Raw genomic sequence first — 72,089 nt, 5'->3', positions numbered from 1 at the left:
TCTTAGCCATTCCAACTTATTACGTGCCTCTCTCCTTTCTCACTGGGAGCTGTTACTCGTTGCTTGTATGCTTCAATGTGTATATGCAACCTTTGCTATCTGGTGGAGTCATCCAGGATTTGAGTTTTTTGAATGGAGCTCCAGCCAATACCATATAATTTATACATTAAAAGTGAATTTGCTGTCTCTGACTAACAGTTTTGCTAGACTGAAAGCATTACATTTTAACCAGCAAATACTCATGAGATTTGTATTTCCAGATGTATTTGATTAATAAATGGAAGCGTAAAGTAAGTCTCATATTTGGTCCTTGTTCACAGGAAGCTTATTTACATAGGAGCAGACAATGTCAGTCTTTCTTACATGAAACAGTTGACAGCCATTGCTAGGGGGCTGGATTTAGTCTTAACTATCTTTGACCCAGTGCCTTGCATTGTACTTTAAACAGTGCTCCAGGAATGGCGCAGTCTCACAAACTGTGGATGTAAACCAGCGAATTCTATATCCTTGCCTCTGAAGAGGCATACTGTTTGCTTTTGGATCTATTATCTGCTGGGTTGGGGGGGGCAGTTAAGTCCAAAAATAACTGTAGGGAAATTAAAATGCTATGTTGCTCTGACAGCTACTTCTATTATTACATCTAATTATCGTGAGAACCTTTCCTCAGTTCTCACCAGTAATTTTTTCACTTAAATAACTTGTCATAATAGCTGCCATCAAAGCTCTTCTTTGATTCAACTATAGTTTTTTTAAATTCCCTAAACAACACTTGGAACTTTCTCGAGACAAGTTTTACAGTGACATATCCACTGCACAACTCTGTCAAAGTGAGAGCAAAACCTGACTCCCTGAGTCAAATTTGTTGCTGAAACTGATTGTATTGAAATGCTTTATGCTATGGATAGGGTAGGAAATTCAAGTTTTAGCAGTAGACTTAGATGTGAAATCAGCAGAGGAAATGCATTTGTCTTAACACGTCATTTTTTAATTGCTATTAGTGTATTTTCTTTATTGCATATTACCCTGACTTTTCAAGTTCCTTGTATGATAAAGCAAAAGTTATGATATAATGGAGTAGTCTATCAGAGAAAATGTAGGTATGTGTGCTCTGTGCTGTTTAAATAAAGAATTTTTTCTTTTACCTATTGAATTCTGTTAATGAGGCAGTACCCTTCAAACAGATTATAAATATTTCCCTTGTATGCCCTAATGAATCATAGGATTAAACTTTTTCTTTTTATATATAAGCACAAACTTCACTCCATGCATAACAAATTAGTTCTTTTTTCTGTTCTATAAATAATTCATTTGATATGTTCACCTCCTAATATAAAGTTATGTGAATTTACACATATATGGTTAAAAGCCATCATGAAGTCATAGCACCAAACAACAAGAACCATTAGACACAGAGATTTTCATGGAGGTTAGCTAGTTAAAGCTGAGTCCTAGTAAGCTGTTCCATTTACATTACTGTTTTAATGTAATATAGAATCTTTAGACTTGGTCATCTGAATAGCAAATGCTTGTAGCAGGTCAACAGCACACCTGTAGTTAAGTTTTGGTTGAGGCTAAGTAGATGTCACATGAAGGCTTTAACAGTTCAAGTCAACTAAATAAATTGGATTTCATTCCTGAGCCAAACTTAGCTAAAAGAAGAACCTGCTTTCTATTAACAATATTATTCACCTATTTCTATTTTGGTAAAAGAAATGTATTTTGTCACTTACTTCATATACTAGAAGACTTGTGGAACTACTCAGCTGGTTACTAGTTAGTTTTGTCTGATCTAAGTTGATTTCTACTGAAAGACAGTAGCCCTAGGAAATGGGAGCTTGGTTTGAAAAAATCTAAGTTCCAGCAAGAATCAGGACAAAATTTCAGAACACTTTCCGTTGGATTTTCCATAAAGATTGAAAAGAATTATATAAATATCTGATACCCTCCAGTGTGACCACCAGGCTTGAGCTTCTCTGGTGATATGATATCTCCGGATTTGCCTAAATAGCTCAGCAAGTCAATTACATGGCTGGTACTTTGTTTTATACTCAGCTCTTGTACATATACTGATTATCCCGTAAAAACACAGTTTCCCAGGAGTTTATGGAATTAAACAGCTCTTACTATAATTGAGTCTTGATACTTTATTAAGAGACAGATAGTCACAAAAGCAGCAAATAAGGCATGTTACAGATCATCTCCAGAAGAAGCTTTGAGCTTTTTTACTTTGAAAAGTTCCTATTTTTTCTTCTGAATGATTACAATTAAATCTCTCAGACTATTGCTAATACTAAAAAAGATAAAACCAGGTAATAATGTATTCTTTATAGAATCATAAAATCATAGAATCATTTAGGTTGGAAAAGACCTTTAAGATCATCAAGTCTAACCATTAACCTAGCATTGCCAAGTCCACCACTAAACCCTGTCCCTAAGCACCACATCTACGCGTCTCTTAAATACCGCCAGGGATGGGGACTCAACCACTTCCCTGAGCAGCCTGGCCAGTGCCTGACTACTCTTTCAGTGAAGAAGTGTCTCCTAATATCCAATCTAAGCCTCTCCTGACAGAACTTGAGGCCATTTCCTCTTGTCCTATTGCTTGTTACTTGGGAGAAGAGACCGACCCTCACCTCGCTACAACCTCCTTTCAGGTAGTTGTAGACAGTGATAAGGTGTCTCCTCAGCCTCCTTTTCTCCAGGCTAAATAACCCCAGGTCCCTCATCCATTCCTCATAAGACTTGTGCTCTAGATGCTTCACCAGCTTCCTGGCCCTTCTTTGGACACACTCCAGCACCTCAATGTCCTCCTTGTAGTGAGGGGCTCAAAACTGAACACAGGATTCGACGTGCGGCCTCACCAGTGCCCTAGATCACTTCCCTAGTCCTGCTGGCCACACTGTTCCTGATACAAGCCAGGATGCCATTGGCCTTCTTGGCCACCTGAGCACACTACCAGCTCATATTCAGCCGGCTGTCAGCTAACACCCGCAGGTCCTTTTCTGCCGGGCAGCTCTCCAGCCACTCCTCCCCAAGCCTGTAATGTTGCATGGAGTTGTTGTGACTCAAGTGCAGGACCCGGCACTTAGCCTTGTTGAACCTCATACATTTGGCCTTGGTCCATCAATCCAGCCTGTCCAGGTCCCTCTGTAGAGCCTTCCTACCCTCCAGCAGATCGACACTTCCACCCAACTTGGTGTCATCTGCAAACTTACTGAGGGTGCGCTCAATCTCCTCATCCAGATCATCGATAAAGATATTAAACAGAACTGGCACCAATACGGAGCCCTGGGGAACACCACTTGTGACCGGCTACCAACTGGATTTAACTCCATTCACCACAACTCTTTGGACCTGGCCATCCAGCCAGTTTTTTACCCAGCAAAGAGTACGCCCATCCAAGCCATGAGCAGCCAGTTTCTCCAGGAGAATGCTGTGGGAGATGGTTGCAGTGCACTGTTGCTGTAGGAGAAGTGTCCCACCTTCACAGTGCTTCCAGGAAGGCAAAACACTTGGCCCCTTGTCTCTGTGTCCTGGTCATAGATTCTTGCTCTCTCATCTAGTCCTCAAGTTTTGGGATATAATAATCAATTAGGTACAAAATATGCAGACCAATGATGACAGTTGTCCAGCAGAAGTAATAAGATGTTATATTCCCATAGTTGCTTTCCAGCCATGTCTGTAAGAACTGTTTAAACCTAACACTTCAGAAACAACCTAAAAGGCAGTTCCTCTGCCACGTTTATATGATCAGTTGCACATTTTTATATTTTCTCATCTTATGTCATCAGCAAGGTCTTATGTCACTCTCTGGCTACATATTACTACATAAGCTTCAGTAAATTCTTTCTTTAAAATGCTGCACTAAACAATATGTTAAGAAAGCTTCTGGATAGTGTCACTTGGTCTGTCAAAAGGACTAATGAAGTTTACTTAGCACTTTGTCAGATTATGATTATTTTTATGTGGGTTAAATGCTACTCCTATTATATGTAATCATGTCATGTTTGAATAGCTGCAAGTGAAAAAGCCAGTTGTACTCAAGATACAGTGTTTGCAAATCTTGAATAAACCATTTATACAATTTAAGCAAAAGTGGAAATCAACTCTGGCATTTTAGTGCCTTGCGTGGTGATTTTCTTGTTATAAGACAAATTATACTTTCATAACTTCTCATAATCCAGAGTACAAGCAGCATGTGCAATGAAATTTACTTTTTGTTATTATTTTCAGGTTTGTTCCATTGCAGACATTAACAAAGGACCAAAATAATGACACTGGTATTAGAAGATGGCAGTGCATGTAGTCATGGCAACAGAGAACTCAGTGTGTACTAGCCTCCCAGGTATTTACTGAATTTGTCAGGTTATGTCAACATGCACCGAGTTACTTGCTGCCATAGCCACATTTTGTCAGTACCTAAGATGGTTAAGTTGGCACTAACTCAGCTACAGCCCTGTGAGCAGCCAAGGTGTACTAAAGTCAAACCATCGTCTCCTCCCAGGGCTCACAGTCAGCTGTGCTGACTCTCCTGTGCGCTCTGATGCTCAGGCAGAAGCTAATCTGCCTTAGATTTATTGAAGACAAACATAGTTCAACCAGGAATGTCAGTGTAGAGGAAAAAATTAAGATGTTGCCCTCCAAAATACAAAATCTGTGGGCACCATTGCAGACCTCTCCTCTCCCCACCCCAGAAGTATTGAAATGACACAAAGTTAAATGTTCAGAGGCAGTCAAATGAAATAGAGTGTACCAATTCAAGTCAAACAACCTGAAAAGAAATGTGTTGTTTTGATATTCCTGACAGACAAAGCAGTCTTTCTGAGCACAATTTCATTGTTGTGCTCTCTGGGTTTTCTTAAGAAGTGTTACTTTTAACTGCTCAACACTATTTTAAATGATTTTAAGTTACATTTTTTACGTACCTGATTGAATAGGATTGTATGCAAACATGCTTAGGCAAATGTTTTTGGCATTTGTCCCTCATGCAAAGGCTTTTTTTGCATTTGTCCCTTAAGGTAAAACTCTTTCAGTAACTAGTCCACGGGTGATTGCTCTCTCTTTCTGAGCTGTGTCTACTTACAACAGTCAAGAGAAGGGGTAGGGAAGACAACTGCTGCAAGTCAAGAGGATTGAACTTTTATATTAATGCTTAAAAACTTCCTGCGCTCAAGTAAATTCTTTCTTACACATAAATTCTAAAAACTTGGCAAAAAGGAACGTTGTTGACCTGATACCAGAAATTAAGCTGGTTTTCCAGGGGCACTGGGGAGGAGTCATTACAACATTAACAATCACCGAGGATCGTCAGGTAAGCCATAGCTGTCAGTGTAAATAAAGATCAGTGAGTTACTACGCCAGGGGTCTTCTGACACAAGCCACGTATTGATAGAAAATTAAGAATAAGCCCCAAGTACTGCCCTTGCCCTTGCAACCCTAAATGGATACTAGCAGATTCTGAATTCCTTGCCCAGCCATATTTTCTTGTTTACATTTAGTATATAAGCAAATTACATTAATCACAGAAATCCTGTTTCTTTATGCTTATGCATGTTGTCCATTAGCAATATTACCAGAGGATCTGCCAATAATTTTTTTTTTCATTTTTCTATCCCTGAAGCCTGCTATGCAATTGGTCAATGTAATTAAAGACTGTAAATCACAGGAAAAAATTTCTCAGTGTACATCATTCGATATGTCACATTCCTGCTAATGTGCTATAGTGTTTCTCTTGCAGATTTTTAGTCATCTCCACCAAATTTTCTACAGATCTATTAAGTATGATAGCTTTTCTCAGACCCCTTAGTGTGTGCATTCCAGCTAAACTGGGCAGTACTGCATAATTGTTCTCAAGCTCTGTCATCAGCATCCACTAAGAGTAGCTGTGGGCACAGGAATGCACTTGGGGATATTAAAAATATTCAATATATATATATATTACATGGAAATGAGTAAGTACACTGGTTTCTTAACCAAGTGACTTAACGTGGGTTTTTTTAAAACAAAAGTCATATTATGGGCAAGTTCTTTATTGTAATCAGTGGCAAATACCCTAAACTGCAGCAGAACTTCCGAAGTTTTTTAAAAAAAAAAAAAGTCTGAAGTTCACTGGTATTTTTAGATATTTGTCAAACAGTACGAAGGATTTCAAAAGTTTGACCCTTTGGAGCCTCCTCCATCTACGCAAACTTGTAACCCAGTTTTTCAGTTCACAGAAAACAACATTTTTCTCCTCTGTTTTACTTGGCTTGAATTTCAATTGGAACTTCTCTTTCCCACAGTGTACTCTGAAATGACAGAGGGAGAGAGAGAGAGATCAAGTGTTTTCTTAATGGATGACGGAGTTAGCAGTAAAGGTCTGTGACTCGCTAATTTTCAGTCAGCAACCCCTTCAGTAGTGAATACGCTAATTCATCATTATGCTCTTCAAATTTGAAAATGCATTTACAATGTACCCTCAGGAAGACCGCCTTGGCTAATCTGCTAGCCATGCGTTAAAGGAGGAGTAAGCACAACAACCTAACCTTTACTGTAGGACATCCAGCCAGCCCCTGCAAAAGAGGACAGAGAGGCACCCTGCACCTCAGCAACTCACAAAATCAATTTATCATCAGCTACAAGGATTTCAAAACAAATCAGTAAAATGTTCTAAATCTGCTCACTGACAGTTGGAAACACTTAACAAAAAAGTAGGCTTTGCATGGTTATTTGAATGTCATTGTATGTGAAGCTGTGGTTAGTTTACAAAATAAACTACTCTGATGAAAAGTAATGATGCTATTCATGTTTAAAGCTTGCAGTAAGAGCAGCAAGTATAAGGCAGAGTGAAAGGCCTCATGTTACTTTAGCCTAAGTAGTCTGTTTGGGTCTGATGCAAAGTTGTGTGTCTCCTAAATAAAAGGCAAAACAGGGGAAAGACAACTTGCAGCTCTGGAAAACCTCAAAAAATCATGGCTCGTATATATATCCCAGGAAAGAAGGATCTGATTGCATCTTCACTGAACAGCAGTCTTCGCTCTTCAACTGTGAGAGAGAATTCAACCACACAGTTTCTATTTTCTCACATTGCTCTGGATATCATGTAATTCTAGCACTGTAGCTACACCACTATTAAAATAAAACTTACTTTATCTCTCTCATTATAATTGTAAATGGGCTTGAACTATCAGCTAGCTATTAACCTACAGGAAATGCCCTCTGACTTGATATTTGCTGTATGAATCTACAATGTAGACAATTGATTATGCCTGTGCATCAGTATCAATTGTGGTTATGACCTTTCTAATTTACTTAGCAAACAGTAATATAAATTCTTGACAGGTACCATAATCGATATTCCCCGAGCTGCTGTCAGCCTTTCTGATAAGAGTAACACTGTGGTTTACTAGAGTAGCAGCCAAGTTGATGCTGATGCATAAGCACCTAAGAGAGAGAGCCAGTCCTGTGGGAAGATATGTGCTGTACCCAGAGAAGCATTTTAGTGTGTGTTTATCTTCGAGTACAAGAGGAACCTCATTATTTCTGTGAGCTGACTCAGATGTTTAATCTCAAGTATATGTTGAACAGGATGGCAGAACTGAAACCATAATGCTATGCACTTTGCAAGGCTGAGCCCAAAGGGCCTTTCATCTCGAAAAACAACGGTTACTGATCATACTGCAAGGTCAGCCACTCATTACTGTTACATGCTTAGTATCAGTCAGCTGCACAAAATATATCAAAAAGCATTTAGAATAAAGCTTTGCATTCAGATTATTTAGTAATTTGTTGAAAAAGACTAGGCAGAAGTACTAAAAAGTTTGAGCCAAATTGTACCATTATAAGTTTACATACAGCTTCCAATGACTTCATATCTGCTGACTATGCCACATGCTTCTGTCTGAAAGCAGAATTTGGCTCTATGACAATTTAAAAACAGAAAGAAGCCTTTCAAGCCAGTTGGTGGATAAATACTTTGTACCAAAGGCCTTTGTATTTCAACCAAAATGAATCGCCACACTTTCTGTTTAGACAATATTTTTTCAAATCAAGTCAGCCTTAGGAAAACCTATATTTTAGGAAATCACATATTTGTATTAAAATACTTTTTTTTTTTTTCAAATAAGAAGAATTCTAAACATCCATGACCTACATAGATATTTTCAGCTAGATAGGAATTAGTTATATTTACAGGGCACTCTACTAATTCATCTTGACATTCTGATAGCAGAAAGTCTGTTAATGGAATTGAGACACTATAGTAACTGTTTAAATGTTCTATATATAAAACTTATACAGATGGGATGAATTCACTTAAGTGGTAACATCTGATTACAAACTACATTATTTACCCTCATTAGTATGATTATACGCAAGCTAATAACTAAAGAGGGCAGTCAGACCACAGGGTTGACCAATGGCTGATCAACTTCCATAGTTTTAAACGTTACCTAAATCCCTGGTGTGATTTGGACCTCCTCCAGCTAATTTTTCCCAAACAGTTCAGTTGACAGCATGGGCCAGGGACCCATGTGATCAGTCTGCATGTGATCACCTTCTGAGGGTAAGAGAGTTTAGATGCATGGACATGAGTACCTATGTCTCAGGGCCAGAGAAAACTCCATAGTCCATTAAATATCACAGAAACATAGAATAATTTCAGTTTGAAGGGACCCCTGGTGGTTACCTGGTCCAGCCCCCTGCTCATAGTAGGGCTAACTTCAGCTAGATCATTGCTCAAGCCCCTGTTTACTTGAGCTTTCAGTATCTCCAAAGATGGAGACTCTGCAACATCTCTGGGCCACCTGCTGCAGTGTTTGACCACTCTCACTGTGAAGATTTTTTTTGTTTCATTAGTCAGAATTTCCCTTGATGCAGTTTGTGTCTGTTATTTCACCTCCTTTTGCTGTGCACACTGTGAAGATTCTGGCTCCACCTTCTCTGTAGCCTTCCATGAAATAGTAAAGACACCAACTAGACCCTCCTGAGCCTCCTCTTCTCCAGACTGAACAAATCTAGGTCTTTCATCTTCTCCTCATGCATTATCTTCTCCAGGCTGCCAAACATTCTGGTAGTTTTCCACTGGACTCACTCCAGTTTGTCAATGTCTTTGGAAGCACAAAAGTGGACAGGTACACTCCAGCATAAAAATTGCTCCCCCAGCTTAGTGCCATTTGTTAACTTCCTGAGTGTGCTTTCCATGTGTTTTTGTGAGCAGCAAAGCCTAATGATTCCCATTAGATATTGCCTTGGCAATTCCTCTGCAACATCCTCAGTCTGGGCCTGTGACAAGCAACAGACTTCTTGAGATTCCTAGTGTGAGGGTAAATTGACTCTTATATAACTGGAGTAGCACATATTCAAGATAATGATCTATATTAATTACTCCTACAAAATCTGGTTCAGGATATCCCAGCCGTTTTACACAGAGTCATGCTGGCACTAGGCTGGATACTAGAAGCAATATAGCAACATTTCCATTGAACATTTCCATTTCCAATTCAACTGGCATTTTAACGCACAAATCCTATGATGAAAAGCAGTATATATTAATCCAAGCAGAAATCTTGGCTAATTTGGTTTTATTACTCCCAGTATTCAAGCTCCTCCATTTATCCATAACTCTGGCAATTCTACCTTGTACTGCAATGTGCAGTATCGACATAGTCTTCAGCTGAGCCAACTGTATTCACTGTGACGAGAACCTGAAGAGCTTTCTTTTCCTACCAGATGGCATAGTTTTGGCTCATGACACAGAAATGAACTCATAGCTAGTCTTTAATGCATAAAAAAAATGCGTTTTACTTCCATTTTGAAATCTGTTTGCTATCTTTTTTTTCAGTGCAGATAGTACCTCTGACAACCCACTTTATGATTAATCCTGACATCTTTGATGGTCTGTTTCTACATGGAGAAATGGTGTTTTCTTGCTATACTGGCATTTCACATCCCACTGAGTTCAGAACAAAGGTGGTTTTGCTGTGTTGCTTGAATGCTAAGCTTAGAGTAAGAGATGACAAGGTGAATGTAAGCCTTTGATTAGGTGGATCCTTTTTTAAGACATGATTGATATATAAAATTTGCATCAGATTCTTACAAAAAAAGTCCTGTCCCCTTAAATTCCGCAGTATTTCTTGGAGCGGTGCATTAAAAGCACAAGTACATATTGCTATTGATAAGTTAACATTATGTGCTAAATAACACTAGTGTTAGCTCTCTTATAACCAGCACAAGACTGGTTATTAGAATTTTTTCTACTTTACTCGTATCTGGAGCATGTAATTTTGTTTCAAACCGACAAAAATCAACCTCAGAACCTTTACCACAAGTGAGGTGGTAAATACCTGAAACTTGGAGGCTTTATTTGTGCCTTCTTTACTTCTGCATGCCCTCTACGTGACAGCATCAGAAGAATGTAGGATATGGCTACCTGTACTTGTTTGAGATAGAGGACCAAGTAAGATGCAGAACCTGTTCCCTTGGCTTTTACTCCAGCCAAGGGCAATTCAACACTAGATGAATTGTCAGTTTACAAGCTTTAAAGCTTCTGTGCTCCACCCATATTCCAAAAGGAATATTCTATTGTCTGTCTCACAATATATCTCACTAAATTATTTTATAATCCTTTGGAGTAGTCACAGGAGTTTGGTAGGTGATAGAAGTTTACTTTTATTCCTTTGAAGCCATGCTTATTTGTTGATTTTGTATGGTAATCAGCTAAGGTAGGTGTTGAGGTTCAGCTTTAACTATAATTATGGTTCACTTAAATGATACTGAAGTAAGGCTTAACATCATGTAGCTAATAGGATCAGCTTTATGACAGAAACTTAGTGCCTTTACTAAAGTTAGGAACTCTAATAGCTTATGTGAAATGTATAATGTTCCTAAATAGTATTAAAGATTATCTTCCATCTATTTTACATTTTAGTGCAAAATTTGCATATGTACAAAAACTGCATCTTAACAATAACAGACACTGGTGCATCTGCCTTGAAACTGTAATTAAGCTTTTTGATCTCTTCACTTAATATTATGTCACAGCGTAAACACCAGGTAGGATCATCTTTCAGATGTAAGTACAAAAGGGGCAATGTTAAGTTCAAGCCTCTGATAATCATAAAAAATCCTGCATATTCTGGTTATTACTGTCTTGTCTCTTAGTAAGACATATGACCATACAGCACTTTTAAGCAGATCTGCTGAAAGCAACTTTAAGCAAACCAGACCGAGCATGTCCACTTCCACTGTGCGCACAAATTTAGGGATTTTATAGCTTTTTTTAGATTTTTCAAGATATTTTCTCGTATTGCAGGTTTGTACTAACCAGCAGACTGAAAGATCTATGTAAAGATCGAGACTCCAGAAAAAGACCTTGCTGCGAATATTTTTGTAACCTTCTGAGATGCATGTCTCATACTGGCCCAAAAATACATGGCAAGAGTACACCACCCACACTGCAGCACTCCTCATGCGCCAGGGTGTGGAACAGAGAAGGACTATCCTTTCTTCACTCTGCCCATTTTGAGAAACTGACATCTTGCTTGTGCAGTTGTAAAGAGAAGGAGCTTTCCTCTACCATGGGATATCAGATTCTTTAATTTGCTGAAACGGGGTTCGTTTATAACCTGGGATAAATGGATGAGATGATTTTCTATACATAAACACATCTACACACATTTATAAATTTACTTCTGTACATAAGTAAGAACACTGTTTAAACTCCTGGGCGTCTTCTCTGGTTTGCAAGACTAAAGAATTCATGAAGCAACTGACTTTGACTATATTGATTCTGTAGCACTGTACACAGCAAGGGAAACAGTTCCTAGACTTGCATGATTATTTTGATTTACTGCTGAGAAGTAAAGATGAGAAAATTTTGCTTGACTTAGTTGCCATACAAAGGTAAGATCTGATTTTGGGAGTAAGTACCTCTGCAAATCACTTGCCAAATGGATCTACGTACATAGACTGAGTCACACTATAGATGATCAGCACTGAAACTGTAGGTTGTCACTGCAACAGATCCTTCCAGTGATATTTACTGAACAATGAGTTGAATGCACTGCAGCATAAAAAGGAATCCTATATGTGTCCTCCTGCTGCATCCAAGAAGGGATACAAAAGCCCAGCTTTAATATGGTGAAGAGAGGAAGCTATGATGGAGCTGTTTTCCATTCTCATTACAATAATTCATAACTTGCCATTTTCCATTCCTGTCAGAAACTCTGCCAGAGACAAGAGTTTTTCTGTTTAAAATCAAGATGCCCAGAACCCCCCACCCTCTCTAATGTTTGTGTGAGAGGTACTCAGCATTTCAGAGACTCTAGCCCAATGCTTCTCATATTCTTGAAAAGACTGCAGAAGGGCGAAGCAACATGTTCATTCTGTTCTTCAAGTTTGCCCAGCTGGCTTATCCTGCTTTCTATTATGGGCTGAAAAAAACTGTCTGAGAGATACATAATAATCTAGCCATTCAAAATTAGGTGCTTTAAAAAAAATGTATATATAAAGCCTATATATAGGTATATACACCTACTATAATACTGTTTCTGAACACTTGAAAAAAACCCACATTTGGAAACAGATTTACATAGGTATTTCTGAACTGTGAAAGGCTAGAAACCTTAATTATATTTAGCATATATCATGCAAAAAAAAATAAATCCAAAGATTATATTCACAAAGCTTTTAATCATCTTATGCATTGACAGTATCCCAGTCATACCTTATCTTCCTGATGGTTTCTGAAAATTAGTACATTAAAAGATTTTTAAGTGCTCGAACATGGTAAAAAAACCTGCAGAGCACCAAAGAGAGGGAAGGAAAGAAAAACTCAGAAAGTTACCAAGAGAAACAGAGAGAACAAAAGAGAAAGAACAGGATCAAATCCAGCTAGCAATACATTAATTCCATCTGCCAGTGGTAGGAAGTAATCAGAAATAAGAATTTAAGGTGTTCAATAAAGGAAAACAGTAGTTAAAAGGCTTATTCCAATGGAATACAATCCAGAAAATTACCCTAATCTTTCTCTTACACTGGAAAGTCTCCCCCATTAAATAAATTGCTCAGTGTATTTTTCACAATAAATCCATGTGCTTAATTTTAAATGGTATGGAGAATTTTTTCTAAAGCAGATAGCTCTTGAGTGGAGATTTCATAGTAATTTGCTGAAATTTCATGGACTGTTTTCCCTAGATCTGTGAACCCTGATGAAAGTCAGAAGGCCAAAAGTAAGATTTTTTCATAAATTCTTGTGCTTCAGTTTTTATCATAGATGTACTGTTCTGCAATTTCTAGCCTTCCTTCAACTCTATTGTGCAGCTTTATTCAACAAGGCTCTACTTGTAGATATATTATACTTTGTTACAACAATTGCTTCCTATAATTAAGGCAAATGGCTTTTGCAACATCTGAATCTGTACTAAGCTGCTGAACTTTTATGCATCAATCCATAGCAGGAAAGCATGAACATTCTTGACAGGCTTTCAGACTGAAGCAAACATTACCAAAATAAATAAAACACAATGTGTTCACAATTAATTAGTTTAACCAGGGCATTTTTGTTTCTCATGAACAGAAATTTGAATGAATACAAAGAAAAATAATTTAATTATAACTATACTTGCAGTTGAACATAATGGTGCCATAAATTTTTTAGCAGACTCCACATTACAGTCGATGGGGGATCTGTTAAAATATTGATAGCAGGATATGGCCCATTATGAGGACACACAATGTGTTCTATTTTAAACAGAGAATTAATGAAGATTTGTTTGAGGAGGATGTAAGAAGAATAAACTGTAAGCTTTCTTTCAGTATATCGCTGGAGCATATAAGGAAATCTGAACTACTGCCTTGCACTCTTTTTGCCTTGCAACATGCATGTTATTCATAGCAAAAAAAAAAAAAAAAAAAGGAACACTGTGAACTAAAATATTTCTATTATGTAATATATTTTTTTTCTCTGTCTTATATAATATAAACCAGACTCCCGAAAAGCACCAGAGTACTCAAGGAAGTGGAATTTTCTTCTTTATTTTCTGCTTTTATCTCACCCAGGTTTACCGGAATGGCAAAAGATGTTTCCATTGTTCTGAGGGAAGGAAATAAAAGCCTCCATTTTTAACTTAATCTCCTTGAAGCCTTACAGAATGCATAACAGACACAGACACTAATATAGTATTTCATATCTTTTGTCCTTTTCCTGCTTCCTTAGAAATAATTGAGGTACCTTTTATAAATGTTTTCTAGCTAATACTTTCAAATGCTCAAAAGGGGAGGAGAATATAACACTGGTGGCAACTCAGTCTTTGGAATTTTTATATGATACGCTTTTCTGATTTTACATTTTGTTCCCAGACAAAACATTCATTCCTCCCCCTGATTTATTTCTTCTACTGGGGAAAGGGAGAGAAGCACAAGTGTAATGAGGAAGCGGAGGGTAATAAAGCCTGTGAAGCCACCATAGTCCTTAAGACCCAACAGTTCAGACTGACAATCTCCTTTTTGCTGTACACTGGGTTCATCTGGCATTTTTGGGCAGCCTTAAAAGCCTATTTTGGAAACAAGGGGAATTTAGAACCTTCTAGACAGGGATCTTGAAAAGTGATGATCAAATCCTTTATCTTTAGATTTCACAGATTAAATAAAGTGGAAGCTTATGTAACTTATTGTTACTTATTTTAGCTAGCACAACAATATATGAAGATAAACTATGTGAAGACAGCTAGCTGACAATGACAAGATTTTGGCTGAAGCTAGCTTTTGGCTTTCCCTGTTGGCAGGGCTGGGATATCTCGCAGAGCAGCGATTAGGAGTTCATAGCTCCCCTCACCCCCAAGAAGGCATAGAAATCTGGTGTGTGTGTCGCAGCTGCCAAGTCTGATTTGAAACTGGGAATGGTTTATGCCAGGTCCACTATGCAAGGGCAATTAGAATTGATAGATCTTTGAAACACATGTGGCACCTGTACAAAAGCCAAATCATCTCATTAAAATTGGTGAGATTACGCTGAATAATCATTAAACTAATCAGATTTGACTGAGCTATCTAATAAAGGGGAATGCATATTCCTGAATCCCCAATATCTAAATTTATCTCAACTTCTTGAGCTTCCTGTTTCCTTTTTCTCCATCTTTCACCTGTATTGTCTAAGTCTAGTTAACATAGAGTGGTTTGATCCTGGTCTCATGTACTGGGTTTGTGTGTCAAGGTTTTGGTACAGAGGGGCTACAGGGGTGGATTCTGTGAGAAGCTGCTAGAAGCTTCCCCTATATCTGATAGAGCCAATGCCAGCCAGCTCCCAGATGGACCTGCCGCTGGCCAAGGCCGAGCCCATCAATGACGGTGGTAGCACCTCTGGGACAATATATTTAAGAAGGGGAAAAAAGAAAACCTGTGCAACTGCAGCCAGAGAGAGGAGTGAGAATATGTGAGAGGAACAACTCTGCAGACACCAAGGTCAGTGAAGAAGGATGGAGAGGAGGAGTTCCAGGCACCAGAGCAGAGATTCCCCCACAGCCCATGGGGAAGACCATGGTGACCATGGTGAGGCAGGCTGTCCCCCTGCAGCCCATGGAGGATAATGGTGGAGCAGATATCCACCTGTAGCCCCTGGAGGACCCCATGCCAAAGCAGGTGGATGTGCCTGAAGGCGGCTGTGACCCCGTGGGAAGCCCACGCTGGACCAGGCTCCTGGCAGGACCTGTGACCCCGTGGAGAGAGGAGCCCACGCTGGAGCAGGTTTGCTGGCAGGACTTGTGACCCCGTGGGGACCCACACTGGAGCAGTCTGTTCCTGAAGGACTGCACCCCGTGGAAGGGACCCCACGCTGGAGCAGTTTGTGAAGAACTGCAGCCTGTGGGAAGGACTCACGTTGGAGAAGTTCTTGGAGGACTGTCTCCCATGGGAGGGACCCCACGCTGGAGCAGGGGAAGAGGGTGAAGAGTCCTCCCCCTGAGGAGGAAGGAGCGGCAGAGACAAGGTGTGATGAACTGACCGCAACCCCCACTCCCTGTCCCCCTGCACTGCTGGAGGGAGGAGGTAGAGAAAATCAGGAGTGAGGTTGAGCCCGAGAAGAATGCTACAGGCAATGCTACAGGCTTGGGGAAGAGTGGCTGGAGAGCTGCCTGGCAGAAAAGGAGTTGGGGGTGCTGCCTGACAGCCAGCTGAACACGAGCCAGCAGTGTGCTCAGGTGGCCAAGAGGGCCAATGGCATCCTGGCTTGTATCAGGAATAGTGTGGCCAGCAGGACCAGGGAGGTGATAGTACGCCTGTACTCGGCACTGGTGAGGCCGCACCTCGAGTACTGTGTTCAGTTTTGGGCCCCTCACTACAAGAAGGACACTGAGGTGCGGGAGCATGTCCAAAGAAGGGCCAGGAAGCTGGTGAAGCATCTAGAGCACAAGTCTTATGAGGAGTGGAGGAGGGAGCTGGGGTAGTTTAGTCTGGAGAAGAGGAGGCTGAGGGGAGACCTTACCGCTCTCTACAGTTGCCTGAAAGGAGGTTGTAGTGAGGTGGGGGTCGGTCTCTTCTCCCAAGTAGCAAGTGATAGGACGAGAGGAAACGGCCTCAAGTTGTGCCAGGGCAAATTTAGATTGGATATTAGGAAAAACTTCTTCACTGAAAGAGTAGTCAGGCACCGGACCAGGCTGCCCAGGGAAGTGGTTGAGTCTCCATCCCTGAAGGTATTTAAAAGATGGGTAGACATGGTGCTTAGGGACATGGTTTAGTGGTGGACTTGGCAGTGATAGGTTAATGGTTGGACTTGATGATCTTGAGGGTCTTTTCCAATCTTAATGATTCTATGATTCTAAGAAGAGACGGGTGGGGGGGAAGGTGTTTTAAGATTTGGTTTTATTTCTCATTATTCTACTCTGATTTGATTGGTAATAAATTAAGCTAATTTCCTCAAGTTGAGTCTGTTTGGCCTGTGACAGTAATTGGTGAGTGATCTCTCCCTGTCCTTATCTTGACCCATGAGGTTTTTGTTACATTTTCTCTCCCCTGTCCAGTTGAGGAGTGGAGTGATAGAGCGGCTTTCGTGGGCACCTGGTGTCCAGCCAGGGTCAACCCACCACATTTCACTAACATCAGTTTCAGCAAGATTTTCTATACACAATTTTATCCTAAAATTGAATTTAATCTATCTTGCTGATGGGCAAGAAGATATGTACTATGTATTTTGGCTACAATGGAAATCATCTGGTTTCTGTAAGTTACGAATGCCTGACAGAAGTGTCCTTCTTTTGTTGAAGAGGTGTATAGCCATGGTCACATTGTGTGTTACAGATATGCCTCTTGCAGCTCTGCATCAGGCAACATGATGGGGATACTCCTTCAAAGTCAGGTCATGTTTTGTGGTGGGACAGCATGAAAAGGGGATTTTATGAGTTCCAGCCTGAGACAGGGCAGAACAGATAAAGACTAGCAGAAAGAGAAAGGGTAAATCTCAGAAATCCTTGCCTTCAGCTCCTAATAAGATCTATGGGAATTGCAGGCTAATATTTCTATATTCATCAACATTTCCTACAATCATCAAAATGCAGATTAATTAATGTAACAATAAATCAGTAAAAAGAAAATGGATATAATGAAGTTTTGACTGCACAAATTTAATTGTGTGCACAAGTTTTCATAAAGGGAACTTATCAAATAGACAAAATAATTAATTTTCAATTTTGCTTTGTAACAAAGCTAATTTCTCCAGCATTTGCAGACCTTTTTTTCTTAAACAACACATAAGGCAAAAAGCTAAAAAGAGCTACTGAATAAACACATATGTACTGTCTGAAAGATAAATGCCAAGGGTGTCCTGTACAGTTAGGGTCCCACTTGTTGGGTCTTAGAGAGAAAGGCCATGTACTAAGGCTTGCTACATAAGACTGAAAGTTACTTTCTCTGTTAGCACACAGTCAAGATTTTTTATTAGAATTGCCTTAATAGCCATGAAAATACTGCTCTGCTGAAGTGAAATCAGAAACAAAATTAAAATTTGAATTGTTAAAGGAAGGTATTGGGAGCAAAGTGAGAGAAAGCATCAAGCTTTTGTTTAACAAATGGTCTTTTTAAGCAAAGCATATAATTAGGTCAGGTTGGACGGGGCTCTGAGCAACCTGTTCTAGCTGAAGATGTCCCTGTTCATTGCAGGGGGGTTGGACTAGATGACCTTTAAAGATCCCTTCCAATGCAAACTATTCTATGATTCCATGATTCTATGATAAAAGAGCCGTGGTTATAACGGGGTGTTTGTGCTCACAGACACAGAAGAAAAACAACAATTACAGTTTTGTTTTGTCTTACAACTTTAATTCCTGCCTGCAACAGAAATATGCAGAAATCCAATAGTCTTTTTGGTTGGATGCTCACTACTTAGGGTACACTATAATGAGGTATAGAGGTTCCCAAGTTGCAGCTCTGGAGGCATTCCTTCCCTTTCAGGAAAAAGCAGACAGCCTATGAGCCAGAACTGCCTGCATGCCTAAGAGGGCATGACAAGTTACTCTTGTCTACAAGAGCAGGCACAGAGATCATGGATCTTTGACAGTTTATGCTTCTCATTTCAGTAGTTAAAATTTCTAAAACAGAAAAACAATGAATGAGTTTTTCTTGTGTACCACTTGTCTATCCCAAGAGTCACACTATTGAAGTCAATGAAGAATGGCATTCAGTAGAAATAAAATAGTGAGAACAGATATTGAATTTATGTGTTGCCTTACATCTTTGCCTTATATATGTCATGACTGGCCTTGAACCTAGCATTTCAGTACTGTGAAGAGAGTTTTGAAGTCAGATGGAATTAAGAAGTGATACCTTATATACACCGTATTTCATGTGCCTGCAACCCCCAGAACAGCTGCCTGAGAGAGGACAACACAAATGAATGGTGTCAAACAGTCTTTGTCGCTTTAAGTACATAATGTAATTACCTGAGCTGAAGCCAGAAAAATGGATGCAAAGTAAAGACGTGAAACTGCCGAAATGGAACAGCTGTTTTTGTTGTGTTGGGTCTTTTTCGTAACAAAAATCCATGAGAAAAAATGTTTAATCCATACCAAAGCAGTATATCAGAAGACTAAATAAGTGTCTGTCTGTCTTAAGAGTGTCTGGCCCTCAGAGTATGATGCAGTGACTACAGACGAGGTCTTATGAGATAATTATGGCAATACAGTATATGCTGACTGATGAATAGTCCTCATATGTCCTCCCTGTTAAGAGAAGTAAATGGTGGGAAAGCTGGTGAACATTTCTGAACTGGAGCTTTATAGTCTTCCATGATCTAAGACTGATCAGCTAAGGTTAGCATTTTGTTGTAACATGACTCAGTCTGTGCTATAGCTGTAAATATCCACACCTACACATCACATCAGGAATATCAAAGTACTTCATGTGTACAGTCCATTTAACAAAACACTGAGCAATATGAGCATAAGTACTTCAAATATGGTTCAAGTAATTACCACTTCATATGATAAACTCAAAGGTTTATCTACATTAAGGATGCAGAAGTAAAAATATTTCCTTTGCGATAAATTCATTGTTCTGATATCATCCAGGGACAGGAAAGTTAAATAGCTTTAGTCAGTGCTTGTCAAGCCCTTGTATAAAGCAAGCTACATTCAATCCTGTGAAACATTCCTTTACATAGAAAAAAGCTCATTCATTATGAACATTATAATGTGCATATTCATTCTCATCCATAAAAGAAATGTAAACATTGCTCCAAGTCCGTGCATATACAAGTAGGACACAGTGAATCTCCTTTTGGAACACAGAAATCATATGGAAATGTTTCACTTGGAACCTGAGTTACAATATGCTGTATGGTGGTGCAATACAACATAGTGCTGTCATGTTGTATCCTACTTCTTTAGAGGAAACAATAGAGAAGAGCAATAGTCTTTCACCCAAATAAAACAATATGAAGTGATCATAGCAAGAAATGGCTTGGCAGGACTACTCAGTGTCTCCTACACTTACAGTTTACTTTTTGCACAGTCTTCAGCAAGGATTCCTCTAATCATCACAGTAAGAAATACCTTCTTCCAAACCAAAGGCAGACTTCCCATTGAATGCAAACAAATATTGCCAAAACATGTAGGCAGACCACAAGATTTTTCAGCGACCAGAATTTCACAAACTATAGCCGAGGAACCACTGAGGCTCCACACAGTGCTTGCTGGTGGTTTGCACAAATTCAGCTGCCTTAATGTTGTTGCCCACTCCTATTTTCTAGCGGCTGAGTTGCATTACAAGATGTCTGGAAACACAACGAATGCTTTCCTAAAGCTGATCTGCTGTGGAAACAACTGCTGTTGTTGTCACAAGAACCTGAAGCAGCTGCAGATGAGAAGATGTCTGTACAGATGTAGGTTGGAGGAGCAACATGCAATTTACCAAGCAAGGTCTGGTTTAAACAACTCATCCATGTGAAAGGCCAATAAAGAAGTACATCTAGTGACTTTTCCTCTGGTGGGTAAAAGCCTCGAGAGGGGAAGAGACCAGCAGTCGCAGTCAGGTGATCAAACCAATATCTCCTGCATTGTAAAAAAATAAGATTTGCCCTAGATACACAACTGTGTTTCCTAAACTTTTATGACACTATTGAGTGTATTTCCCTAATCACATTTAAAAAGTAGCTTGCCTATGTGCTGTTCCTTCAGGAGGTCAGAGATGGAGCCTTTCTAATGAACAAGAAGTTCAGTGGCGATAAAACTGTATTAAGCAGCCATTTTTCAAAAACATTTCAAAAGATGTCTATCTATGTGTTTAACTACACCAGGAAGTAAAAAATATGATAAATCTCCTCTACACATTATATCTATATTTAACCTATGTTTGCTTTGTTCTTTCTGTGAAGGTTTATAAGTGATTTTTCTGCCTGTGATATTTTATAGAGTCAATAGAGGAGATCAAAGAGCAGAACTAAAAATATTCAGAATTATTTCTTCTCCTCCCTCCCTTTCACCGTTCCCATTTTCTGTCAGTTCTGTTTAATTTCTACTTTGTCTGCTTATGGTAAATCTGTGTCCTTTTAAATTCAACCAAAGCTCTGACATTGGTACTATATTTTTTTTCTGGTATACCACTGGTAATAAAGCTTCTATGGGTCAAAAATTTCTGTTACTTACAGAAACATAAGCCATGACTCACACATTAGGCAATCGGTGATTTCCATAAAACCTGGTATTCTTTTATGGGTAAGACACACAAAGTTTCTTACATTTCAGAGATTAGCAGGCACATGCCCTCTAAACAACATTTATTGTTAAACTTTCACAGTGTTTTGTTATTTGATTGTTTTTCTTTTAGCCTGCCATTCCGAAGTCAAAGGTTACATCTAAATCTCACTTTTTATTTGAAAACCAGAAGGCAATATGAATAATTTAAGAAAATTTAACATGCTATTTAAAATATTTTTTTCTTGTTGAGCTAATATAATAATTATTTGAAATTAAAATCTCTTCTATTAATGCATGGGATACTAAGAGATAATATATTTGATGGTTATAACAATTACCTCTTTTAATTCTCTGGGAGCTTCAATGAAGAGCCAAAATTTGAACTTTACAGTAGTCTTGTTAGGTGAAAGAGACTTGTGTTGATGTCCTTCACTGACAAACTCCTCAAATACTACATTAAACTCCATGTTTGTGAATAGACCTAGCAATGTCAGTGGCTAGATGTCTGGGGCCCAAAGTCACAAAATAGCTTGACACTCAAGAGATATCACTTTAAAAAGTTACAGAGGGTTCCTCCCAGGTATGTGCTGTATTCGTCTCGATGTGTCTTTTGTTAATATTCATAAAAGAGCTTGCCTCACTCTGCTAAGCTGAATGTTTTGTGCAATGCTCTCCAAAACACAGATGTGAATATGACAGGTACAAAAGAGTACTGCCACCCTAGATGCTGAAGAAAAAAATAATTTTTTTGCTCATGACTAAAAGCCTTTATCTCTCTTTCAATAGAGTCCTTTTGAAATTGCATAATAAGCTTTCAAATAGGCCCCATCAATGCTTCAATTAGTATATTAAATTGTCTATCTCACAAAGATATATTTCCCATAGAAAAGGATAATTACATTTTTAAATGTACTTTTCTGCTGGATTTATTTTAACTAGGAAAAATAATCCAATCTCAAGCATATAACCTATTCCAATGGAGCATGGGAAAATATATTCACTGAGCAAAACCCAAAGTTAATAAACTAATTCATCATTCCAAGACTCAGGTGAGAGATTTGTGGACACGAGGCATGGAAGCTGCATGTGAACAGAGTAAGTCTGCAAGATTTGTGGATGCTGACCTCATCTGCCTTCTGGCCTGAAATACGTTTTTGTGTAGTTTTCCATTTATCTATAGAAATCGATACATTCCTAGTAAAAGATGCTATATCCCCTTGAAAATCTCATTTCATGTTGTCCCCTTTCTGCTTGGAAACCTGTTGAAAGTATATTATTTGTATAATGACGTATGTCACATTTCATATATTTCAATTATATATTTTTGATAGATTTATTTGCATTTATTTTAGTCCTTCTTCCACTGGCTACAGTGAACTGGTTCAAGTTCTGCCCTTACCTTAATCCTATCAAGATATTAAGACAGAAAAATACTATCCTTTTAAGTTTCTGCTGGATTTGATTCAGGGCATGGATAAAACAGACTAGCTGATTTAAAATGCACATTTTACACAAAAAAATAGAGCATAGATACAAATATGGCATTTATAGAATCATAGAATCATTTAGGTTGGAAAAGACCCTTAAGATCATTGAGTCCAACCATTTATGCTGAATATCAGTTTCTGACACATCCAGTAGCAATCACTGCAAAAACAGTGATGGCAATCTTATTTAATATTTAAAATAGCACAGGATAACAGAAAACTGTATCTGTGGAGTAAATTGGCACAGATAGGGATGAACAGTTTTTTACTTTTTACTTTAGAGAACTGGTTGGTTTCCTCATTTGTCATTTGTTTGTGAAGTGTCCCCTATAATATAGGTTGATTATTTAAAAATATTTCTCCAACGTATAGCTACCCTCTTTTCCTTCCCCTCGTTCAGGGGCCCTCCTGATATTTTTGAAAATTAGGAACAAGAAGACCAGGGAGAAAAAATAAAGTGTTCTTTGGACTAGGATTTTTAGTGGTTTAGTTGTTGTACCTTAAAATTCATTATTTAGTTCTTTCTGAATTTATCATAACAAGTAATCAAGCAAGTAGCAAGGAATTCCATAATATGTATAAACCTGTTACTCAGTGTCCTTCTCTGACTGATGTTCCACAGGTATAGCAAGAGGTACAATACCAAACACAGTACACTTGTGTCTCGCTGCATTTCTGTACATCACTTAGGAAGCTATTATTGACAGTAATCCTTCCACACACATACCCTACTCTCTGTAGCCACAGACAGTCTACAGTGATGAAAAGCATCCCCCATGCTGTGTCTTTATTCTGAATATGGGATCCTACACTGAGCTATCACTTTTAATGTTGACAAAATGCCCTGGATAACAAAGTAACTTGCATGTTAAAAATACAACTGACAGTTTAGTGGGAACCAACAGTTTAACAGAAACATAGGAGATTGGATATGTTGTGGGTGTTGGTTTTTTTTTTTTCCAATCAGCCTTTTCGAGAATAATGTTGTTTAAAAAAAAAATAGATCTTTTCTATTTTGGTTGGAAGACAACACATTGTTCCATCCAGTTTGGTTGATTACCAAGGGATATTCACTTTTTCACTGGAATTTCTCAAGTGCTCACTCCTAGGACTCATAGAATAATTAAGTCCAGAAGTCACAGGATAATTAACAACATAGGTGTGGGTTTTTTTCTCCCCATACACGTTAAGATCTAAAACTAGAATGTAGCTAGCTGCATATATTTTTCCATTATTTTTCCAGTCATCAAACATCTTTTGCGCCTTTATCTCAAACTCACCCACCTGTGAATGTTTTATTTCAAATACGCTGATATGTGAATACCACCTGCTGTTACTCTGTGCGTGAACGAGTCAGCGTCACACTTGGACCCAAGGCAGGAAGTCCATTGGGATGCTTTGACATTCCTGCTGAAGTCAATTCCTCATTTCAGCTGTTGCTTTACAGACCCACACCCTCACAGAGAGGAAGATACGACACTGCACGCCCTAGTCTAGTCTAGTAATCTATTTCAGAAGTTTCCCACATATGGATTTCTACAACAGGACACCATCACCTGTTATTCTAGCACTGTTAGAGAGAGATTAAGAAGAGTCTGTTTTGCATCACAAATGACAAAACCACCTGCAGGACAGCAGCAGTTTATGCATTGAGGTGATACACATAACTGAAATAGAATTAAAGCAGATGGAGGAAACTTGACCCCTGCTTAGAATGTCTTATGTGTATGAATTGTTGCATCTTGAGATCTCTTTGTTATTGTGGGCTCTGTGATAACATTAAGATTAAAAGAAAGGAAGCAATGCAATAACATCTCAGTTTTCACAATTCTAAAACTGTGGCTGCTAGGAAAAATATGATTACAGTAAATTTTCCATTTTTCAGCTCATTCCTGAAAGTAGCAAGCAGAGATTTTTTTTACCTATGAACATTCATAAGCAGTTATAAATAATCCATTCACTATGGACTTGGTCAGAAACTGGACTGACTACCTGTGCAGGTGAGTAAAGGAACAAAAAACTGGCTAGTGGAGGCGTACACTATGTGAACAGGAAGAGCAGGTTTTGTCAGGCCTTTTCCTGAGTGTAGGAAAGGATTGGGAATATATTTAAATGATAATCTGATTCTAGACATGTTTCCACCACACATGAGTACGCTGGCTTGTAAGGTTGCCTAGTTCAATCTTATGTTAACTAGGAAAACTCACATAGTAGTTACAAAGAACTTAAAAATGCAAGCAAATAGTAGAAACCAAGCATAGAATATCTGGGGAAAAAAGAAGTGGATGAAAATTCTCAACCTATTCTAGAACATTTTTGGTTTTAGTTATTTTAGTATACAGTCAAAACCCATTGACACAGAAATCTCTTTTCCAACAGCACCAGCTCCAAATGGTTCAGATCTGAGCATAAGGTGTGGCCATTCTGTATACCAGTACAAGCAAATTTTGTGCTCAAAGTCAGCATAGAACGCCTGTAAAAAATAATTGCAATATGGCAGTTCCGACACTTCCACTGGTCCCTGATTCCTATAATTTTCTAATAGGGTGGTTAATATTGAGTATAATTTAAAGCAGCCTTTAGGCTCTACATGTTGACTTTCAGGAAGTTACAGTGCTTTGCACTTTGTAAATTACTATTGCTCCATGATACAAAATTTTATACTCATCAAGGAATTACTTCGTTGTGGCTGAGGAGATATCAGGAGGAGTGAAAAATAGTGGATTTATAAAGCCGGTGGTGGCTTCCCATTTGGAAAGGTTAGCATCCAGTTCATTGTATGCTGCCTGCCCATATCTCTTCTCATATGCTTTCAGCAGCCCATTCTTTATCAGAATTATAACTTTTTTAGAAAGTGCAAAATTCTTTTTTAGGCAAATAGCATTCAAAACATATGCATGTGTAGATTTGAATAAAATGAAACTTTTATGGTTTAATTACATTTGTGGTTTAATTACATTTGTAGTTAAATTACATATTAAAAACTGAAAAATTAAAAATTAAATCACTGCCAAGGTCACGTGCCGTTCCTATCTGCAGCTATTCAAATAGATGAACCACCACCTCCAGAACCTCTGAAGTGATTCTTCTTTCTAAAGCTTACTAACTAAAGCATTTTTCTTAGAAAGGATGGCAGGTAAACAACCTTTTTGAATCTTTTCACCCTGGTCCTGAAACATTTTTCCTTATTTGGATATGTGCTGGAAAGGTCTATTAACAAGTCTTTCGACTGAAAAATCAAACCGAAGGAGACCAGGACAGATCAGGATCATAAAACTATCTTTAACTTCATCAACTTTTTTTTTTTTTGCCTTCGCTTTTGATTGTTGGTTTTGTGGTGTGTGTTTGTGTTTTTCCTAATCAGGAAAGATAACTAAATACACTTCTGAGGTTAGGAAAGCGTTTATAAAGAGACAAGCTTTCACATACCACCTACCAATGATACTAATTAAGCTGCAATGATATTTACATAGTGCCCTGCTAACTGAAAAATCCATAGCTTTGTAAATAACTTAGTCCCTGGCAATGCTGCCTATGATAGCTATACAGTGGGCTTGTTTCCTTAGGGGGAAGATCAGCCAACTTCCCAGCCTCTCTTACCTACCCAGACACGTAAACCCACTGTAAACAGAACAAACTCTTACAGAATACCCAACAGAAGGTTTTTCCATCCTCCACGTACTCACTTTAAAAACAGGTTTTAAAGTGAAGATTTTTTTAATTCAGATTCAAGGTAAAGGAGCTGTGGTTCTGTTACAAGAAATGTCACAGGGTGATCCTGGTGGCAGCATCTGGGTGTGCAGGAGGAAAGTGAACGTTGGCACGTGTGTCTGTAAGACCATGTATGTGGTTTGCATTTTCCTGCTTACTAGTGAAAAGCACATAATTTGAAAATATTACAAACATAATAAAATGTACTTTTCACCTCACTTTCTTAATATTTTTCACCTAAGGACCTCTCTCAAGAAAATCATCTTAAGCCTAATGATACTAAATAAGTACCAGGGGAAGTGACGAGGCTAACACCAGGTGCATATGATCTTTACTATTAGAGGAAGAATGCCTTTTAGTCTGCAGGCTGAAGGATTTTTTTACTTCAGTTTTAAGGATGCATGATCCAGCTGTGCAAAACTCCTCTAACACAGTGCTCTAACTTTCAGGACCTTTTTCATATCAAACTAGTTATGATAAGACTGTCAATATCAAAACACATTTTTGAAGCGTTTTAATTTCTCCCCATTAACTTTGTTGGCAGCTGTTTGGACAATACAAGCCTAGGCAGTGCAAGGACATATTTTTACTATTCACTATCTTGCAGCAAGTGCAGTGGCACTTGGTGTGACCTAGCAGTGGTAATTTTCATAGAACAGCTAATGTGTATGGGATTTGAAATTCAGAGGCAAAAGAATAAAATCACTCAAGTGACGCTGTTCTCTTATTTCTATTCACATTTTTAAATTCTTTTTACCTGTATTTTTATCTTTTGCCAGGTAGCTCTTCTTCTGGCTTTTCAGAGCTTGGCTTCTTTTCTCTTTTCTTTATTCTGGTTCTAGTCATTATATTAAGTCAATTTCAGATTTCCTTCTTTTGTTGTCTTATTATCATATTTAATTATTCAAAACTGAGAGCATAAGTGTTACTTTGTACTGATTTTATACAAAGAATCTTCTCATAGACTTATTCCATGGAAAGGTCTATGGAACAAAAGGAGTGTCAGGCTCATTATAGGACAATGTGCACTGCAAAGAACTAATTCTTTGTGATGAATACAAGTGTGAGGTGAAGCGAAAATGACAAATGTTCATGCCTAACATAAAACAGAAGGTTTCTGCCGAGATATGGGACATATTAAAAATGACTTTAGGAAGTTTTAGAATGAGGGAAAGATACACATATATATTTGGGGAGGGGGGTGGGGAGAAATCAACATTTTATTTTGTAGAAAATCAAAGCTTAATGTGTCAAATTCAGGTGATAATACACTTTCATCTGTAGTCAGTCTTGAACTAATTAATATGTGGTTGTTCTTACACCATCAGGGCTCAGCGGACACAATGCATTGGGCTTCACAAACACTGGAATGAGTTTTTCCTGGTGTTATTTCACGGGAAGTGCTCTGTTGCTGCCGCAGAAAGAGGCAGGAGGCAGTTCCTTTGGCAGTTCTCTGTAAGCCACTCCATTTCTATCTCCCTACAATAAATGTGTTATTCCTTACCAGAAAAGGAAATTGAAAATGAAGAAGTAATGAAAGAAGCAATGAAAGAAGAGGGAAGTTACCTGACAGTAGCTGGCACTACTGCTGGGAGGTAAAAGAGGAAAAAAAAAAAAAGGATGGATGAATTGAAGGAGGGGGGGGGAAGCAAGGAAGGGAAAAAAGGGAAAAAAGGAAAGATCTGACAGGCAGGAGGAGGAAAACTACAGGAAACTCCTTGAGAGTGCAGTTCCCATTTGCTTGAGTGCTCCCAGAGAAGAAAATAGGACTGCCTGCATGTGCATAGTCCACATGAGAAGTTGTGTGAGAAAGAGGTTCCTTCTTTGGTATTTTTCTATTTTTCTCAAAAATAATAACTGGGAAAAAGACTGAGTTATTATTTTTTTCTCCATACAAATTTTGAGCTAAGTTTCCATTATCTAGCCATGATATGTCTGACTAGATGAATTGAGGTTAATGAGGTCACTGTAGCTCAGTATTTATTTGCATTTACTAAAATTAAACAACACAGTTTAACGGGGTGGGAAGAGGGGTTTGCAGGCTTTTTCTGATGAATTAGAAAGCCAACTCCAATCTGTTCTTTGCAGTATGATGAGCGTATTTGAAATTTCCAGAATTCAGTAACAACTGCTGAGAGCTAGATTCTTTGCTCTGTAAGTAGCTCATTCATTTTAACTCCATGTGAACCAAGCTAAGAGGTTTCAAAGTAAGATGATCCAGGAACAAACACTGCAAACAAGAAACCCTACCTTGTTTACAGTATGGTCAGCAGGCATTTGCCATGGTACGTAATTAGAATAAAAGAGAAACCTTTATCTATACAAACCAGCGTTTGCAGAACTGAGGTCAACCTAATTTTACTTGCAAACAATGCTCTTGCTTTCTCAGTGATGATGACTCAGTATTGTGTTCCGTTTTCTTTTGACACAAAAGGATTTCTGGAATAAAGTCCCTTTAACTACTCATGACAGTTTCCCACAAAATCAAGAGTGGATCCAGATGTTTGCAAAACAGTATCCAAAAGAGAAGCTTCATGAATTCTCTCAAGAATGTTTTCATGAGTGATTATATCTATAGAAAATTGAGAGATTATGTGTATAGAAGTTAGTTCTTAGCATATATTTGTACTCTTATAGCATCCAAACGTAAAAAATTACTGGAACCCATTGTACTTGACACAATGCAAACAGAATCTCCGTAACAAAAAGCGAATGGGTAATTTTTATAATGATGTAATTATGCAACTTTATCTAATTTAGAAGATCAGAGATTGAAATATTGAATGACAACTTCTGTTATGTACAAGAATAATACTTGATCTTATTTTCAATAATGCTAAGACAGCAGATAAAATGAACGCCTCAGATGTGATTGCCAACTTGTGTACAGGTTTTTTTCTTCTCATGTCATTTCACCAGCTGAATTAAGCTGATATTCAGAGACTGTGGAGAAAGGGTGGCATTACAGCAGTGGACATAAGCCAAACATTTGTCAAAACTGAGCAGTTTAGAAATAAATATTTTTTCTGTATAATAACTGACTTACAGTATCAGTGAAAGGCTGTTAAACAGCAGGGAAATCAGTTTGGAATGGCTACAGTGTCTCAGCCCAAGTTTTCCACCACTGTCTAACATAGCTGTGTCTTTCCTAGCTGTAAGAAATGCATTGATTAGATGAATAATCTAGTCTTTATATATTAAGTTTCTTGTATATCAAGAAATACCAAAGCTTTTGCTAGACTTGAATTCCTGTGCCTACAGGAATCAATTCACTCATCTGAAGAGAAAATGTGCAAAAGGCTAAAACGTGTTGCAGCATAAATGCACTTTACGGTGTCTGCTCCCTGCACTCCTAATTCCCTGAGCTCCGTGCTCCCTTTGGGAGCACTCTGCAGCTGCTTTCCTGCCACCTGGCTGCCTGCCTAGGCTGCCTTTGAGTGGAAATCAAGGCACAATGGAAAAGAATGCATTTGCAGAGCTCATCCAAGACAAACTCAGGGTGTCGTCGGGGCACGCACCTGGAGCGGGGAGCTGAAAAATTATTCCGGATCACACAGCCATAGGCATAGCCAATGTTTAGTAGAACGCATGACAAAGATTTCATAACAATTTGCTCGGGACAGGAAGGATGCCATAACAATTTAAATTAGAGGAGGATGCAAAAAGTTTGCAATTACCCAAGTTGGAACTTGTATTTAAGTTGAGAGCTTCCTAAGTATGACTTCAGAAACGAAATAAATTTATCCTCTGGCCAAGTATCACTGCTTCCTTGTCTAAAAAGAGGTATTAATACTCGATTGGTACAAACAAGGATTACACCCATCTTCCAACTGAAAACAAGAATGTTGGGCAAGAAAACAAATCCGGCTGGCAGGAAGACGTTTCCACAGGAAGTCTGACTTACCTGTGACTTCCAAGGAAGACAAAGGCTGAGAATCCTATTTATCTGTCGCTGCTGTTAGAACCTTTGTAATATTTCTGTGACTCTCCATGGTAAATCACCATAGGAACGTCACAAAATTGTCTTTCTATACAAGATACAGACATATTGCCAGAGGACACACAGTAAATCTAGCCTGCCCTTCAGGAAACAGCAGTTTACCAAGAAAACTTGTAAGAGCAATAAAAATCCTTTCGATCCTCAGAAATTTTGTGTTCCAGGACAGCTTGCTTGCATGTGTATGAAGTCTATGAAAGAATGGGGGAACCTGTGCTTTTATTCATTCATTGAAACAAACCCCTTCTTCAAGGCAGACTTGCAACTCTGCACAAAACTTTTCTTTGGAAAGTTTATCATTGCTCCTGATAAATACTCATATCTGACTGACCAAAGCTGAGTAACGGTAAGAATATGACATGTACTATTTGAAAAGGAGTCTTTCAGTGGAAAAGGGCGAAGGGAAAACATTTTAATATTGGTGCCCTTTTGAAATGCGGCGTATTTCCAAACAGCAAAAGACATGTTCCTAAGGAAGGTATTTATGAGCCTTAAGGATAAGTAATTTCTAACTGAGATGACTTAACATTGTCCAGAAAGGGATAAGTTGAGCTAGATGTGGATAAATCACTGAAACCTCCTCTGAATTTGATATAATTTTAATAAGAAGTCCAGTAGATGCCTTCAGGGACATCAGTGGTAGTATGTTTTCCACAGTGTTTTCAACTCCCTATAGCAAGAACAAGTGAAGCAATAAAAGAATACTAACCAGGTGACAGAGGTATCCAAACCCCACAGTTAATCTCAGTTCAGATGTATTTTAGATAGATAGTGCAAAATTAAATTAACTCTTCAGTTGGCAGCACACTTTTTGGCACTTTGACTGATCTTAGAAGGCTCTTAAAAAGATACATTGTATGATACAATTTTTTTTTAGGTTTTCAAATTCTCATCTGCCTTCAGGAATAATTGTCATTTTTTGCTCTGTAAAACCTAATTTGATTACTAGTGCCATGGATCAGGTGACTGTCACCTTTTTGTGTCATATGCACCTCCTCTGCACTGGAATGAAAAGCTAACGTGTTTCTCATGTGAGTCTCCAATAAATGTCATTGAATAGCAATACTGAAAATGTATCATTAGGGAGTGGAGTAGAAGTTACAATTACAATCAAGAAACATGATGCAAAAAAAAAAAAAAAAATCAAAGCTGCAAAGCCAAGCATTATAGTTAAGGCAAGAATTAAGTTTGCCCATGCCTTGAAAAAAGACGCACAGCGTAGCCACATCACTCCTGGGTTCAATAATCCACAAACTAGAGGTGAACTGAGCCAGGGAGTCCACGTGACTAGATTGGATTCAAAAGCCGAAAACCTAAATGAGCACAGTACGACAGCCATATGGACTGCTAACTGAAGTGGAGCACTGCACAGTTGCAAAAATGCTATTTCTAGTGTCAGTGATAAATGCAAATAATATCATTTGGGCTGCAATAAACATTATACGTCCTGCATTAGGAAAAGCACAGCCAGCAGGTAGAGGGAGGTCATGCTTCCCTTCTACTCAGCACTGGGGAAACACACCTGGAGTGCTGGGTCTAGGTCTGGGCTCCCCAGTACAAGAGAGACATGGACTTACCGCAGCAAGTCCAGCAAAGGGCTGCTAAGATGATTAAGGGACAGCAGCAGCTGACATATGAGGAGAGGTGAAGACAGCTGTGACTGTTCAGCCTAGAGAAGAGGAGGCTCAGGGAGATCTTATCCATGTGTATGACTATCTGATGGGAAAGAAAAGAACAGGGAGCTGGACTCTTCTCAGTGGCATCCTGTGAAAAGACAGGAGACTGTGGGCACAGACTGAAATACAGGAAATTCCAATTAAACACAGGAAAAAACTTTTTTGCTATGAGGGTTGTCAAACACTGCAACACGTCACCTACAGAGGTTGTGGAGTCCTCATCCTCGGAGATACTAAAAACCTGACTGGACGCTGCCCTGAGCAACGTGCTCTAGATGACCCTGCTCTGAGCAGCAGGGTTGGACGAGCTGAAGTCCAGAGGTGCCTTCCAACCTCAGTCTTTCTGCAGTTCTGTGATCTGCCAGTATCTCCAGTCCTACTGTGCTGATGCCCGAAGCCATCAAGGCTGAGCCATCAGCTGCTCAGCAGCACAGCTCTGGGCTGCAGCTTTCTGTATTTTCAGAAATTTCAGTTGCCACGGGGGAGATGATAAATTTGAGAGGTGCTTCTTTAAAGACATCTGATTTTGAGAGCTTGATTTAAATACAGCAGATGCTAGTAAACGGCAGTTTAGGAGTGCTAATTATGCTCTGAATTATGATGCCCTTATATTTGATTATACATACATTTTAGCATCATTACATATAATATAATCTTTCTATTTTATTGGTCAAAAAGAGACCTTTAAAGAGGAAACTGAAGAAAATATAGCGATTTTTAAGTGTGACATAAGTGTTTCTTGATGGAAACATGGTATCTTTTTGGTATTTGTAGGATCTTATGGAAGAAATTTATCTAATTTTGTTTAGAGAACTATATTCAATTAATATAATTTGAAATATTATTTTCTTCTTCCAAATACTGACTGCAAAGGTCTTACTCAAGCATTTTCTTTGTTTTTTATTTGGTGCAAGTTTGCGAGTCATTACTAGTACGCATATAGCGATTGACGTGATAGGGACAAACAGTGGCTTTTCAAGAACTCTGGGAGACCTTTGGGTGCTGATGATCCAGTTACTCACTGAAAGTCCGTATTCACCTTTCTTGCCTAGCATGAATTTGTCGCACTGGGCACAGCAGGTTTACACTGCAGTGATCATCATATCTAAATTTGCACAGCGCATCCTGGAATAGGCATTCTCTGTGCAACAGAATCTCTTAGTCCTTTTTGATACAGAAACTTGATAATGGAATTCATTTATATCAGTTGCTCAGAAGCTGGTTCTACTGGGTTTTTTTTACAGAAAAAGCTGGTTCGCTGTGGCAAGAAAAGTGAGACTGAACAGCGAGAGTTAGGGTAGTTTGCAGGTGAGGGCAAGCATTAGCAAGACTGCGCCTTGCCTTGAGACTTATCTTTGTTTCTGAAGGCAAGAGACTGCATCAATACATTATCTATTAATACAGTAATTTTATGAGGTACACGATGTCCTAGACTATCTAGCACTCAACTAAGCTTCACATTGCTTGTCAATAACTTCAGAAATGGCAACAAAATGGGCTTTGGCAGATTATTTTCAGCTGCTTAACTGGTGCTTGAAGGAATTTATCAGTTCTTTACTCTAGCTGACAGGTTTCTCTTCTTTTAACACTGCAGGGAGGGAAGCATGGTGTGAAGCAGATATATTTATTAAACCATTTTTCAGTTCTGACAGTCAAGGAGACAACAAAACATTCACCCTCTCTTGTGTAAAGCTGGTCTGTTCAAAGCCGGTTGGAGATGTGCAGCTTTTGTTTTGGTTGCTTTCAACTCTCCCTTCCACGCCAGCTTGTTAAGCTACAACAGTGAGCTGCAAGAAATGGTACCCTTTCTTGTCTTGCCCTGTAGGTATGGTGCTCCTCCAAACTCATCCTTCAGCTTACAACAGCTGTTTCTCTTGGTGAAAGCTTCTGTTTGCTTCCATGGGACTTGATAGGGCAACTAATCCTACTGTGAGGTCGGTCACTGTTAATTGTCCAAGTCCAACAAAATAACTGTTTCTGACCCTGGGCTTCCAAAAACCATCCAGTGTTTTCACAGTGAAAATACTTTGAATATGCTGTGTTCATTTGTGAAGATTTAAAAATTGTGGCGTCGTCATTCTGTTTCGATGGTGACATGCAAGAATTAAGAGCATGACTTCTGACCTGGGCAACCCTATAAAAAGCGTTTTATGAATCTGTGTCCTAAATTGAACTTGGCTATCCGATATCCTGAAGCTGTTTGAATGATTCTTGTTTTCTGTGCTTATTTGGAAAGGTATTGTTTCCCTTCTGCCATTGCTTAGCTATTAGTTATAATATATTGGTTGTAATAGTCACGCTCCAAAGCTGTAGTAAGAATGCATATATATTATAGATTGTACAGAATATCACTGGCAACAAGTAAATCAAAGCCGTGGTAGAAAAAGCGCAAATAAAACAAATACAGTAGCACACCATTTTCAAACTGAGGAGTATTTGGAAGGATACTTGGGTGGAAAGACGTCGGTAACCACCGGGTCTTGCAGCCCCTGCAGACACCGGCTCCTACTCGCGCGAAGCCGCCAGCAGAAGCCACTGACTCTGCGCAGACTGACATTTCTGGAAACCTACATCCGAGCGGGGCTGCACGAAGACGGGGAAGCAGGCGCCGCCGCCGCGGGAGCGTGCGGCAGCGGGGCAGCGCCTGCCCTTGGCGCAGCCCGGCTGCAGCCCCGCACCGCCCGCCAACGCGGCGGCCCGGCGGCGCTCGGCGGGACGCGGGTGTCGGCGGCCCGGTCGCGCCGCCGGCGGCGGGGGAGCGGCGCGGGGGCGGCCGGGGGCAGCGCGCCTCCCCCGGGCCGCCGCCACCGCCCCCGCCGCGGCCCGGGGCCGCCCGCCCCGGCCCTGATTGGGCCCGCGGGGAGGCCCCTCCCGCCGGGCCCCCGCCCGCCGCCCGGGCGGCCCCGCCGCCGCGCCGCGCCCGCTCCCCAAATACACCTTGGCGGCGCCCGGGAGCGGCAGCGGCGCCCTGCCCAGAGCCGCTCGGCGGGGCTGCGCGGCCGCGGGTAGCCCCCGCCCCATGGTGAGTGAGCGGCGCCCGGGGCGCGGAGCGGGGCGCGGAGCGGAGCGCGGAGCGGCGCGGCGGGGACCCTGGACAGCGCTGGGACGGGGCGCCCGGCCGTGCCCGGGGGAGCGGGGCGATCAGGGCCGGGCCGGGCGGGGCCGGGGCCGGGGCCGGGTCTCTCGCCCGGCTGTGCGGTGTGAGGCTGAGTCCCGGGGTCGGGGCGGGGGGGGGGGGGGGGCGGGAAGCCCCCTCCCCTCGGCACCCCCAGCCCCGTTTGCAGCGTGCCCCGAGCCAAATATGGTCTTGAGGGGAATATGTGGCGATTCGGGGCTGGCAGCCATCTGGGAGCTGGCTGAGGTCCTCAGCCACGAGGGGTACTTCGCGGCCTTTGTGCATTGTGAGGCTTTCTAAGAATTTGCTGACTGCTACTGCCTGTCAAGCTAATTCAGCCCATTCAGACTAGTCTTACTGCGTTACACTTAGGTGAGGTTTCTTATCTGGTTTTCAGAGTAATTCATATCACGGCACTTCATGAATTAGACGCAAACCTGAGATTTAATCACATACTTGACGCTCTAACAATAACTTCATTTTTGCATTTGTTGCTACTCCAATTATTTTTTTCCTAGGAAGAGTAAATGAAACCCCAAACTGTGTTGTATTCATTATGATTGGCAGTTCACTTTTTCAGTCGATTTTCTTAGCTCCACTACGCTTTCTATTTTTTCAAGACTTTAGGCTCGTAACTTCTTTTCCGAGTGGACAGAGTTGTTTCTGTGGCTAAAGTTCAGCAACCATTACTAGCCCAGGCCTAACAGTCCCTTTATAAAATCATCTCTATGTATAAACGAGACACTTTAAAAGTTTTTCTCTCAGATGTAAAGGAGTACTTTAATACATCTTATGTACTCTCTCAAGCTTGATCTAATGCTGCTCCCTAAAATGGCTCTATTTTCAGAGCTGTTTGCTTATTCTGTGTATGTAGTGAGATGGCTTTCTAAGTTCGAAGGATGAATTAACAGGAAAATAGTCCTAAGCAAGCATGCAGTATTACTAAACATGAGCATTACGGTGAAATGAACTGTTTGCAATGCTGTATTTGGGCTGTGCACTTTCACTGGATTACAGGTTCCACTGTACTGCACATGGGTTGGTCTGCAGAGAAATGCTAAGACTTTTGATAGGTGAAATACTAGTAGGAAAAAAGAAATTTTTATTCGCTCAGATTTTCCATTGTGAAGTCTCAGAGTACGGAGTTACAGAAAAATGTAACAACCGAGCAAGTTTTCATAACAAGTGTAAGAGTTTAATTATCTTTCTGTGAATAGAACAAAGTCTTTTACTTATTTGGAAATGGTCTAATCTTATAGTTTTTCCTAAGACAAAACTCCCAGTGGAGCCACGCCCTTTTCTCGTAGTTATGATTAAGATGATTTGTTTCCAAACTACAGAAGGTAGGAGCAAGGAAGCATACACTTTAAATCACATAAATGGGTCTGCTGCTTTTCTAGGGCTAGGAACAAAAGGTGGTGACAGCCCATGCGGGAAAGAGATTCCAGTAAGAGACTATTTTACATAATTAACCAGAGAATGTAAGCAGTTTAAGCAACCAGAGACTGTGTGCAAATATGTTACAGATGCAAGCATGGGAAGTTCTCTTTATTGTAGAGAAGTTTCTTGCTTGGATTGTGTTGCTCTGGGGCACTACATATGGCCATACATTCTGCAGCTCTCATGACTCCTCTCTTTGCTTTGCTAATAGCAAGAACCTTAACTGAACTAGGTGATTGTAAGGAAGCGTGAGGAATACTGTAATGGTGATATAAAAGACTTTACGCTCCACATTCTCGGAAGAGAAAAGCAATTGCTGAAATCATGCTGATCTAAAGCAGGCAGGAAAAGTAAGGAAGGACGAAGAAGGAAATCACATCTTGAGATCTCCTGGTTGTATTTTTTACGGTGGAATTATGTAGCTTGGAGCTATTATGAGTCATGACAGTGCAAGATCACGAGGCAAGCACTGGAGGAGAAAGTAAGGAATTTAGTTCTACAGTGGGTTGTTTACCCTTTTTTGATATCATCATTAAAATGGCTCGCTATCCCCTCTCCCACTGGTTCACTTGCTGAGTATTCACTTAAATTATTCCATTAAGTTTTCAATGAACCGTTACAAATGAGAAGTCAAGGTTAGTCTTTAATGTCGTGTCCACAAAAGTAAGTACTGAAGTCTTGTATATTTGTCTTATTCTGATTAATGCTTCCTTTAAAAAACCTGTCCTTAACCGTTCTATGACAGTCTGTTTCAAAACAGATCCCATAGGGAAATCAAAACATAAGTAAGAGTTTATCATAAAATATAATCCTCAAAACATCAGTAGCAGTCAAAACCTGGTTATGTCATGTAATAAAAGGTAAAATATCACAGCCATTATGAAGATAGATGCCACCTGTTTGAAATTCTACTAAAAAAATACCGAGACTCACAATAAGCCATCCAAGAAGTCAAGGCAGAGTTTGTAGCAAATACAGCTATTTTCCTTTTAACCAAAATGAGTTGTTAAACCAAAAGATATTGTAAATTATATCTTAGTTAAAAAAATAAAAAATCAAGAACCTCAGTAATCTAAGGAAACAGACACAACATCTAAATTATCAACAAGCAAATATGTATTAGAAGGTACTGGCCGTATTTTGTATCTACTCTGTAGCCAAGCAGCAAGTTTCCTTTTTTTATACAAACTTATTCATTTAAGAAAAGTTCAGTATAGGTAAAGGGAAGTCTTTTAAAATAGTTATTGGAAACGACAGGACATGTTTTAAGGAATTTTGTTGTAACTGTATTTTGAAATCATTACGTTTCAGCTTGCACATTTTATTAGCAAATGAAAATTGAGCCGTGGAGAGCTGCCATTAGTTTCCTTGCTGGAATTCCTTGCACATTTTGTACTGTTTCCTTTTTAAAGTTCTTTATTGTCTATTTATTAAAGTGTTATTAAGTGTTTATTAAAATTCACTGCATTTATTTAGATGCTTAGCATTGCAATTAAGATTTTTAGCACTTGAAATTTAAATTAAGCCAAATCTCACATTTGACATTACTTTGAATATTCTTTTCGGCATGTTTTGAGCATCTGAGATATGGCTCTAATATATGTGATATATATTCAGAGAGTCTTGCATGACTGGTTGTACCAGGAGTAGAGATTCAAGTGTATAATTGAACAGATATTATATTTTTAAGTCAGTGTTCAGGGCATAAGTCTTTGTTCAAGAAAGCAACACTGTTCAGGACAGAATAGTAGTATCTATTTAATTTTAAAATTCCAGTAGGATTTAAGCATGTGCATAAATGGGCTAGGGCTTCTAGCCAGGGTGTAAACAACGATTTTTTTTTTGTAATAAGGGCAGCAAAATTTGCTAGACACAGCAGGTTTTTTTATAAGGTTTTTGCTTATAGATCCACCTGCTATGAACTAATTGAAAAGACCATGTTAATGTCTGTAACGAAGCCTTTTACATGTAACACAGGTATTGATTGCTACTCATTTAGTAACATGCTGTTCTTCCACTTTTTTGGTTGTCCTACTCAGGTGATGCCACTCTTAGGAAAGTGCTAGCATTGCCTTGTCATTTTGGCTCCTCATTTATGGCCTGTAGCTCATGCAGGATGCTTACTTATTTTTGTAGATGCGGAGTCTGGAGCAAGCTGACATCTACTCCCTTTTCACAGGAGTGCAGGTTTTACTGCTGTCAGTTCTGCTGCTTCATGACCTAAGTCAGAGCAAATACGTTCTCTAGGGATTAATTTTATTTCACCATGGAGAGACCTCACCAAGTCCTGTTTGTTCCTTCAGACTCCAAGTAAATTTGAGCTTTAGGGCTTCCACAGGCCTTCAGCCTCTGGGAGAATCTCCCCCTATCAGAGCATAGTCTTTTGTGATATTCACTTCCACTTATTTTTCATTCATATTTCCTATTATATGATAGTTAAGTGGAATCAATGCCCTTGCTAAGAATATTACTGCTTTCAGATTTAGCTGCCGAGTACTTCAACTAACATTCTCATTTGATTGAAATGCCCCCTTCCATAGTTCAGACCCTCACTGCTGCTTTTAGGCACCCTCCCTGCTCCTTGAACTCAGCAGTATTCTGGTAGCCATTATTCTTGATTTTACTGCTCTAACTCCTTATATTAGTTCCTTTATGTTACTTAAAGCCAACTTGTGAATTGATTTTCTTCTTGCATATTCATACTGTAGCTGTTCCAATAGAATGGTGCCCTGCTAGTAGAAGTATTTAAACAAGCCACCTCCTCATGCAAGTCAGCACCAGTAGACTCATTTCTTACAGGCAGCACGCTAAGCCTAGATGATAACCAAGTTGTGACCTTATGTATTGTTTCTGAGGGGGTACTTCTTTCACAAGACCCCCTGTCTGTACCTCCTGTGCATATGTATCTGCCTGGATGTGAACTGAATGCTATGCTGTCCCTGCTTGAGTGCCAAGGCCACTTTTTCTCAGCCCTAGGGCAAGGGGAAAAATGCCTGAGGACTTGTATCCCAGCATGGGGCTATGGGGCACAGAGCTGTCTGAAACCCTCTCTTGGGACCGTTTGGCTACGCCTTGCACTTTGCACATGGTTATGCCCATTGATTGTTTCAGCTAAGTCCATGTAGAAAATAGGTCAGCCATGCAGTGGCTCAGGAAGAGCGCTTTAGTTGTGTGGGTTGTAATCTAGAAAGCAGAGTGTATGCATCGTCATGGAGGAGGCTGGAACCAGTTCCAAAGATGTTATCAAGCATTGTGGAATCCAGCCTTTAGACAGCTATTTGTATTAGAGAGTTGCAAGGAATATCCCATGCAAGTCATCCAATCGTTTCAGTGTGAGTAAAAATTTCTTACTATAAGGCAATGTGCTAAAATATTTTGATTATTTTCTCCTCCACAAATGGAAATTGAAAGAAATATACATTTATGAAGTGAATCTCTTCCTCAGACCCATTCTAAGGTATTCAGAACAAAAATAGATCTCTCATTTGGGGAAACCATATTTTGTGGGAATCCTCCTGGTGTAATTCTAGAATGTCACCAATTCCAGAGGGTGCGGTAAAACTTATGGTTTCTGTGATGCCACATACAGTAGTTGCTGCTAAACTCTCCAGTTTTAATGAATAATAGCACAGTTATTTTTGAGATCCCAGAAACAGGTTTCCCTATGGTATATTAGACAGGAGTGCAATGACTGCCTTTCTAATGCTGACCAAGGTAAACGTGTGTTTAATTTGACTTCAACCTTGCATTTCACTTGGCACTTGATACAGATGGAGGCTGACAAAAGTTGTTCAGGGAAAGCTGATTTCCCTCCTCGGCAAATACAGAAACTCTTCACACATGAAAGCGCCTCAGTAAAAGGCTGACTACAATGGAGGAACACCTCAGCAAGATTTCCAGTTTATTGCTTGGAAAAACTGGGATTTTGCATTTGCTCATAATTATTTCTATGATTTGAAAACACAAGACAATATACCCAGTTGCTGTCTTCTGGTTAATAAGGAGGGGTGTCTACTTATATTAATAGCTGTGTGGCTCCCTAGTCCTGACTGCCGGCACCCTGGAGCCTAAAATACTCATTGCAGTTCCTGTTTTAAATAGCACTGCTAAAAATGGCAAAATTTCCATGTCTTTGGAGAAAGCATGCATCAATCTAACTTTAAATTTCCTTTTTTTTTCTTTTCGCCAAAATTGTCTTCATAGTTGTCTATTTGCACTAGCAAGCTGGGAGTGCAAAACCACTTGCCTCACGTTGAGAAAAATATCCGGTAGATTGATAAACTGTTCAAATTTTGGTGAAAATATAGCCCTTAGTCCATAGAACTCACAAAGCATATTTAGAGGTAGGATTTTAGAACTTCCACATGGGAAGACTGGTATGAAGGGAAGGTAGTCTTGTGGCTTAAGAAACTTGGCAAGGCTTTTGGTCCATGTGGAACTGCGTATTTTTTTTCTCAAAAACTTCAGGAAATCATGACAGAAATAATTACAATTAATTTTAGATTGAATTAAATGCATATTTTGATGCAGTTAAAGCTTCCCAAACAGGTTGCATGATATTAATAAAACTAGCCACAAGGAAATGCCTTTCCTATAAGCAATTACAGAGCCTTCAGAAATGAGAGAATGAAGTTAAACCTGGTGTGTGTTAGGCATGAAGCTGTAGGGTCAGGACATCTTCCTTATTCTGCTTTTATATATAGCAGCTACACGCTCTTATGAATCCTACCTGCAAAATCTATCTGAATTTCACTTGAAGAAATGGTCAAGTGTTTCGATCCTATTTTTATTTTTAAAATCTGGCTGCAAATTTTTATAAGGTCTGACCTGATTTTTGTAAATCACTGAGATCTACTAAACTCCTGGCCAAAAAAGCTTGTGCAAATCTGTTCAAGAGATCTGGATTCACTTCTTAGCTCAGCTGCAGTGTTTCTTTTGTGATCTCCAGCATCCGTTATTTCCCCACTTCTAAAAGAGGCACAGTAACGCTTCCTTTCCTATCCCATTTTTCTGTCTCAGTTATTCATAGGGCAAGCCCTTCAGGTCAGACATCATCTTTTACTGTATATTTAATGTGTATGGCCTTGATCTTAATTTGGGCCTTCTGGGAGGTTAAAATAAACAAGTAATACAGCGAGCAACAGTGCTAGAGAAAAAGCAGAATGCAAGATAACATTGGCACAGTGTCTCTGCTGAGCAACCTGCCCAAGGATGAACTCACCAGACGGAAGGTTAAATACCAGGATTTCAGTTGAAGCAAAGGCTCCATAAGAATTTTCACGTTGACCAGGTATCAGTCTCACTGACTGAATAGTGGCCTACATGAATGCTAAAACGTAATGAAATATTTCCCTTCCCAGACAAAAACATTTATTTGTTTGGTGGCAATGAAATAGCATAGAGGAGACCATTCTTTCAGTCACGAGTTCGGCATGGCTTGCAGAACATTTTGATAGGCTCATGAGGCAGAGACTACATTTGTAGTATGACACTGAAAATCTACAGCTGATCTGAAAATTAGTATCAACTTAGATCAGCTCTGCACTTACTCTGCATGTCACATGCTCCAGATCTGTGGGAAATGCATCATGATAGTCAACTATATGTGGAAAAAGTCATTGACCATAACAGTGATAAATTTTAGAACTAACAGAGTCACAGTTTAGTCAAAGTTTAAAGCATGCAACTATACCATCCATGAGATGATAACGGTGGGCAACCTGACAGAATAATTATTCTTTTAGAAGATTAGAGACTGGCACTAGCAAATACCAGTAAAATATGTTTTTAACTGTTGATTAATATATGAAATATGGTTTCATGATATCTTCCAGATTCTCTTTGAAAATAATTTGCAGTTCTAAGCAATACTGGCTTCTAAGCAAAAAATGGTTTAAACAATAGATAGAGGGGAATTAAAAGGTAAAAGTATCTTTTCAAATAGGCTTTGAAGCGGTGAAGAACAAGGAGTACTGATGGAATACAGGATTATGATTTAAATGTAGCAAAAAATAAAAAACACCATCCATCCCTGTCCATGTTGTGGGCAGATTTTTGTTAGCAATAAACTGGAATAGGAAAAAATAAGATAAGAAGCTGAAATGAGAGTAGTAGTGGCAGAAAAGCATCTAATGGGGTTGATGTATTTAAAAAAATGCAGTTAGATTTTATTGCAGTTGCTGTAATGTACTGTATTGTAAATGGCTGATCTAGCTAATGCTGGAATAAATATGCAAAAAAAAGGTAGTTTATGCAAGTATTTATATAACATATCCTCACTGTTTTCTTTCCCAACTGTTAATGCCACAACCATGGAAAACACTCATAGTCTTTAGTAAAATATTAATAAATGCATTCAGATCTTTAATGCTAAACTTAAGTTTGATACTCTGTCTTTCAGCAAAGCAGCTGCATTACTTAGGAATACAATCCTGTTGTCAGTTTAATATATTATGGGCAGTGCGGGATTTAGATGCCTGTTATAAACAGAGTTGAAAACCCAGAGCAAAGGTTTACAGCCTGAATATGCTGCAAAGGTACTTGTGATACTGTGAGAACTTCATTTCTCCATTGTCACAGGATACTTGTAAAGTTAGCGCTTTTGTCTTGTTGGAACTTGCCAGGTACAAATATTTAAAACAAACATTTTGAATTTTAAGCATCACCTAAACTGTAAGCAGAAATGTCAAAGGTTTCTGACCCTGTGTAAAGGAAGACTATACACAGTGCAGCCAACTCCCTGTTTGTTTTTTTTTTCACCTGCCGAGAGTCCACACTCCATAAGATTCATGGTGCTTCCTGATGCTCCAAAATACCAAAAGGCTTAAAAAAATATTGTCTTCATCTTGGCAGGAAATTCTTCATGCAAGAGATACTACCTTTCTTTATCCTTAAATTTAGGTCTCTGGTTATATCCTCTAGGTACTCATGCCTCTCGTTCCCTCCCTCTGCCCCAACTATACACTTGGTCTCTCAGCTCTTTCATCATGGAATTTCATACATTTCTAGAAAAAGGGGGAACTTGCTATGCAGCATCCTCTTTCTGTGCACATACACAAACACAGAGGTGGAACCTATTATTTGTTACGGGATTTCTTTTATCAAGAACCCAGTTAACAATACATTTGTCCAGTCAAAGGAGCATTTCTTTTCAGGATAATATTTAAATGACATTCAAAACCTCTGAGTACTCCTCTGAGTACATATGGACTTGCTAGGGCCAGAATTTGATTTTGGTTCATTTTTAGGTTTTCTCCCACAGTTCACTGTCCAGTCTCCCTGCGCTTCCCCCTCTGAAACAGCTGAACTGTTTTCTATGCTGGCTTGGAGCTACTATTCATAGCACCAGTATGCAACATAGAAAGTTGGAGACATCCTATTTTCTGGCCTCATTTTTGAAATTAATTTGGTTTCTTAATAGAATGAAAAAAAAAAACAGGCGTTCAATGGTGGATGCCCATTTTACAGATTTAGAAAACAGCACATACAGAGTGGTTGTTCTTTAACATTTTCGTGGGAAACAGTACTTGAATGGCCTTTGCTGTGGGACAGCTCCTACACTAAAAGTGAGTGTTACGATATCTGAGTAGTTTATCATTCCACAAGCTGAAGTGTTGAGACGAAGATGTTTATCAATTATATTTGATACTAGTTTTGGTTCTCAACAAAGTAAACCTGAGATGACCCCATTACCTCAGTAAAGGCAATGCAGCCGAGATCCTCTGCAGTCATTGCCTGCCACTTCAGGGTTCACATTTCAGCCTTCAAGGATGACTGGCACGTAATGTCCATTGCTCAGCTGTCATTTCCACATGCCTATCTCCTGCTACTTCTCTTTAGCTGAGGCTCTCATTTGGAGCCCTGGGCTCTAGAGCAAGACTCTCAAGCTGTGTTCTGTGCTCGTTTTGCCTGAGGACTGAAACCCAAAGACTCCCAGCACTGAAGCAAAAATTGCCACACCTTGAACTAAGAACCGAGTGCCCTTAGAGTTCCTTACCTTCTGTGGTGGCACAGTGGGAAGAAGGTATGGCTTGCAGTTATTGGTGATTGCTGACACTAGTGCAGTTTCATGCTGCCTCACTGGAGTGCAGGTCAGGGCCTTCAAGGAAGCCAGGGAAGTAGGGCTTCCATCGTGGGATCTCAGATGCAGCACTAACTGGTATTTCAGAAGGCCTGATGGAGGGAGAAAAGAGGTTCCTTATAGACATATTATAAAAGAGAAGTGAAATATCTTTAAAAAATAAAATGTAAAACTGTGAAATCTTAAATCAGTAACTGTGTGTATCTGGCCTTTGACTTACAAATCAGTGCCGCTTAAAACAAAATACTAGAAAATAACATATGAAATGTCCAAGTCTAGAAAGTTTTTACTTCTTTATTAACACAGGTAATCTCATTAAACAAGGTATGTCACTCCCTGCCTCCCATTAGATGCTAGTGAGGCAAAACACTGAAACTAGAAATTGGATCTTGGCAGCCAAATCAGGGCGATAAACACGTATCCTTCCTTAATTGTGCAACAGAGAGTAATACGTAACCAACGGAGTTGGTTGAAACACAAGCTGTAACTACCACAAAAAAAATTCCCCTAAAATCTAAAACATTACTGAAAAGCTCCTTGAAATAATGATTTCAGCATTTTCTATAGGCTATACTGACAGATTACAGAAAACTTATTTGCATAAGTACCCACCATACTTCAGTGGATTTGTAGTAGAGAAAAAGCAATATATCAGCAAGAGAACTGTCTGTGCCTTTGCAAATTGTTTTGTTCTATTGCCCATGTTTTCCTTCTTTCTTATGGATTTTTTAATCCTCATGTCCTTCTATAGGCTTCCTTCTCTACTTTCTTCTGTTTCTTCCTCCTTGCTCCTTTATTCTGTCTGTATCTCCCTTCTCTCCTTTTTATCTCTCACATAATAAAGAACAGCAGACATTGCAAAATAATTCTACGACAAATGAGAAAAACTATGCTGTCTGAGAAATGGAGCAAAGCCTTGATCTTTCTGACTTTGGTAAGAATACTGTGATGTTAACATCGTTGCAGTCAATGCAGTTATACAGGCTGTGAGACGAAGAACTGTGGACAGTCCTGGGTACTCTCCCATCGTAAGTTGCTTGGCTGGTGGTACAAGCCGTGCTCTAGGCCCGGGGTGAGGGTGCGAGGACGTGCCACAACTAAGGGCTGCTGTTTCTGCCTGAGCGCGGGAGGAGGGAAGCAGAGTATCAGGTTCTATGAGGCTGCCTGCTGGGCTTGCTATGGAGTGTTTTCACAGATAGGCTTTGACTCACAGGAAGAGAATATTTTTCCCACGCTATCTTCTCAGCATGCCTCCATGCTATTTGGTCCTAGCACAGGAAAAATATTTACCCTATGAAAGTACATGTGATACTTAAAATGACAAATATATATTTTATAAGCAACATTTGGAAATCGGTCCTTCCTTTAGCTACGTGCCAAAACATGGGTGCAATAATTAGGGTTCCCCCTGTGCCTTTAATTGAAAACAGAGATGTGGCTGCAATATAACGTTCACATCTGAGTCTGGGCTTCTCCCAGGGCTGTATTTGGATCCAGGGATTTGCTTCAGACCATTAGAGGGAAATGAGTCAGTCACAAAATCAGTATCAGAAATTCAGAGATACTTTAAAACTGGTTTTTTTCCCTGTCTTCAAGAACACTGTTTTCTAGATCGAAGTATAGAGCTTGGTGTTATTACACAAATGCTAATATTTTAAAGCGGCAGAAATGTCTGTCTCATGATGACCTTAAAATGAGACAAATTAGCAGTTTTGAAGTTTAATGGGTTCTGTGAAACTTATTTTCTGCTGATTTCAATAGGGACAAGATGGACAAGGAGAGAACTTATTTTCTTCTCAGAAAACAAAGGTAATTATTTTCTTCATATCCTGGCTTGGTAGCTGTCTAATGTTGCAGCAACACAGATCACAATCCATTTGACTTGATTGTGTTTCTCTGTTTCTTGAAACACTTCATAAAGAAAAAAAGGTAGAAAGCTAAGGAAATTCCACATTATGTCAGGAGAAAGTCTTTCTTGTAAGCAAGGTCTAGATTCTTAGCTGGCCCTGAGCAGTCATAGAGAACAGTCACCGGAATGAGTTACAACACTGAATTTGGATTTACTAAAACGTTTGGACTATTAAAATAATAATTGATTGCTATGACTTGTATTATTTTATCATAGCTGCTTTACTGCCGTGTACTTAGCGTGGCAATCACTGCAATTCCACTAGCTAGTTCAGTAAGTGCTGTGGTGTGCTGTGGTATTTCCTTACTATCAAAAGCATGCTGTGACTTACAGAAAAGTTTTGAGTATACTTTTCTTAGAAATAGCCCCAAACAGAGCTATGTCTGGCAGTAAGGGCACTGGAACTGGGCTTGCACAGCACACTGGCAATTAGTGCTCCGGAGAAAAAATGCTAAGGCTACTGTAGAGGGCTCTGGGGTACAGACAGATCAGAACTAGGGATGACTTGTCAGAAAGAAGCAGGGAAGTTCGGGGGAAGAAGCAGAAAAATTAATGCCTGACAAAGCCTATTCCTTTTGAGAGCTAGAGTGGAATTTGAGATTGCTGAATCTAGTAATTTCTTGAGTACCAGTAAATTTTTGTGAAGTCCACTGTCCAATATCATGTCATCCTGATCTACAGAGAGGATAACAACCTTTTCATCAGTTACTGCCTTTGCCCAAGTAGCAAAAATCTGTGCCGTGAAAGGGCCTAGAATCTTGCTGGAAAAAAAATGTATTACTTTGTAGTGTAAGTAAAGCCCATATCTGCACAAGGGCGGTAATGATTTAGGATTGAATGGTCACCTATATTTGGGATTTCCTACAGCTCAACTCCTTTGCTTTGCAGTTTTCTTTTTATAGAGTTATAGTCTCTATGCAATTTGGTCTGATTAATATTTTAATTCTGTTTGTGTTGCTGCTGCAGGTTTAGAAATCGTATCCCTACTGCGCAATTTACCTAATATTGCACACGATACGGTTTTTAAATTATTCTTGTGTAATGACACAGTTACCCCCAGGTAGTTTAGCAAATGTATTTGTATTTGTATTTGTAAATGTATTTGTATTTGTATTACTGTGTTAATGACAGGACCAAATTACTGGAAAAGGGTAAATGAGGCAATTTCAAATTTCAGTTGATGGGTTAGTCTCTGACTGGGGAGATGTAGGAAAACATCTCGCTCCTCTTCACAAGGACGCATCTTTTCCAAGATGTCCTCTACCTAAGTCAACAATTGGCAGTTTTCTATTAGGTATGACTCATTACCACTTAGAAATTTGTGAACAGATTTGCCTATCTCCTCCAGTTACTTGCATCTTCTGCTCTCCAAAGCAGCGGTACCCAAACAAATTAATGCTTTGAAGGTGTGTGCACTCTGAACGTGTTTAAGTTAACAATGAAGCAACCAAAGAAAGCTTACTTATTTGTACAGGATTTTATAAGACTAATACATGCTTACTTTGACTTCTTAAAATATTAACTTACATCCTGATGCAGACTTGAGCAATTTTCTCTGAGTATTTTAGAAGCCTCCTTAAAATCCTTGGAAACGGACAAATCACCAGGGCTTTGATTCTGTTGCTACACACAGCACGTGAAGCAGAAAAAGTAAAGTCTGGATATTGCACTTCAGATTAATAAGACAAAATGATAGGACTGAGTTATTTTCCCTCTGTTTGTCTGCTGACAGGCACAACAGCTGAATCCACAATGAGCTGCTACTGTTAGGGTGATGGGTACTAACCTGTCTTGCCAGAAGCTGGTTGTGTTTTGCCTGTCCGTAAAAGTAACAGTTCCTGCCTTGCTCTGTGCAGAGGCCTACTGACTGGCAAGCGGCAAAAAGCAGTGATTTCCGAATCCCACAGAGTTAAGAGCTGAGTGGGAATTGCAAGCCTCAGTCTTACATAAAGGCAAGCCAGAAGTTAACAGCTGCTTCTGTTGAGGAAGTGGCTCCAAGACCACACTGAGCTCCTGCAAGTGCTGCAGTCACTCTCGTGCTGGAGAAAGCTAGATCCAGTCAGTGCTATCTATCTTCTGACTGGTGCAAAACAAACTATTTTTTTTTTTTAATTCTTGCTCAACATGCAGCAGTTCGCCTAACAAAGTGATATGTATGATTAAAAATAAAAAAGTGACATTACAGCATAATACCATATTCTGTCCTACTCTGAGCAAAGGACTCTGCTTGTAATAAGAAGAAGGTATTTAATGTTGCTTCTAATTCTTGTCCCATGTCCATAAGCTAAGATTATAAACCACCTTAAGCTACTGTTAACAAGTGGTATTGCTTAATTCTTATAAATGGCTGTGTTAATATTAGGGGATTTTACTGTATGATTGATTCATTGCACTGTATTTCATGGCACTGCCAAGGAAATGTTTTAGCAAAGGAAAGTATTCAGAAGCGACTAGTACAAATAAGCACACAGGAAGGCATTTTGGCTGTAAGACAAGTATAGATGTAAATATACAATGAAATGTTTGCACAAAGCATTTTGAGCACTGTTAAGTTAGCCTGCTGCTATGACTATACTGTGTAAAGTCATCTTCATTTTTCTGAGTGGCACAGTGCCATGTCGCGTTCAGCCAGACACTGAATAAATTGGTTGCTTGTAGTTTGATCTCACAGCAGATTATTTAATTTTAATTTTCAGTTTGCTTCCCGGGGTAAATATGACAGCAATTAATATGGCAGAGATGGAGAATTCACATTAAACATTGCTGCTCCCCTGGGATGAGCTCTCTCAAAGCATGTTTAGAGAGGAATTAAAACCAGAAACTTTTCCCATGTTTCCTCATGGTTTTTTTATTTTTTTGTTATGGTCAGAAAATGTCTTTAAACATAGTGAACAACGGGAGGGCTGGTGCTCCTCATTCTTGAAACACATCTGCAAATGTTTGACTTAACCTGTGATGTGTGCCATCATCTTTCTCATACCTTTTTAAGGTCCACTATACTGCTGAAATTCCTTCCGTAAACTCTACACTGGCAATTTATTATCTTTCTCCTGTCAGACCTTTCAAACCACTGTCTAATTACTGTTTGAGTGAGACAGGTTCTCCTATAACACAATAGACTTTTTCTGAATTTTAGTTATGTTGAGTGCAAGATGCATTTAGGATACCAGATGCAAACTCAATGTTTTAATAAAGGAAGACCTAGCATATGCATGTTTCTTTTCAGTATCTGAAAAAAAAAAAATCAGTATCAATCATCTGAAATGTCATGGAATTAGGTTTTCCACTTTGTTTCTTTAAATATGTGATTGAGGGGCTCTTGTCATTGCAGAGGTAATGAAGAGTCTTGAATTTTCACTGCCTGAAAATTATTGCGCCTATTAAGTTGATACTGGTTTTGAACTGGGATATATGTTATCAAAGGACCATCCCATTTGTTTCTGGGAAAACAAGAACTTCAGGATACTTAGAAAATAGTTCTGCAGGATGCTTTCTTTAGGAACTGTGTCATCATTATTTGGAATTTAAAGATCTGTACGTTAATGATACTGGTTTCGTACAACAGTATTATTACTAGAAACATCATGGATCTCCACTTTCTTGCAAATCAATGATGATTTTGTCATAAATAGCAATTGGCAGGAGCCCAAGGTCATGTTCGGAGCAAGGGCACAGATTCTAGTCCCCACCAGGGCAGGAAGAGGTTGTATGTGGGTGTCCTGCAGCACAAAGGATGGCAGGCTGCATTGCAAAACGAAGCCGCAGACACAGCAGCTGCATGTCCAGCAGCTTTGTTGACTCAGGCACCTTCACATCAGTGCCCATTTTGCCCCTGAGTAAGTTCTGGCCCATGACCATTTTCTGGGACTTCTCCTTCCCACTTGGCAGCTTCTGGAGACTTCAGGTTTTCCAGGTGTAAAATAATGGCATCACGTCCTTCACAGAGCTGACTCTACTGGCCTGAATATCTTTTCTACCACATCAAATGTAATTTAATTAAAATACAATATGCTAGCATGGAAGTGAACCCCCAAATAATTCCAGATTATTGTCTTCTAGAAACAGAGAAATAGTTTCACGAGCAGGAAAAAAAACCCCAAACATCACATCTATTGGTAATTGCTGAAGGTCATTCACCTTCTTTGTTCTTAGTTTACTGCAATGCAGTAAATATTTGTTGGTATCTAATTTAACCATTAATTCAGTCTTGCATTATTCACAGAGAGAGAAACTTCTTTTTTTTTAAATAGCAGCACATATAAATGCAGTAGTACATTCACTGGGAGATGTTTTAAATGTTTCATTATATATTTTTGCACAAAAATATATTTCAGAAATTTTTTTTCTGCTGGTATACTTGATTTAAAAAGTTTTAGTAGTGTTATTTTATAAATTCAAGATTTATCTTGAAATTTAAGGCCCAAATTCAGCAAAGCATGTGAGTATACATGTAAGATCCATCAAAGCCATAATTTTTTTTATCCTTTGACAATGGTGCACGTATATATTTATGTTACTATTTTTCTTAACAATTTATTTCAGTACTCAGATCAGTATAACTACAGAAAAGCTGGTTCTTTTCTGCTTTTCTTTTTTAGTGAAAAGTAATAGAAAGTTATATAATGGCTCCTGAATAAAGATACTTTTATATATATATATATATAACAATGCTTACATTATAAAGAAAAGTATTATGTATATTTATGCATTGAGAGTCTGAAATCTGATTGAAATTGTCAGTGCTTGAAATTTTTCATGGCCTCATTTGCTACACAACAGTAGTCAACAATAAAAAATAAAGCATTACTGATATCCATGCAGCAGAAACAAATGAGTTTCTACGTAAAACCAGAAACCAGAAATATAGAATGTTATGTAAACATTCTTCAGCCTCTTGTTCTTAGCATTGTGTTTATTGATTCTTAAAATAATACTTTAATAATTTTGATAGATGTCCCATAGAAGCTGGCCTGACACCATCAGTATTACAGCATACTTTAAAAGGGCCTTTTCTGCCAAATAGTTTTTTTCAGCAGGAGGTCCAGCCAAAGTAGCTTCTGCTTGTTTCTCCTCCTATTGGTGCCACTCGTGCCGGGTCTGCAGCACTCGTCTGCTGGGCCATTCATTACAGCTGTTTCAAAAGAAGCAGCTGATAACCTGTATCAGGGAATTAGTTATGTTTAACCCTGGTACAGTTGCTGTGTGACCCTAAAAGCCCCTTGGGTGTCTCAGGGGCAGAAATAAGCAATATGTGATGCACAGGCTGATAAAAGCCATAGTGCCTCTGAAAGAAATAGTTATTGTACTATATCTCCAGAGAGACAAATATAATACTTCAGGTGCTTCCAGAGTCGACAAAAGCTCTCAAGGATTACCTTGTTAGAGTATTATATGAGGATGAGAGGATCTGATTCAATGAGATACAGTCAAAAGAAAATGAAGCCCTTAAGGGAAGAGCCTTTTTCAGATTAAGTCTGACTGAAATAAATGTAACAAACAGGGAACAATTATTAAAATGAATAGTTCAGTTCTTTTTTTAATGTCTTGTTTGAAAGATAGCGCCTTCAAAAGCATAAAAATTCCTTGGCGTTTCCAAGCAACTTCAGTTATGTGGTCAAATTCCCATGATGTTAGTTGTCACCAGTCAGTGGCTTTTACATGAGGCGCTAACCTTTGGTCTTGGATGCTTTGCTGTTCCAGAAGTGCAAGTACTAATTTCAGTCATATATTTCTCTATTACAAAAAGAGTATCTTGGGCATCAAGTAAATTGAGATTTAACAAATTGAGATTTAACAAATCAGTTTCATTGTGCCATATCAGGTAGTTTTTAATAGCTGCTTATGAAGAATTGAAAAGGTTTTCTCATTAGAATTCTGCTGTCTACTCTTTCAGAAACCCCACCATCAATGTGACCAAAGATACATCAGATAAAACGACTCCTCTGCCTTAATCACTAGAGCCCCGATTCAGCCAAGAACTTAACCATGCACGCAGCTTTAACTACCTGAAGCACTGAAGTCAGTAGGGATTACATGCTTAACATGGCACATGAGTTTAAGTGCTTTCCTGAGCAAGGTCTGAGAAAAGCCATTATTTTAATGCACATATGATAAAACTGGCATGTCACAAGAATTTAAAAGAGAAAATAAATGGTTTTAATTTTTTTTTCTTTCTTCTTGTTTTGTAGGGGCATACAATTTTTCCTGTGGTGATTTATAGCTACCAATAATCTTCCACAGTGGTTGCCTTATCTACTATTCTGGCATCTTCTGGTCTTGTTAGTAAACAGAAGAGAACTATTAAACTCAAAGCCAAGCACTCTTAATCTCAAGAGAGAGACTTCATACAGTATGTTCTGTACAAAACTGAAAGACTTGAAGATCACAGGGGAATGTCCTTTCTCCTTACTGACTCAAAGTCACGTTACTGAGGAACATGACAAGGACTGCACAGAAAACAGCTCTAGAGCAGCTTTGCCCATCTGCAAAGAAGTCCATGAAAAAGATGCTCAAGGAAACCTTCCACAAAGAAAAACGAGCAGAAGTAGAGTGTACCTGCACACATTAACTGAAAGCATCTGCAAACTAATCTTTCCTGAGGTAAACAGATACTGCATAATAATAATACTTTAATATCATTTAATTATAAATATTAAAAAAGCATTTTACTGCCAGCCTTTAGATGTAAGCCTTTAGAAAGTTGATTTGACTTCAGATTTTCTGTTCTTACCTAGGTTTGCATAGTTTAAATCCTCATTTCATCCTCTTCTGTTCCTTCTGGATACAATTTTGCCACAATCAGTTTTGTACACACCATCCCTTCCACTGTATTTCCCTATATTTTTGCATTGTATTTGCAACCTTCCACTGATCATTTTAATTGTTCCTTTTAAACCCATGTATTTCTGTAGCAATTTTTTTACATAGAGATACAATTAGAGAAACTCTGCCTTGTTACCTAATTATGTAAATTATGTGGTCACCTCATCAATTCACCTAGCTGAATCCATACTGCTAAGTACGTTAGTCATTATCACAAAAAAATTAAAATAGCTGTTTTCATCTGCTATGATGCTAACCTCCGGCCATACTATTTTAAAAACATTACTGTCTGTGTTTACCACAAAGGTTTTCTTATGTCTCTGCTCAACTCAACTGAAAACAGCTGCAGTGCGTGCACAGTGGTTTGCTTCACTGGAGATGAATACCATGGTTTGTCTCTGTAAAAAGAACATGAAAAATGCAGCTCCATAACATTTAACACTTGGGCTTGCCTCAAATTCTGCAGAAAGGTGAAGGAACTAACTGGTATATATTGGGCCTACAAATGGCGAATGGCCAACTCTGTATACTCAATGAATTACAATTCTATTGCTTGGACATTCAGTGTACCTTACTAAAAGTACTGGAGTTTTGTTAAATCTATTTGCCGATCTGTTTTCACAACACTTCATCTATTACCCTTTCGCTAAAACTCTACATAACCAATTTTTAATAGACCCCTTTTTACCTCTGCTGTACTTAACACAGAAGAAATTCATCCCTTTAAAATGATCTTTAAACGTATAAAGGAAAGGACTTTTAACTCAAGAATGAACTGGCAAAGCACCCTTTCTATAGTGTCATGATTGCTTTATTGCTTTTCTAGTCTATAGTTGTTGGGGTTTTTAATGAAATAGCTGGTATTTTTGTATTGAAGAGTGGTATAAATGTATGCAGCTGCCTATTACATAATCATGGTAGGCTAGTTCATCAGCTGGGACAAAAGCTTGGTAAAGTAAAGGATATTATGACCATGTACCCCAGGAGCTACTGAAGTTCAAGGTTATTGTCACTGCTGTTTGCAGTTACTCAAGTCATATTCATTGGAACTTTGTCCAAGTGTAGTAGTCTGTTCTCATCCTGATTTGGGGTCAAGATCTAAGCATCTTCCCAATCCTGGTTCTCTGTAGAAGGGTTTTGCTTGTTTAAAACCATATTTTTCATTGCTTAGATACTTTATAGTGCCTTACTTAACCATCAGTGACTAACATCATCTTCTTTCCAATTGGAAACTCCAAAACAGGGGGCCGCATCATGACCCCGACTGATTAATGAACTCCTCATGAAAACAGTGAGTTGTGCATGGAAGCCCAGGACACAGTGCCTCGAGAATAACTTTTGATTAAATTTGAGATATAATGTAGTGTGTGTGATTGTTTTATTTGCGTCTTTGGGTGTTTGCAGAAATATAGGGAACACTGTTTGGAGATAAGTAATTAATTGGATGGCATTCCACTTACTGTACCCATTTATACACAGATGTAATTTACATTGTGTTCATATACATGGTAGAACAGTTATTCAATTTAGATTTTTGCCTGGAAAAAGTCTCCAGAATATATTGCCTTTCTTTCACATGATATTTTCTTCGGGTATGCAAGCTTTCCTTTTGAAAATACAAAAAGTAAAAGATGCAGTAGAACACGCTAGTTTCTTTATGAATGAGAACCAAAGAAAAGCCAGACCACAGCAAGCCTCACAGCCAAATTCTATCATGGCAGTATAGTACTACTCTATGATTCTGTCTTCATGGGAAGTTTGGGTTTCGAATGATCAGAGACGACATATGTAAGACAGCTTTACTGGCCCCAACAATTTGAAATACGCATGTTTGGAAAGTGTTTTATCTGTTTCAATTAGGAACTACAGAAAGGATATGGAACCATGGGATTGAGGTAAATTAATATAAATCTTCATGAGATTCTAAAGGGTCTTTTTTTACTGAATCCTTTCACAAAGGCTATCTACAGTGACTAGATTTTCATCTGGAGGATATTTGGGTTTGCGACATACATAGCCAAAATTCTTCTTTTTCTACAAATATAAAATAAATGGTTCTAACACTGTCTTGAAATGCTATAGTCTTGAAAACAGAAAAGGAGGTAATCTGAAGCACAGAATGCTATATTGATCTTTTATAGCTGCATTTGAAACTCTGCTACCTTTTGCAATTTCAATCTTGACATTTCTGAAAATTGCCCTGAAAAAAAGTTTAACTCTTAATATTCCAAGAAAAGTTACTAGGTAGAAGAGCCACTTTTTACTGTTTTGCTCTGGGCATAATCATAGAATCATAGAATCGTTTAGGTTGGAAGAGACCTTTAAGAGCATCAAGTCCAACCATTAACCTAGCAATGCAGAATATAACTGGCTTTTTCTGTTAGGAGAATATATTTTAAACTGAAAAGATTTCTTTCTACATTTTGTATCCGTGGGAGGGTGGGGATTTTGGGGGGGACATGTAATAATAGAAAGTTGGGTTAGTTATACTTATTTCTTAGCAGCACTGTGTTTATTGCCACCTGACAACTTGGAGGTAAAGGACATCACTATATTTAAAATGCACTACGGGCACACATGAGCTAAGGGGCTTCATTATAGTGGTACTGGAGCTGAAGACATCAACATAAACTAAACCCCAAACACAGAAATGACATGCTGTTTCTAACAACTGTACCATCTTGAAAACAGATGTTAATCCCAAGGGCAGCAAAGTAATTCTTCTCTTTATAAAAATGTTATTCGTACAATTAAATTTTCAGCAATGACATTTTAATCAGCATACCTTCTTTTCTTCCCCAGTTTGAAAGGTTAAACCTTGCACTTCAGAGAACACTTGCAAAACACCGAATAAAAGAAACCAGGTGTGTATGTGTGATGGGTTTGCAACTAACTTAATAGCAAGAATGTTTGGCAAAGAGTTCATAAGGACTGGGGTGGTGACTGGGAATTAGGACTTCTGGAATCTGTTTTCAACTATCTTGTCAAATTGCTGTGTTAACATTCCATGTATTGTTAGTTAATAATGATTTAGTTTATTTTAAAATATTCACAAATATTTAAATCACTCACAAAGTTGACTTAATGGGCAAATTTAGCCCATTTGTGCATGGAAACAGGCAAGGACTTTGTTTAAAATGAACAAGTGTTTTGGAGGAACTCAGAGACTGCTCAGGCATAGATGGAAAGGTAGATATGGTTGTATATGGATCTAGCCCAGTGTTTCTAAGATCCCAGGAAAAGAATTTTAACTGCAAACGATTCGTATTATACACAAAAATTTGGCTTCTGATACAGTGAACAATCATACGCTACAGATACTGACATACATTGGCTTCTGGTTTCTGTTTCTGAGGAACTCAGCTTGATTTTCAGCACTCCTTAGTACTAATCCAATATTAATCATTTGAGCCTTGTAGGGAGTGAGAATTTCTTAGCGTCTCATTACACATCGAGGATTCAATTTATTGAATGCATCTGAAAAAAAAGCCCCTCAGTTTAAATCTCCTTTCAAAAGTGGAGAAAAATAATGAAGTTGGAAACTACACTGTTGCTCACCTTGCTAACAAGAGATAATTAGCATATATCTTCTAAATTATACTTGATATTTTCAGAGCACTTTACATGGATTGACTGAACCAAAGATAACTGGTCAGATGTGCATTGCAATTGCTGACTGGCTTATTGATATGAATATTTTCCTTATCTTTAATTATGTATTGCTTCCTGGAGTATTAATTTGAAACAAAAAATTATTATGCTATTCTGAATGATGTAATAATGCAAATGTAAAACAGATCTAAATGTCTGTATTGCTTTTGCATATAAATATATCTAAGATATTTCAAGCGAAGAAATTCAGAAAGCATGTATCAAAAGCTTATTGCTGATATGGAGGTTAATCTAAGCTACATGTCCTTTTCATCATTTTGGGTCTGACATTCAGGCTGACGCTTATTGACCTCAGAGAACTCAGAGGGCTGCAGTTCTGTGTCACAGAATCTGGACAATCTACCAATGAACAAGTAATTTTGCAGTTAATAGTTGTTATTGGTATTTCCTCTCAAAACAGAAATACCTTCCACCTCTTTTGATTTTAATGCAATGTAATTCCAGTAAATGCTTGAATATAAATTCCAATCATATTTTACAATACGTTATGAAATATAGTTATGGCTTCAAGCAAAAAACCCTAACCAAACAAAAAACAGGACTGTTGCAACCTAAGAGTTTTTAATCAATGACAGTCTATAGCATTTGGCCTCAATCCATAATCTGAGCTCAGACCACTAAAACTTTAATTTATCACCAGTGCACAGGATAATCTAAGATCCTACCAAGACCCTATTTTGAATTAATGAAAAAGTGCCTATTTGATCAGCAAAACTTGGTCTGTACACATTAAAGACAGGGTAGGTAACTTCTGTTACTTACTACTTTACCATGTTTATCTTGATTTTTCTGAGGTTTTATTTATATTTTTATGATCTTTACAGAAAAAACGGGGATAGAGAAGATTTTGAAAAAATAATCAGTGATCATGCTAATGCAGCAGGTAATGTAAGCTTGTTTAATAATAGACATATATAAAAAATATATAGATTATATATAAGTTATATATATAAAATAATATATGTATATATAAATTAGTCTTGTTACTAAGAAATAATTTCCTCCATGTAAGGGCTGCAGCGATGTTGACAACACAGAGCCTAAACTGTGATCTCTGCAGCTAACATTTCAGAGTGTCAAAATTTGAGCTACAGAGATGAGTTTCTCAAGTCTGAGCTGTCATAGAATCATCCACCCTTAAGATCCAACATCTAGAGGGAGTTGTAACATACATCCAGCAATAAGTTACAGTTTTATACTCATGAAAAACTGTTTGATCCTTTTCATCTTCTGAAGGACCGTAGTCTGTCGGAAGAGAACTGCTGTAATTTGCGATACGGAACTCTCTGGCTACATCTGTAATAGTAAATTAACATTTCCAGGAACTGAAACGTGGTCTTCTGTACACGTAAACTGTTAAGCTGGGCCTGGCACACAGTTGGCCTGTGACAGATAACACTTTTCCAAATTATTCCCAGTAACAGCTGGGGAGTTGGAACATTCCCAACAGTCAGTCTGGATGCAGCTATCCTGTTAAAACAAATTTACTACCGAAGATGTGAGCTGTTCTGTGCTAATTGGCCTCAGTGCACTGGAATATTCCAAGGGTCATTCAGTGTATCGGATCAGGCATAGTACTTATATCTGCATGTGTGCACAGATCCTATTTTATTCTTACTTTTTATTCCTATTTTAAGTTTTTAAATTCTTACTTTATTTCTGTTTATCAAGCTGAGGGAATTGGCTTAAATCCTGTGCCAAAATGTGCATTCATTCTGTCTACATCTCTACAAAGAACATCGAGTCTTGGATCCGTCCAAACTACAACCTATTGTCTCCCTCTTTTCCAGGCAACACGGGTATGTCTTTGGTTACAGCAGGACTGCTAAATGAGAGGGCCCTCAGGTGTCAGTGCTGGATCAGGGAAGGATATTGCTAATTTGATTTGGTCTAGCATGAAAAAAAGTGGAGGTTAGCCTGAGATTCAGTGTGATGAGTGCAGTTCTGACTAAAATGTGGTTCAATGCAGGTGTTCCCGTGGAGTCTCTACGGGAATGTCTTGGTGAAGAGCTATTCAAAATATGCTATGAAGAGGATGAACACATATTAGGGGTTATTGGAGGAACCCTTAAGGACTTCTTGAACAGTTTCACTACTCTGCTGAAGCAGAGTGGCCACAGCCAAGAAGCAGGAAAAAAGGACAGACTTGAAGATGCCTCCATATTATGCCTGGAGAAAGATCAGGACTTCTTAAATGTGTATTATTTCTTTCCTAAGAAAATCACGAGTCTTATTCTACCTGGCATTATTAAAGCGGCAGCTCATATTTTGTATGAAACTGAGGTGGAAGTGATGCTCATGCCTTCTTGTTTCCATAATGACTGCACTGAGTTTGCTAATCAGCCTTATTTGCTGTACTCTATACAAGTCAAAAGTGCAAAACCTTCCTTATCTCCATGTAAACCGCAGTCTTCACTTGTGATTCCTGCCTCTGTCTTCTGTAAGACTTTCCCATTTCATTTTATGTTCGACAAGGATATGTCAGTTCTTCAGATTGGAAATGGGATAAGAAGACTTTTGACCAGGAGAGAATTTCAAGCTAAGCCCAATTTTGAAGAGTATTTTGAAATTCTTACCCCCAAAGTAAGCTGCACTTTTAGTGGAATAATGACAATGCTAAATATGCAGTTTACTGTACGAGTCAGAAGATGGGATAATACTGATATGAAATCATCCATGGTAAGAGACTTTTTATAACCATTACTTCTGTGAGGAATTTGTTTTCTTCAGATAGAGTTAAAATAGCCACAAAACATGGTGCACTTTGCATTGTCTACCTCTCAACATCTAATACAACTGAATAATTATGATTTATTGAGGGCACTCAAGTGTAATTCAGATTCTGAAGCCAATATTCAGTCAAAACCGTGCTTTAGGACTTTTACGCAAGTAAAATCTGACTGTTAACTTGATTTTATTAAAAAAAAACCTGAAATACTGAGATAAACTCAGTAAATTGAGATAAAGCTAATGACATGCCATGTGGCTGAGAATAAGGGCATCTCCAGCACAAAGACAGTGGCAGGGAAAGCTTTACCAAAATGCACCTCAATCATCTGGTAACAACAGCTCTAGGCTCTGGGGAAAGAAGTAGACATTTCCTGTGCTCACTCAGCCTTTGGTATCTTTGGTATTTTGGTATCTTTGATATTCTGATGGTTTCATCAGATGCAATTGCCAAAGGTCCCACTTAGTTTCAGATGATGGGATTACTTACTATCTTTGCTGAAGCTGGATCTGTGGCAGATGACCTGGGACAGTAAAAAACATTGAATATTCAATGACTGATTTTATTCATCACTGGCCCCAGCTGAATTCCAGCTTCTATACCCCTGAGGCACTCCAGGATGAATTAACAGTTCAGACTCAACACTCCAAGAACTTAAATGAAGAACGGTAATAAAGGTTTCATCCAGTTATTAATGAAGTGGGAAAAAATGTAGCACTGATTAGCTACTTCATCTCAGATCCGTTTCTGCACTAGGCAACAGTTTAATGATTACCAGAGGTAGTAGGCTCTGCTTTGCTTTTGCGTGTACTTATATATGCAAATGTCTATTAGCAAGTAACAGGTTTTCTTCAAAAAATGGTCTGTCAAAGCAATGTTAAGCGGAGCTCTGCAGCACCTTGCACATTACACAGCTGAATACAGAAGGGACATAAAAACACTTCACACAAAACATTTTGCTTTTTTAGATCATTAAAATGGGATATTTCTGCCATTTATGCCTTTAATTTTAAACCGCAGTGAGTACTGAACAACCTATGATAAAATTGAAGCAGATTTTCTCACTTTGTCTTACAAAGAAAGTAGTGCATGAACTAAACACTAGAAGTATTAGCAGAAATTCATAAGCACTATAGTCAGTAACATTTTATCAATAGATGAAAATGCACAAAATTCTTCTTTTTGTTTTTCTTTTCTTCCTAAGCTAAAACTGATACTGATACTCAAACATAATTAGGCATTTATCCTTAAGTTGTGGTCTAACTTTTGTACCAGAAGGCTCAAGCAAAATAGACTTATTTGACGGCTCTGTGATTTAGCACCCCTTGTTTTCTCTTCAGCAACTAAATGAAAATGTAAGGACTATGGACCAGTCTGATTTTCCTACATTTCAGCAAAATGCATTTCCTCTAAAACTTCTTGCTTCTAAACCATTGCCATGCATGTTTTGCATGAATTCTTGTTTCTTTAACTGTTTCAGGTAATGGATCTTAAAGGCCAAATGATCTATATTTTTGAATCCAGTGCCATCCTATTCTTGGGATCTCCTTGTGTGGACAGACTAGAAGATTTTACAGGACGTGGATTGTACCTCTCAGATATTCCCATTCACAATGCATTGAGAGATGTTGTTCTGATAGGAGAGCAGGCCAGAGCTCAGGATGGACTGAAGAAGAGGTTAGGAAAGCTAAAGGCAACCCTTGAGCAGGCCCATCAAGCACTTGAAGAAGAAAAGAAGAAGACCGTAGATCTTCTGTTTTCAATTTTTCCTGGAGAAGTTGCTCAGCAGCTGTGGCAGGGACAAGTTGTGCAAGCCAAGAAATTTAATAATGTCACAATGCTTTTCTCTGACATTGTTGGATTCACTGCCATCTGTTCCCAGTGCTCACCTATGCAGGTTATCACCATGCTTAATGAGCTTTATACTCGCTTTGATTATCAATGTGGAGAGCTAGATGTCTACAAGGTACACAATTTATTGCACTTCTGTGGGGTTCTGGGGCAGGAAAGGAAATGAAGACTAAATGGGACAGAGGATAATAGAAGTCCAAAAATTATTTTGCCCTAAACCTTCATTATAAGAAGGACATATTAAGATAAATCATAAAACAAACAAACAAACAAAAAAACCCCAACAGAATCAGCTGTTCAGGCAGCCAAGAGAGAAACCCATCAAAACTTAAGAGTTTATTTTAAAAATTAATTTCAATGACAGTGCTGTGAATCTGGAGTAAATAGGTGTTTACTGTAGCTATGGGTGCCTGACACGAGGTGGGCAAGGAAAAGTATTTTAGCATCATGCCCAGCAACAGATACAAGTTGTGCAATTTTTCCTTTTGAATGATACTGCAGGATTTGCCCAGGACTTAAATAATTAAGCAGGCCAAATAAGATTCAGTCAATATGTAGGTACAGTTCTTACTGAAGCCACAGACTATTCTTTTATATGTCAAACAGCCTAACAGTAAGGAACAAATATGCCTGTTTTAGGTTGAGACTATTGGAGATGCCTACTGTGTCGCTGGAGGTCTACACAAAGAAAGTGAAACACATGCTGTTCAAATAGCATTGATGGCCCTGAAGATGATGGAGCTGTCAGATGAGGTGGTGTCTCCCCATGGAGAGCCTATCAAGGTCATATATTTTATTGTATTTTATATGGTTAAAGTGGGCATTTTTGTTTGTTTAGTCGCTTTTGGGCTTTTTGTCTCAAGGAAATTTCACATTGTTGCATTAACTCAGACAAGTTGGGGAATTAAGTGTGTATGGCTGGAGAAGCTGACCTTTTTAGTTCTATGAATGAGAGCTTTGTGGAGAGGTAAAGATGAAACAGAGATCTGAAAATCAACCCAAAAGACTTAAATGCAGTGACATCAATAGGTGCACACTGACATGCTGCAGTTTTTGTCACACGAGCAATAAATTTGTCAGTGGCATGGAATATTATGTTACTGTTTTCTAATGAGGAGACTAATCCTCTCTCAAAATTAGACCCAATGAGAACATCTACGTCTTTTGAGGTAACAGGTATACATATGAATCATCAAAGACATGTTCTGATTGCAGTAATCCACGTCTTCAAAGGATTCTGTTGCTGTTCTTGTTTTACAGTCAGCTACTGAACTACTACCATAAGATAACGGTGTTAATAATGTCAGTGGTAGTTATATTTATGGCTTCCTTTCAATGAGGACTTACTTACACATGTACTGAACTTTTCATGTAGGTGTACCTCTCACTGAGAAAAAAAGAGAAAGGCCTGTGTGCATTGCAAATGATGTGGACCTTCTACTAAGTTCAAATGTCCTGGAATGGGGTCCTATTAATTTTAATACAGGTGTCTCAGTTCATTATGTCTTTCGTTTGCTCATTTTTAACATTTATCTGTTTATTTGTTCCTTTAGAAAACTTCAGGCTTCTTTGATTTTAGATTAAGGAATATTTGTATTCCAAGACAAAGGAAATGGTTATTAAGAGGATTACATGCTCCACACTTACCACAGAGAATAGCAGTATTAGATTAGAGATAAATGTTGTTCTTTTTGTACTTCACAATATCAAGTTAAATTATGCTTAAAAAATCTGGAAACATCTTGACAATATTAAAACATGTTTATAATTCCCATGCAAATGCTACCTCTATAATTTTGAATGAGGAATGCTATTACTTTTTAAAAAGTAATTTTAAAATGGGGAGAAAAAAATTATGTAAGTACCTACGAGAAGCTTCTTAGAAGAAAACTGTTTCTATTTTTAATGAAAGCATGCATCTATTTTAATGAAATGCTTCATGAAAACATTGGCTGTTTTGCAAAGCAACAAATATGTCACACGGTCTACTGTCATTTTATATATCAATTGTCAACGAAAAGGCGTGACTGAAACCGCTTACTTTAAATCAGGCTTGTAAATCGATGTACATATTTCAGCCATCTTTGCTGTGTGGGTGGATTTTGCTTTTGTTGCAGGCTTTTCTGCTTTTCCACTGAAAATTAGAAATTGTGATGTCTTCATAATGATATGATATTCTCTTGATATGTAAAGAGTAGCACACATAGTAGATATACAAGCTTCCCAACATCATGCCATTATTGTGTCTTGTGTCAGAGTGCTATTCTGAAGAAAACATGTCGACATATGTATAATGCGCATAAGAAAAAGAACACATCTCCAAAAAAAAAAAAAAAAAAAAGGAACATAGAAAGCAGCACCAGCTAAGCAAAACTCAAAAGTCTGAGTATGAGTTACAAAGACGAGGTATCAAAATGTTTCAACTGCTGTATAATTTGATTAATTATCAAAATTCTGTACTCTGGGATTGGGATTTACTTTATGCACAGCCTTGTCAATAGAGTTCAGTTAGAACTACAGCATACACATACTGTCTTTGCTATTCCCTAAGACTTGTCTTCTGACCTTAACAGCAAAGCAAGTACTACTCACTAACTGTCACCAGTCTAACAACATTGTGTCATGTAATTCCTCCCAGGAAGGTATGCAAGTGTCATAGTAACTTCTGATGATGTTTCTAGATCAAATCACTGCCACAGAGACCAGCATTATCACAGCCATATCAGATGAAGGATTACTTACTATAAATGTAAAGCAAGGTGAACTTCAGCTAGTTTCCTCTCCATGAGCAGTGATGACCAGAATACAGACATTTTAAGGAGACTGTACTAACTCAATTTGTATTAGTAGCTCATTATTTCTTTTTTTTTTTTTTTTTAAATAGAGGAAGAATTTGTAAAACTGACTTTATCCATTTTACCTAATAATGCTGTTTTCTGTCTTTTGTTTAAAGATGCGTATTGGCCTTCATTCTGGATCTGTCTTTGCTGGGGTTGTTGGTGTTAAAATGCCTCGTTATTGCCTTTTTGGAAATAATGTAACCCTTGCCAATAAGTTTGAATCTTGCAGTATACCTAGAAAAATAAATGTCAGCCCAACAACTTACAGGTACAGTGCTTCATATCTGTAAAATGTCCACCTGAAGTAGTTACTGTAATAGTTCATTATCTTCCTTTTATTTTCCCCTCTGAAGTACTGCTGTTTATTTTCCTTTTTCTTTTGTTATCTGACTGCTTATGAATGCACCATGGTTATTTTTAGTCAGAATGCAACCAGCAACAGCAAGAAAAAGGGTGAAACAGAACAGCTGATATTGATTTTTCAGATGTTACATTTAAAATAAATGGACTGTCTGGGGCAATTTTGTTTCTTACCCTGCAGCTGTATACCTCTTGCTTTTTTTTTTCTTCTCTCATATATTTGGCTCCTCTTTGAGCTATGTGGCTTTCAGTGTGAACTGGATGCCAAACTGGCTGCAGGTGCCTTTGAAAATGACAACCTAACTGAAGAATTATTAAAACATTACCCTACACATCTTCATTCTCTTTTGGTTAGGGAAGATGAATGAATAGGTTGCAATGAATCAACCACGCCAGTGTTTAGTTTATACAAGTCTTGATCCCAACTCAGTTTAAACCTTTTAGTATGGAACTTGGGCTGTACTATTTATCCACTCAGATCAGACATTTTTAGTAATGTGTACTATGTGATTATGCAGACAGCTAGCAGGCTTTCCCGTGGGAGACACAGCATCTTTCCTTTATCCTCCGCACCTAATACTCTCTTTGTATTATCTGTTTAATTGTACTTAAAAATCACCTTGCAACGTGTTCATGGCCAAGTAACAGTGTCTTATAGGAGCCAGGCAAAATAATAGGAAACTGTTTTGGATTTGATGGTAACAACAGTCTACATCTGAACTACAGGTCCAGGCCTGAATTTTATGCCACTGAGCTGACAGAGACTATTGTTTCCTCCAGAGTGGCCAAAAGTTTTGTAAGAATGAGCTGTAGAGGGTGAATCTACTAGTAGAAAGTGATATGGCTGGCTGGGTAAAATAACCAGAAATATGGATATAAATTATTTTTTCCTTTTAAGGAAGCTCTGCTACCCTCACTGTAGCCTGGACAGGCAGTTGTTCCTACTCAGCTTGTACCCACTGCCGTGTATCTGATAAAGCCTTGTGGCCAGGTGCTGTGTCCAACATCAGACAGAGAATTTGGCACAGGATCCTGACATCCCCTGCAGTATGTGCTATGTGACTTACAGGGTGCCAAGCTTTAGATTATCTCATATAGGCGATTTAGATAAAAGTAGCACAGGTATTAGGGCACACAGTAAGTAACCTTTTCAATCATGCACTCTGAACAAAGGCAGAGTTAGCATTAGCATCTCCAGTGCTTATGTATGGTAGAAGAACAGTGCTGGCCAACAGTGATTTTTTTCCATATCCATATGGAAAATCATTTTGAATGATACTGACTATAGCCTTTTCTTAAAACCATTAGACATGTCGTCCACACAAGACTTGCCTATAACTTGTGGCACAAGTAGGTTTCTGCATGGCTGTGTAGTCCTCTCAAGAGAATATTTGAAATGAGTATACTGTTGAAAAAAAAAAGATAATTCATTCTCTGAGTGCCTAGGAAGTAGGCAATTTGGTTAAAGGGTAAACTATTGTTATTATTGTTGTGGTATGTTTGTTTTTTTCCCTGAGTGAATGATGTGTCAACCTCCTTTTTGTTTAGTGTTTTTTTCTTTTTGATTCATACACAAATTCTAAACACATAACATTATGGCACCTTGCACAACTCCTGTATATTGCAATAGTTGTTTGGAAGATTAGATCCCAGTCATCAATATTTATCCCTACAGATTAGCAAACTGTGTTTCAGATATAGAAAACCACTGGGTTTAGTGGACACGTGTGAAAAAGCAAAATTATTAGAATCTGTAAGAGGATCTCAGTAGTTTAGTTAATAAGCTTTTCAGTATTTCATTAGTTGAAACATTAATTATGGTGCCAGTTTCATGTGCAAATCTGAGCTAGCTTTCAGTACTAAATAATTTTTGAAAATTTTTACCACAAACAGCACCTACATGCAAAACATTGAGAAGACAAAAAAAAAGAGGCAATACTCCTGTTTGCGTGGTACACAAGTTAATAGGTAATCAAGGTCACCAAATAACCAGTATTTTTTTTATATTTTCAGTAAATAACATATAAATATTAAATTAGATTCTGCCCTGCTACCTTCTGCCCTGTCATACATGAAGAATTATTGAATGCCTGCACTTGTAGTAACAATTAGTGACTGATTCATTTTTAATCAAGATGATTCATTTTTGTTCTAGGTTGTTAAAGGAGTATCCAGGTTTTGTGTTCACACCTCGCTCAAGAGAAGAGCTTCCACCAAATTTTCCCAGTGATATCCCTGGAATTTGCTATTTTCTGGATGCTTATATTCAAGGAACAAACTCACAGACTTGGTTTCAAAAGAGAGATTTGGGAGATGGCAATGCCAATTTTTTGGGTGAGGAAACAGGAATAGACTAAATTGTACATTCACAAGTGTATAGAATAAACTTATAAATATTTTGATTTTTTTGTATAAATTGAAAATTTTTAAAAATGTATGAAACATGAAAGCACTTTAGATTGTTAACACCTGAAAGCCAGTATTAAAATTTCAGGAAGTATCTCACTGACTACTTTTTATTTTTCCTTTGCATAGGGAACATAGTCACTAAAATAATGTTGCAACTTCACTGTTGAAAATGCTACTAAAAACTACATTTTCCCTGTGGTAATTTGTAAGTGCTACGTAACAACTCTCTCAGTTCTTTCTGTGCTGAGAATTCTAGATGTGTTGTACATGCAGTGTGTCAGGAAATGTAACGTGCAAGTGATGCAGCCACATGCAGTGTTGTGAGCTGGTGCTTATCAATGACTATTAAAATATATTTTCTTAGTGATTCCATAAGAAAATATCCATTAAAATATTGTCATTGCTATCACATACTCCTTCCAGTGCATCATTTGGGCCCCATCCTAGAAGCTGCTGACCATCTTCTAACACTGACTGGAGTCAATGTGTTGAGCGTGCTCGGCATTTTCTGGATCGGGTTGCTTATTGTAGCTAATACACATATACATGGCAGAGTTTGCTGCTTACTGTTTCATGGATTTTATTTTGTGTATAAAATGAATATAGATTAAAACACTGTATAATCACATACTAAAGTCTCTGTAATCATCAAACAATATTTTAGTTCTTGGGGTTTTTAAAATACCTTACAAAAAATAATAATATCCACTTACTATTATGTATTAGAGCAATAAATGTTTTCTTTTTGTTGTCATTTAAATTTGAAATGTTTAAAAGAAGTGTAATAAAACATGCTTTGGAGTGTTTGCTTAGAAAGGAAATTCCAGTCAGACTGTATAAAATGGAACAGAAGCACACCAGATTAAAGCTATGACCCTTATTCAAGGACAGCAGTGTCGGTATGACATGTTATTGAAATGCCTACAGCATACTCACTTTAAAGTTGCCAGGGGAATCTACAGGTGAACAGAAATGCTTTAAAACATATGAACACATATATGAAGTATTAGTATTACTACGGTACAAGCTTTTCTATCGTGGATGGTGGAACATGAGTGGAGAACTCTTAAGGGTCTGCCTCTAGACCTGGCAGAATGGAGTTTTATGAGTCCTGAGTTTAGGATTCTGCCTCTCTAACTAGCAGATCCATCTGCACAGAAATTTCTCTGTGCCACACAGTTTGATCCCAGCTGCAGGCTGGAGGACTACACTGCTTACACATGTAAAAATATTTCCAGTAGTATCAAATATTATTAGTTATTAGTCTAATCTCTTAAACTCTTGTGTTTTGGCATATCAAGCCATAAAAGTCTTTCTTCAAGCTACTTGCTCCTGAATCAGATTTTGCTCTGAATATTTACAGGGAGCAATTATCTTAGACTAGGGTGCCACTCTGTTAATTTTCTGAACTTGACTGGTTCATTCTGAAGCTCGATATACTGTTTTATCCTACTATGTTGCAGTAGCAACTCATACAGCACATGTACCATCAGAGCCTTGAGAAAAATCCTTATAAGGGACTAGCACTAAGAACATTTTAAAAGCCTATTTTAATTAAGGTTTCCTGTAAGCAGCATTTGAACAAAACTTGAAGCATTGAATCTTGCTATTGCTTGAGGTCTCCTATATCCATCCAATATGCTTAGAAATAATTCTGTGACACAAAAATGGAACCTGAAAGTCTCTCTCTATATTATATATATACACATCTCTCTCTTGCATGCGCCATATATATACACGCGCATATGCAGGCATACATATTTGTAACATTTTTAACAGCAGTGTTTCAAGGAAACAACTATGCAAATCTTGGAGACTGATCTTTGCAATATTACTTTGCTCAGAGAATTCTGTTCTACTGACATGAATACCCAGAGGCTAGTAGCAGTCCCATGTGGGTGCTCCTGGATTTAAAAATGTGTCAGTATTTGACTACTGATTCTTCAGTAGGCTCATGATATTAAGCTAGTAATGACTGAAGTCAGTAGGAATCTATCCATCCCTGTCATCTGTTGGATGTTAAAAAACAAATAGACTTTTAAATAAAAAGGATTTCTTTCTCCATATCTACCAAATGGGAGGGACTCTTAGGAGTGAATTTCCTTTTGTCCCTAGGAAAGAACTATTGCTGGACTGGGTGATGGCCATTCTCAAAGCCAGATTTCATATAAATCTGTCATTCAGTAGGATATTCATCATGGCAGTTCCTGACACCTTCCTAAGTGTACCTCTGTAAAATAAAATGTGCTCTAGGCCAAAGTTCTTATTACAGACCAAATTCATCTTCCAACATTACTTTTTTTAACACTCTATTTTCTAATACACCCTAGGCTACATTACCAGCTAGGACAGAATTGCTGTAGAATTCCTTTTTATTTCACTAACTTTTTTTCTGAAAAGTTCAAAACATTCCCACATCTACTTCAGCCTTAGTCCAGAGAAGAATCCTGATAAGGCGCTTAAGTGTATACATAAAGCAATATGCTTGAATCTCAGTGAAGTAAATAGGATTTAGGCATGTATTTAAGGCAATGATTCAAGAAAGTGCTGTAAAATGTACTTGTGTTCAGACCTGTTCTGCAAAGAAACCCACAAGTCTATGTTTAGCTTTAAGCATAAATTAAGAATTTAGGTCTCACTGAAGCTGTTCCTCTGTTTAAGTTTTTTGCTGAATGAATATGTATTTAATAAGGGACAATTATTTTTAACTAATCTTTTCACTTAGATCTTAAAATAGTCCTTTCACTTTTAACTAATCTTTTCACTTAAATTAAAGCCAATGGAAAAAAAGGAATCAGAAAGCCAATAAGCAAATTGTTGAGATAAACAAAAGGAAGGCAATTTAACTGATACAATACCCGGAGATTTTGCAAGGAAATAAAGCAGTTGTTTTTAAGCTGATGTCTTGTATAGTATTATGTTCTATGATCTTGTGAAAGTCTTCAGAGACTATGCAATGCTATTTATATAAATATACAAATACCTTAGTATTATGTCCAGAAAGAGTTTTATTATTATGTGAATTTTTATTTTATTAGTTCATGAAGATTCTGTGGGGCTGATTCCTGTTCACATTTACACTGTGATGGAAGATGCATTTTTATCACCCTGCAATTTAAATGTGCAAATGGCCCTTGAAATAAATACAAAGTGAGTCCTTTGAATCTTCACAGTGACATAGCTAAAGTAAAAGCTATAGCGAAAGAATTCAACTAGTTTTATTTCATTCAGGCAAGAGCTGATAAGATTTCAGGGAGATGTTGGAAAAAAAATCTCATTGCTGGTGTCAGAGGAAGTGCAATTAGTGTGGAGCTGGTGTTTTCTTTCTCTCTGAACTACCGTGCAAAAACAAAGCAAATGTACTCACAGAAACTGACAAAACAGTGAAGTGCACAGATAATCGAGCCCCAGGACAGATCTACTTTTTCCTGTGAAATCTTTCTTACACAGGAAGAGTTCAGAACTCCCCCAAACCCAGTTTATTTCTCCCACCATTTTCTTTTGCATTCTCGGCAGAAACAGCTGCAACAGATAGTACAGGAGGCAAAATCAGTATTTCCAGCTGAAAGCCATCAGAATTAAGGGGAATTTCTCTTGCATCTTGGCAAGGGGACCCTTTTTCAAACCCCACCCATCCTATAAACTAGCAGGCCACTGTAGCTGCTACCATTCTTTACGCCTGCTCATTGTTCTGCAAAAGCAGTGGAAGGGGAGTTTTTGTTTCCTGCAACAGCAATAATTTTTGTGGCTATTTGCCATATAGTGTACAAGGGACTGTGTTGCTTCAAAGCCCTGCTCCAGTTTATCAGAAGTCAGCTTGGCAGGAACCAAATTTAACTTTGAGGCTGTTTCTGAAATGAAAGCTAGGACTTTCTTTTCTACTTCTAAAGTCTGCAAGATGTGTGCCACAACAGTCTTTAGAGATCTCTAAAACCATCTCTGATGGTATGGCTGCTCACAACTGCATAGGGAGGAAATAATCAGATATAAGCTGCTTTTTTTTTTTTTCCCTTTAATTTCCCAATTCCATTTGCATGAGTTTAATGACAGTCCTTTTATGTACAGCAAAGGGAGAGAGTAAAACTCACTGTCTTATGTTACTCAGCATTGCTGAGTATTGAAGCACAAATAAAAGATGGAAGCACAAATAAAAGATGGAAGATAATAAATGGTTCTGGAACCTCTGCTACATCCAGATGCAACGGTTCAAAGAAACGTACTCTCCTGAGCACAAACAGTAGGATCTGAATGTTAAATATGCAGTTAGGCTGGAACATGAAACTGGAGAGCCAGTCAAAGAAATAATAAACGGTGAAAGAATCTAAAACAAAGTAAACAACCTTATAAAGTTGTGTGTCTCATCTGCTTCAGCAGATTTTTAATGCTGACGGTAAAGTCAAGTTGAGCCAGTGGTTTTCTCACATAAATGGAAATGAGCACATTGATTTGCAGCCCCATTATAAGGCCTCCTTTGATGATCTGTGCTGAAATTGTTTCCCATCTTCTGAGTAGTACAAAGTTACAAATTCTTGTGCCATGACACCAACAAATGCCATGTTTATATGAGTATCCCATACACGCAGCATGTAATAGGAAATAACCTAGAGGAATACATGCAGTAACATCCAAAGGATGTGAAAAGGGGCAGATTAAGTCATAGATACACTTCTGCTCTTCTGATGTTTTCAGCCCAAACAAAACCTGCCAAAGAAATATCGAGGACAATAACGTTCCCAGGAGCTTTGGACTACAAGCCTATGAAAATCAACAGGAGCCTTTCCACTGATTGCAGAAGGTGTTAGGGAAGATTTAGACATATGATTAGTTTGCTCTG

The 72,089-nt window shown here is 38.4% G+C and overlaps 1 protein-coding gene across 2 annotated transcripts; it reads left to right on the top strand.

Annotated features, from left to right (window-relative positions):
• The first annotated feature begins 34,936 nt into the window (after positions 1-34,936).
• On the top strand, positions 34,937-68,145 carry GUCY1A1 (guanylate cyclase 1 soluble subunit alpha 1). 2 transcript variants are annotated; one of them, XM_087737165.1, is made up of 9 exons: positions 34,937-35,051; positions 52,762-53,173; positions 56,198-56,259; positions 57,892-57,950; positions 59,037-59,746; positions 61,276-61,761; positions 62,286-62,429; positions 64,600-64,754; positions 67,002-68,145. In XM_087737165.1, the coding sequence occupies exons 2-9, from the start codon at positions 52,925-52,927 to the stop codon at positions 67,201-67,203; spliced, it is 2,067 nt and encodes a 688-aa protein (XP_087593291.1). In that variant the 5' UTR covers positions 34,937-35,051; positions 52,762-52,924; the 3' UTR covers positions 67,204-68,145. The 2 variants fall into 2 exon arrangements, with proteins under 2 accessions (XP_087593291.1, XP_087593292.1); XM_087737166.1 differs by lacking the exon at positions 34,937-35,051 and adding an exon at positions 46,280-46,473.
• Positions 68,146-72,089: the final 3,944 nt, after the last annotated feature.

This window comes from Nipponia nippon, unplaced genomic scaffold (assembly GCF_047370975.1).
Source record: "Nipponia nippon isolate SJK-2023a ecotype South Korea unplaced genomic scaffold, ASM4737097v1 scaffold_6, whole genome shotgun sequence".
NCBI classification, from domain to species: Eukaryota; Metazoa; Chordata; class Aves; order Pelecaniformes; family Threskiornithidae; genus Nipponia; species Nipponia nippon.
The sequence above is the reverse complement of the archived record's forward strand: the minus strand, read 5'-3'. Positions and strand labels throughout refer to the sequence as shown.

Bases quoted from the DNA above. Each gene is read 5' to 3' on its own strand.
- GUCY1A1 (XM_087737165.1), top strand. From the start codon at position 52,925: ATGTTCTGTACAAAACTGAAAGACTTGAAGATCACAGGGGAATGTCCT. The intron at 59,747-61,275 runs GTAAGAGACTTT...TAACTGTTTCAG, and splicing joins CTGATATGAAATCATCCATG to GTAATGGATCTTAAAGGCCA. The intron at 64,755-67,001 runs GTACAGTGCTTC...TTTTTGTTCTAG, and splicing joins GTCAGCCCAACAACTTACAG to GTTGTTAAAGGAGTATCCAG.